This window comes from Nothoprocta perdicaria, unplaced genomic scaffold (genome assembly GCF_003342845.1).
Source record: "Nothoprocta perdicaria isolate Ctin4 unplaced genomic scaffold, notPer1 scaffold_20, whole genome shotgun sequence".
Classification (NCBI taxonomy): domain Eukaryota; kingdom Metazoa; phylum Chordata; class Aves; order Tinamiformes; family Tinamidae; genus Nothoprocta; species Nothoprocta perdicaria.
This window is the reverse complement of record NW_020455205.1, coordinates 1,604,496-1,676,584: the sequence shown is the minus strand read 5'-3', so window position 1 is coordinate 1,676,584 and position 72,089 is coordinate 1,604,496.

Below are 72,089 nucleotides of genomic sequence, written 5' to 3'. Positions count from 1 at the left end.
CAAATCATAATTACATTTTTGACCACCCCATCTGTTTTAAGTTATCATAATTCCAAACCATTAGTCAAATTCTTTGCTGTTGTACATCCTTTTGTTTCTAATGGTCTTAATCCACTGGGTCTTTGTCATTCACTAACCTGGCATTAGCCCTGTCCCTCTCTGGCCATGCAAAGGATGCATCACTTTTTTCAAGCTAGGATTTGTAGAGCTGTTCTGACTTTTGCYACTTTCAACAACTCTGGAAGGACACAATATATTTTAAAAGGTATAATTCTGGTGGTGGTGCAGTACAGCACAAGTCTGTAAGATGGTTCTTGAAAACCAAGGTATTGTTACAATATATCATTATCTGGACATTTGTCATAGAACAGGTTTTCATAATAAGCTTCAAAGGAGGTGGAAGCCCAGATCTAAGCTTCAGGTTTCTCAGAAGTACTTCTATAAGAAGAGCTTTATATTCTTTGCACTTTGACCAGTAATCTCCACATGACCATTAATGTTGAAATAAAGCTGGTTTCTCTCTCTAACAATATGAGGTAAAGCTGAAAAGACTGATTTTTGAATCTTTTATTCTGTTTTATGTCATTTAAATCCCTATCACTTCCCTGAATTTTCCTTAATCTATGCCTTACAATGTACTGAAATTAGAGGTTGGGCATAATTTTCTGTTGAACACCAGCCCCCTTTCAGTAAGTTTATTAAAGATAAAAAAATACCAAACCTCAAGCAGGTTAAGGAGCTCATGCAGAATGCAGTTTGGATCTGCAAATCACTTTTTCAGTTTGGACTCTGGTYATTAAGATGGTCTTTTTTGCAGTGTTGCAACATGGGCATGGTTGGTCCCCAAATGCAAGCTGAAAGAGAAGCTGCTTGCTCATAATTCACGTCTCTAGCAGATTTAACTCCAGTTCTTTGAGTACCTCGTACCTCCAGAGAGTCTGACTAAATAACAAACAATGAATTCCACTTAATTATCTTACATTTTTACATGCAAATTGACACATTTTTAAAGTATTAAATAAAAAGCAAACTTCTTATTTTTATTTTTTGGCCCTCACTTCTGATCATCAAAAATGTGTACAAGTTTTTTTTAATATKTTTTTTTGTATTAGCCAGGAGGAGGGTGACCAGATAAATATCTTCACAGTAATTTTTTTTTCCATCTATATTAGAGAAAACACCTGCAACAGGAGAAAATTCCTCATTTTTTTTCAAGTAAGGCTATCTTTCTCTAGGTAGTGTATATTTGCTGGGAAGTGGCTTAGGGATGCTGAGAAATCATGTTACAGGTTAAAGGTTTTTTCGTTTGCTTGCTTATTTTCTTCCTCTCCATTGGGGAATATGTTCATGCTAATTCTAAAAATCTTAACCAAGAGATATCACAAGGATATCATTATTAAATATTTCTKCTGTCTACAGTTAGATATTTCATCTCTCTCTTTCATGTCTATTTGCAATCCTGTTTTTGTGGKTTTTTTTTTGTTTGTTTGTTTTCTTTTATTTTCTTCCCCCCCCCCTAGAGAATAAGCAGTTTTAGATATATGCAACTAGAGTACCAGGTGGTCTTTCAACCTAGGGGTCAGACAAGTGAACTGACGTAGCATTTTTAAATATGCTGCTTTGTCAAGCCGATTGACAGTTCTCCTGTTATGTACATAAAACTGCATATTGCGATGAATGCTAACTTGCTTGTCAGGAGCAGTTTCACCATTCTTTTTAGCCTGTGTCATGTAAGATTCCTTTAAGCAACTAAAAAAACAGCCATAATCCATTTGATTTTCTGTCTTCCCATGAGGAAAACTTTTGACAGATGATAAATAGCAACTGCTGACAATCATCAATGTGAAGCTATCATGCTTTTACATTAAATACAAAAACAGAGTTGTAAAGTCACTAGGGATAAGACTTTTGACACATAAGAGACAAATATATAATCCTCAGAACTAAATCACTATTGGGATCTAAGGAAGTGCAACAAAGCACAGCTGCTTTTAGAATCTCACAAAGTCAAGCTAAAGCTAACTTTGATATCTGGAATTGTATGCCTGTTCCAGTCCAGAGTGTCTTGCTGTTGAGCCATAAGCTACTGTTCTACATGCAAACATCAGTGGATGTGTGCACAAAGTAGAAAGACACTTTGCAGCCCTGTCTTGTTTAATTAGGGCCAAAAAGGGACCAGCATCAGAATAAAGGATCGTGTTTTCTGAGTGAATACAAAGTGTCACCTCTTTTAACAGTAGAAAGTCAGATGTACTAGTCATAGCTAAGTATTCTGTTCTATATGTCTTGGTTCATGCTAGTATTTTACCTGCTTACTCACAAAAGACCAAAAAAAAAAAAAAAAAAAAAAAGAAAACAAAAAGGCAAAAAAAAACCCCAGTAAATTACAGTACATTGTCCTGGTTGGAAGTTTTAGAAAAAGAGCATCTGAATTACAGTTCTCTCTGAGTGTTTTTAAAATTTCTCTTTCCGAATAGCAGAGTACTTAGCATTTTAGCATTTCTAGCATTTTACTTGGGATAATCACAGTTCTTTTGAGGTAGAGGTCAGCTCCTTGGGGCAGATAAGCTGTGTGCCTGAGCTGGTAAGACCTAGCACCCGTGCTTCAATTTCTAATGAGAAATGCCTCTAAACTTGATAARCCTCGCTTGCCTAGAAGAGCACCTTTTTATTGTAGCCATAAGGAAATCCATCTTTTTTTCCCATCCAGGAGGTTCCAAGGTATAACTTCTATCCTGTGAAAAAAAAATCTCATAACTTAGTCTTTTTCTACTAGGTGGTCTATAACTATTTACTGAGAATCCCTGTATTGTCTCTAAAATGACCCCTGTTTCACATTCAGGAACAGCCTTCAATGCAAAATTTTCTCCATTAAATTTAGTGACCTATTCCATGTAGATATTGATATTAATAGATTGCAAAATCCTTTTTGCTTTTAAAATCTGTGAATGTGAATGGTCTGTATATTCACTTCCAAAATGTATTTTATGTCTGTGACTTTCTAGATGTTTTAACTTGGATTGTTTACATTAAGCCAATAGAAAGGAAAGCTTAGGGAGATAGCAGTCAATACCATTTGTATCTGTTAGATAAAAATTGCTTGCATTAGTGTTCCATCATGTCTTAATGTGACAAGCTTGAAGTTAAGAACGAATCTATGGAATGGATAATTTAAGCAGAAGTACCCAAGTGTAACAGACAGCAGAGAAACTGCATTTCCAGCTTGTGAAAGTCTCAGAGGAGGAGGAGTTTTTCCTTATAATAAACACAGCATCTACCATCAAACATATTTTTTCATCCTTCTGGGACACTGACCGTTCACGTTTCCAGCTGGAATAGGCTCCTCCTTTGTGCTGCTAGTTTTGGCTCATTTTTCTCCCAGGAGCAAGCCTATTAACAAAGGCATTTTTGGCTTCAGAAGATCTAGAAGGAAAGCAAACTAGAACAATTTTTATGGTCTGTAYATTATTTCATCCCATTTTAATATATGTGCTGAATGCATTGTTACCTCGCTTAAGGTTATGAGAGAAAAGATTTAAATTCTGCTCAGTTCTACTAGATTCATGAGTTCCAGRTTTTCCATAGCTATTTGTGCTTTTTAAAGTTATGCAGTCTGCCAAGGTTTTCAGCTTCCTAAATAAGCCTGAACAAACCAAAAACCTCAGTGAGTCTCTCCAGCAAGGGACTCTGATTCCTCCTGGTGTGTTTTGCTTCCAGCCAAAAAGAGAGCCTTGACTCCATTTGCCTGGTGTAAGACAACATAATTATGATACTATTACAGGAAGAGATGGGGGGAAGTAAATAGTGATACCGCCATTCAAAATGGTATCAAATGTCTCATAACAATAATAACAATATATCAAATTTTTTAAATGCCTGTTTTCCTAGGAACTAGTATCGTGAGAGTACGTGGGACATGTCTGTGACATGTGAGTGTATTTGCCTTTTAGCTGCTCCCTGCTTCCAGTGTTTTGAGATGTGCAAGAGCTGGTGGATGTTAACAGGAACTCCCATTTCTTTATATCTAACATAGTCATTCCTCTAGTCTACCTTTCTGTTTTTATTGATTTTCACTGTTAGTGTGCACACTGTTGCTAAAAYACTTAGGTGCTTCAGAGCCAGCCGTACATTCCCCAGGGAGCACAAAGACCCAAGAACTCCCCAAGATCATAAAAGAGAAGTGATTCAGGATTTATAGATGCGGTATTTTTTCATTAGAAAATGCTAGCTTACTGAACATGGAGTTTCTGTGTGTTCATTTGCTTGGCTGAACTTTGCTTGGAGTCTTTTAGCTAATAGCCAAAATGAAAAGAGCAGTCCAGACTGCAGGATAGTTTAGTTGAAATGTTTTTTGAGCTTTGTAGGTAATCTGGTATGAGCTCTTGTCAGACACAGAACAAAGGAGTATCCACACTGCTGTGCTATAATCTCTGTCGCAACAGTCTCCCATGATTTTTTTTCATGGAAAGCTTTGGAAAGTCTTTATGATGGAAAGAGCAACTTCCTGCTGAACACTAATGAGCAGGACTTAGAACTAATCTTTACAAACCTCAGATTGCCTTTTCAAAAGGACACTCCGAGATTTTTTCCTGTAACTTAGCTTCTTTACATTAGCACTCCTACACTTTTGCATATATAGGACTTAGRTCTTGAAAGTCCAAAATGTTCAGGAAGGAAAATATGGGAAAAACTAATTTATTAKTTGCAGTGTTCTTAATGACTTTAAGAGAAATCAGTGCAGTGTGTCTTTCAGGGCAGAGGAGATGAGAAACAATTTGATTTATGAAAACATGTGCTTCACAAAAATGAGATAATATCTTCCTCACAAAATTGTCCTTCCTGTTCATTTTCGTTGTTGTTGTTTTTTTTCAATCCAGTCTTTATTGACGCGGGATTTTGATATGCCCTGACTGAGCAGCAACTACTTGTGAACCCTCAAAATGCATTTATTTGTATCCATCTGTTGCATACAACATCTCAAAATTAATGTGTAAAGAGAAAAAATCTGCACTGTTGTACAGACTTTTCAATGCAGTGAATGTTAGAAAAACAGCTTCACACTTGCCTATATATATATATTTTTTTAATTTGTTCCTCTTACAAGAGTTAGAAATAGAACATTGATTTAGGAATGGGGATATGCAGTAATTTAATAGAAAAGCATGTGCGATGTTATCTTTTCTTCTAAGTCATGTTTTTCTTTCTCTGAAAAAGAAATCTGACAATATTTTAATTCCTAAAGACTGAACTGGAAGAGGACGAAGTGATCTAAGTCATTTTAACAACTACTGTATATCGCTACCTAGAATCAATATTAGGATATTGAATGTTATATGTAGCATTTCTAATAAAAACACTTTGGTATGTTCCCATATAAATGATTGACTACCAAGTTCTTTCAGATTCTTGAATGATTTTAATCTGTAATGACTAGAGGTTCAAAGACCAGGATATAAGTAAAATTCAGTAAATTCTTGAAAGGTAAGTAAATGGTTAAAATTTTAGATAGCAGTTGGTGGATTTTTTTTCTTCTTGAAGTTAGTTATTTAAGCATCCATTCCTTTCCATGGTCAGTTCATAGTAGACATCTCTTTGCATATTTTAAGTGCTAAAAAAATCTGTCACTAAAGACCTAATCAAGCTCTCATGCAAATTTTGACATATTTTCAGCTTTAAAATTGGAATTATTTGCATATATAAACATGAATATATGTCTTTCTATATTTGGACCTATCTGTTTTGTAGAATAGAATAGATGCTTGTGGAATGAAAACTAAACAAAAGTCCTGACAAATAGTTACAACTCTTATACGTTTACCCCTGGTCTACCACATTACCAAAGCTCATGCTTAACTATAATTAAATGAGTTATTTCACTGAGCATGTCGCTAAGCCTACTGATGATGTGTCAAATTAAGCATGTACTTACATGCTTCACTCAATAGAAGCTGCAGCCTCTTATAGATGTATTTCTAATAATTTCTGCAGCGATTTTGGCTGCACATTTGCTGTTGATGTTAGCATGAATCAACTTTGTTCAATTTCTTAAAAATCTAATGGGTTGTAAGTTCAATTCTAAATGTTTTTTCTGTGGAACTCTTGCTAAGTTTAATAGGATGTTTGCCTGTTAAAAGTTCAGGAGCAGACTCTAAATTATCCAGCCTGTTTTTGAGTACCTAAAATAAACAGATCTGCTACAATCTGTTTTGGCAAAGTATTTTATTGTCTATCTGAATGACTTTTTGTACTTCCTAATATCCAATTTAACATTTTGTTTTAATTCAGTATCAGCCTGTCATCAGTCCTTGTCCTTCCTCTTAGGATGAAATACAACACTCTGATGATTTGTAAATCATCTTTCTGAAAAATCGTTAATGCTGAAGCTGCCTAATCATTCTTCAGATTGAATATCTCATCCTCCCAGCTTGGAAGACATTTTTATGTCCACCTATTGCTTTATTTCATTCCAGTGATGTCCTTTCTATAGTGTAATGCGTTGATCAGAATTGCACACAATATCCCACATATGGCCTCTTAGCATTCTTTCATGTAGTGCCAGAATGCCTTCCATTGATAAATTATAATTCCCTCTTTATTCTTTCCTCTCTACCTTATCCAATTTCCTGCCCTGAACTTTTGTTTGCCTTTTTATTACTGCCAAATATTGTGTGTGATTGTGAAAAACAGTTTATCTTATTCCCACTTTCTTTTCCTGGTCTGTATTCCGTGCTGTGCTTTAATTTAGGTTTCAGTCTCTGTGATTATTTTTGGTCCCTAGTCTCATTACCTTTTACTTCTTTACATGGAATTGCATAAACTACTTAGCATCCCATAAGCCTAATTCTATCCAAATCATTATGACTTTGTTTGCTCTGTTCCTCTGTATTTACTACTACTCAGCTCTGTGTTATCAGCAGATTTAGCCTCTCTTGAAAGGATGTCCTCCCACAAGGTCATTTTGCCATTAGCCCAGTAGAAGTGATCCGCATGTGATCACTTGCTGCATTTTCTTGCTTTGTGGTGTCCTTTCCTGGGACAGCCACATGCCAGGGGGATGGGAGTAAAGCTTCTTTCTAAGATATATGCAATATAGGCTTTTTCATTCAGGTTGTACATTTCCATGGTCAGATGGCATTGGAGAATCAGACTTTGAAGAGTCAGGTGCAGGGAGGGACACAGAATTTGGTAGCTATGGAGACACAACCTTAAGGTTGGCTAATAAGAACCAAAAACATTTTTATTGATAATATGAGTGAGGAATTAATGTATAGAAGGAAGGTGCTGATCAGTGRCTATAGTGTTTTGGAGCTAGAGCATATCTGTTGCCCAAATTGCAATGCACCCAACCTCCCTTAAAAGTGGATTAGCCCAAGCGTTAGAAGCAAACCACCAGTTGCATGTGTACTCTGTTAAGATGATAAGCAAAATAATTAGTAGTTTTTCCATGCAGAGCCCTGTGCTGCTGCAGCTATGTTRTTCTTTCTGCAGTTTAAAGCTTTCTGTTGTGGATTTTAGTGGAAAAATGGAGAGGGGGACAAAAGCTTTAATTTTAAAAGAAGAAATAAATATTAACAAATTGAATGTATTGATGAACGTGTGGGAAGCACAACTGAGATAGGAAGCAAGTAATCTACAGCAAGGGATGAATCTGGTGAAGGAACAAAGAGGACTGTTACCAAAAATATTATTTCTTTGTGTTTACAGCAGAAATGCTAAGTCCTTTAACTCAGATTCCAAACTTCCTCAGTTTTCCAATATAGATGGCTGATGTGATTGCGGGTGTCCTATTACAGAGAAGGAAGTAGCCAATGATGTTTAGAAGTGGATTCTGATTTGTATTAAAATTTTCCAAATGTTGGAGGGTAGAGCTGAAGGAATAATGAAAATAAAAATGGAAAAATGTATAATAATAAAAGGGCATCCATGGTTTTCAAAGCTTAAGTCTGACTGTCTGTACTTCTGATTTGAGGTTTGTTAGGACATGTAGCTGATGACCTTAACTTGAATCTCTTTTATGTAAAGTTAGCAGTGTGTCAGAAAAAGAAATTCTTTTTTAGTAGAACTCAGTATTCCATTTTCACCTGCCCAGTATGCTGTTCTTATCAACATCATTTCTMCCTAGGATCTCTCACTTTGATTTGATATAGGTGACTTCAAAGGAGGAAAAAATGKTGGAAAATCTAACCTAGAACTGTAAGAATGGTGTTTGGTTCACATAAAGGGTAGCTGACACTGGAGGTTGCTTTCTGGTATGGTTTAGAGCTCCTTTAAATTAAGTAGCCTTGAGCAACCTTGGCATGTCTGGGGATAAGCTGGAGGAATTTCTGGGGAGTGGCACGGCTGACATAATTCCAATTAGCTCCACAAAGTGACTTATTTTGTGCCTTACACTTCTGTAGGCAAGACAGGGATCAGGCAAATAGAACATGCCAGGGAGTTTTCTATAGACCTCAATACAGACGTATACCCTTCACGTAAAACAGACAGGCAAAGAGACAGGATGGCTACAGAGGGAGAGCATAAGGTTCATTTAGCTGAGAGCAAAATGAATTCTTTGCCAAAGTATTCCCCAAAGAAGGGTAAGGCAACATTCCAGAAACTGCAATACACTCTCCTTGGGGAGAAGTGWAATGTTAAAAGGTTTTACCATCATGCTAGAGCAGATAATTAGGCAATTATGACTATTAACTTTGACAGAGCACCAGGCTTAAATGCATTAGATTCCCAAATTTTGAAGCGGATAGCTATGAAAATAGGAGGGTCTTTGGTGAGTGTTTCTGAGAGCTCACTTAAGAAAGGTTAGCACCAGAGACCTAGAGGGTGCGAAAATAATTCCTGCATCTTTGTGAGAAACAAAGACAGATCCTGTAAGAGACGTTGAGTAGTAAATTTGTCTTCAGCAGGAGTGTAGGTATTATTAGAAACATTGATAGGAAYTGCCTCACAAATCCACTTAGCAGTGTATAATTTTAGCAAGGCAGAATCAAGCTGGGTTCTCAAAACCATTGTTAGGTTTGTTAACTAATCTGATTTCCTCATGTTACTGTGAGATTTCAGGAGCATTTTCTGGTACTGTCAAGCAAGAACAAAGTTTCTGGATCCTGAAGTGTCTCCTTAGCAGCTGATTGCTGCAGGGATGTGTGAGGGGTTCGTTGCAGCTTTCCCCTAGGGCATATCAAATCAGAAGTGCGGATGGTGTCAAAAAGAACAGCTTCAACCAAACTACCACAGTGTAACATAGGCAAGCGGCAGCGGGAGGAAGAGACACGGCTCCATCCAAGCCTCGTGCTCGCCACAGAACGGCATGTGTGGGGACAGATAAATCCCTCTCAGCAAAAAGCAGACGCCTCATGCTACATGGTTCAACACAGTTGTTTAAGAAATGCTGTGAGTGAAGAGATGCATCTCTTGTGCTAAGTCTCTGATAGAAATTAGATGCCCAAAACCTCAACATTTTTGGCTTGGTAGCCAAAGCCAAAACTCGTGTTTAGTTTACTCTCTCTCAGATCCAGTTCTTTGAATATGGAGAGTGATTTGAAGAGCTGTGATTTGCAGTTGCCTATAGATGTGACTTTGGCAAAATTAAAGGAGGGAATTTATTTAGGTAGAGAAAATGCAAAGTAATAGCAAATTGATGAGATGTAGAGCCAAAGCAAAGCTCCACTCCAGTTCCCAGGATTAACTAACAATACTTGACATTTCTGATAGATCCTTTCAACTGTTTGTGTGTAAGGCTGTGTTCCAGCTTTAGAGGCTTCATGGTAATTCGAATCAGTTGTGAATTGATCTCATTGCTTCTCCCTGTATCTTGGCTCTGTGCATACTCTTCAGGAAAAGTAGGTCAAATTCTACTCCTAGATGGCACCTATTTAAAACGAGCAAGAATTATGCAGAACCCAAATGCAAGATTTGGCTCATAGTTATTCAAATGAGCAGTGTGACAGCTGAACAGAAATGTTTTTTCAGCTACATAAGGAAATCCTATTTTTTACAGTTTCAAGGAAAAGCAAAACATTTTTCTTTTCACCTTGGGTTTTTTAAGAAAACTCAAAATGGTTTTCACAGGTGGGAAGGAATTATTTTTACATGGAAGTATTTGTGAGGTGAAAAATAGTTTTGCATATACATTCACAGGGCACTCAGCAGCCTACATGTGCATGCGTGATGTGTGCTCACTTGAGGTGAGATCATATTATATAACACATTTTCCAACCCAGACTTGCAGGAAGAAGTTRCAAGAGCATTAGCAGTGCCCAGTATGGGAATTAGCGTGCTCGTATAAGGAAAGCTTGCAGCTTTCAGCTGTGTCATTGTACATGTGCATTTGAGTACCAGAGTTAAAGATGTAAAAGTTTACAAAGCATAAGAGCAAATGAAAACAGACATTGATGCTCTGGAACAGGACTGAAAGGATGTGCCTTGCTAATATCCTACTTGCAGAATCATCAGATTTACTCTGTGTAAGCCTAACTTCAATCTTTTATCCTTTGTGGGTTACTTTGTTAGTAAAAATGTGCAGACCCAGGGAACACAAGCTCTGAGAAGCAGAAGACCTGGATTCTGGTCTCAGGTTATCTACAGACCCACTACACAGTCCTAAGCAGGTCACTATCCCTTTCTATACATCATTTTTCTCAGTGGAAGGCTTTTTTTTTTTCATTGAAACTATATTAAGATCCATGGGTAAAAACAAGTCAATGCTAAGCATTTCTGCTATTGTATTGTAACTAAGGCAACTAAATCAAAAAATCCAACTTAGAAAGCACAGAGGCTTTATTAAGAGGCTTTACTTCACAACACATTATGTAACTGTAAACATTGCAATCAATTTTAACATAAGGACATTATGCAGAAAAGAGAACTTACCAAGCAGCTTAGTTTCACTCTTTAAATAGCTAATAACGACTCTTCTTGATTTCACTGACTTTTTTTTTTTTTTTTTGAAGTTATGTTCTTTGAGTCCAGTTCTGCCTTTTTTAGCTTTGTCTAGATGGACCTGTGCAAATGGGCATAGGCTCTTTTGCCTGGGCTCTCACTTGGTGAGAAATAAGTCTGCCCCCATTCTAAATCTGTCAYGCCAAATGGAATGAGAAAGTCTGTGCTCGTCAGGTTATATGCCCCTTCAAACAGGATCTGACTTAYGTTACTTTGAGCTAATGCAGAATACATGTTGATCTATCCAATATGAAGGCATCTCCCTTGCCAATTTATTACTGGTCACATAACTTTTAGTTCTTAAAAAAACAGGTAGAAACTGAAAAAGTTACAGTAAGAGAAATATTCATAGTTAAAGCCAGAGAATTGATTTCCTCCCACAGATTCCGGATAATAGATCAATATCTCGTTTATGGCTTCTAAACGAACTCTGTCTAGATTTTGGTTCTGAGTGCTTCTCATGAAAATCATGGCATAATCTGATTTGCATTCCTCCTCCTGGTAAATCTATTCATATCATRGTCATTATTAATCAAGAACGATTTCCACACTCTGTCCTGTGATAATGCAATCAGAAAATCATTTATATTTTGCTGGAACTGAATTCTGAATTCACTTACTGCTTTTACATAGTCTCTTGCATTGCCCATCCCGTGTCTGATTAAATTGAAGGCAAAAGCTTGTGCAAGCTGTTCTGTTGCAGTAAATCACCAGGAAAAGGTGACTGAGTATAAATTGGGGGATGCACGAGTGCAGAACAGCAAGCAGAACTAATTCCTGCACCTGCCACGGGCCAGGCCTTCCCATGTCCTGTTTTACATTGTCCAATTGCTTTTCCTGTTGATCAAGACTGTTAATTTTATCTACATGTAATACAAGTGAATTCGCTGTTGCTGCTGATGTATCAGTGTGAATGAGTGGAGGATCGAGGGCACTCTATCCTTGATTGTTGACCTGTGGTATTTCTGCACTAGCACATAACATGAGGTGGTGCTGGAACAGTCAGGGCAATGAAATGCTGAAGTCTTGCCCAAAAATTAGGAGATGAGCAATATTGTGCAGGATGTSTCATGGTGCTCCTCAGGAGTCTTCTGAATACTACTTAACTTTTCAATACTGTGAGGATCAGTCAGTTATTCTCTTCAACATTTTACTCTCTATTATGAAATTCTTTGTGTCCTTTTATACCCTCAGGTTATTGTACAGGGCCTTGATGCACGTTTTTCAGAAAACCTTACGTCAGCCTCACAAATTTAATTTGCCCATTTGTCCAAGGAAAAAAAAAATGTACGGTATATTTCTTTCCTTCTATTTTTTTTTTTCATTTCTGTAGTTATAAGGGATGTTTTCCCTTAAATTACTCTATGTACATAAAAATGAGGAAGAAAAGTACCTCAAGTTTTCCTTTTAGAGGGGAAAAATAGGGAAATCTGAAATCTTTGCCTTCATTAGAAATGTATATACACTGCAAGAAAAGTGCTTTTAAAAATCCTTAAGGTTTTGTTTAAGTTTTAGAAGAGAAAATATGATGTCTTGGTTGAAAACATTGGTGGGCAGTCACGCTTTTCACCATTTTACCTGAAATATTGTTTTGAAGACAGTTGCTAGGTCTCASTTATGAAGGGGTAAGTGCATGCAGGGATGATGACAAGCAAAAATCCCCAAAGGGGAAGATGAAAAATGAGCGTGCCTAGTTTACATTGTTTCTTCTATTGCAAAATCCTAGCTGAGAGACCGTTATTGGTTGTTGGATGAGATAAGGAGTGTTGAAAACTTTAGTTGATTATGTCTGCCTCCCCTATCCATTGTCTTTGTGACATGGGATCTATAATAATAGATGTTCAAAAGGGGCCAGTATCAGTCTGAGAGAACCAAAATATGTTGCTTAAAAAGCACATTTCCACCTAACATTGTTATACAGCTTCCACATTAAAATATGTAAGTTGATTATGACTGTGTGGGTGTTGTAAAATATGCCTTTCTAAACCACCTACAGGTGGTAATATATCACCCATGTCTGCAGGTCTCTCGAGAATTTCACTAATTACTTTTCCAGAAATATATAGGAGGTCAGTTGTCTGCTGCCTTTTATTACTACTTATTCCAGCAACAACTTTGAATAGTTGTCTGGAAAAGGAGAGGAAAAAATGAGTAAAGAACTTTAAAACCTGGAGGGAAATATGCTTTTTAAGTATTTGATCCACGGTTCAAAATGTAAGCTATAAATGCTGCAGGAAACAATATGGAAAATATGGTAATTGAGAGAAAATGAGAAAAGACGGGCTGGGGGGTGGAGGGGGAAAGAAAATTCAGTTTTGCCTCCAGTCATCCTACATAGTATGTAATAACTTGTTTGTGTAGTGGATAGGCAAATCTAGCAATAAAGTGTTGCTATTTGTGGTTATATATACGACTCGTGACAGAAGATATGAAATTTCTATTGTTTCACAAATTCTGCTTGAGAATGTTTAGATAATTTCTAGATTTACCTTTGCCGGTTCAAAGCAAACCCGGGTGCTGATGCACCTTTTTGTTTGTTGCTATTGCTCTTACTAGTTTTGGGTTTTTTGGTTTTTGGTTTTCATTTTTTAGTAGCAGTCGGTGCAAAGCTAATTCGCACGCAGCAATGGGCCCCTGCGAGCGCTGCAGCCGGGGACATCCCTGGAGCTCTGCACAGCGGTAAGCRCTTTGCTCTCTTGCACAGTGAGGGCTGAGGGAGAAGTGCCTGCAGTGCCTCTTGTTGCAGAAAGCCTCATCGGGAGCTTGTGGGCCACCCTGAGCTCTGGGATGGCAGCTGAGGGATGACTCCTCTGCCCAGGAAGATTAAAAAAAAAAAAAAAAAAAAAAAAAAGTAGTTACAGGAAAAGATCATTTTCTTAAGCATGCTTTATCATTCATGCTATTTATAAGGGTTCCGCCTTTGCAACTTGACCCATGCATTGCTGAACACCCCACAGGACTACTCATGTAAACTAGGGTTTGCAGATGAATGCTGTAGCTTCTCAGATGTTTTCTTTTTAAGTATCAGGGGTACTACATTGATCTTAAATCTGTATATAGGACATCATAACAAAATCTTCATTATTTGTTAAACAGCACTTTAAAGGTCTGCACTTTATGCAGCTCAAGTAGAGGAATGATTCTGCAAACATCATCAACCTGTAGATTGGATTAACAAACCTATGGATAGTTATCACCAGGATAAATCCTATCCATATGAATGGGTCTCTAATGTAATAAACATAACACACTGGAGCCTTAGCTGATATAAACGAGACTGGTGGTTCTGCTGATTTACACCAGCTGAACGCTCACCCATATGTTCAGTAGTAAATATTTGCAAGATCAGCCCATAAATAATATTTTATTTGCAAGTGAACATGGACACRACCATCCAGACTCTAAATGAAGCTTAACACATGAATACAGAAAAGGTTTCTCCTGCAGAGGCAAATATGGAAATGTATTTTTTGAAAACAAGTTAATGTCATTGCCAGCTCCCTTTCTCTGTCTTTTCCTGTCAGGCTGCTCCATCAGTTTATCTTTAGTATGAAAAGAAACTCCTGTGAGTTTAGTTTGCCTACTTTGACTTCTTTGAACAATCTAATGCTTACGCCTGTTTAACTTGGTATCACTTAGCATGGATGTGGTTTCCAAAGGATGGATGCTGGATTGCAACAGGAGCACTGACTCCTTATCCATGTCATGTGTTAGATGTTGTTACAGCTCTTGCCTCTTTCTCCCCTGAACTGTGGTACAGCAGGAGGTGAAAAGAGGGAACAAATGGGCACAAATGCAGAGCATCCATGTGGGTGGGAGATCTTCCTTCCCATGCACAGCCCAGAGAGGTGTATGCATGACACACATGTTGCTCACGTTGCCTCCAGCATCACGCGAGGTTTGATCATGGGAGCTCAGCTGAAACGTGGGCAGTATCAACTGAGCCTTACTAGCTAAGATAGCAGCTATTGGAAATGATTTGGTTAGTTCACTTACCTAGCTTTCTCTCTTATTCTGAAATTATTTTAAGCCTTTATGCTTGCAAAAATGTGCTCAGTTGAGCAGCGTTACAGAGGCTGCAAATTGTCAGTCCAAGCAGAGTTCAGGGATATGAATGTTCTTGGGTTTTTTTTTTTTTTTTTTGATAACTAAAGGCATTGCATCAACTGTTTAACTATTTAAATTATACTGTTCAACTTGACATAGTGTGTCAACTTACGATTTACTTTGATATTTTTGTGAAATCCTTTCATTTTTTAATTTTTTGAGTTTTCTGTAGAAATTGTAAATGGAGTAAAATCAACACCAATATTCAAAAAGAAAATAAAGATTCCAGAGACTTCCCTAAACAAGGAGATAGAACCAGACAAGATGGTTAAAGGCACATGGGGTATGCCCTCAGGCCGAGCAAGTTAGGGGAGCCAAAACTTTCTCTTAAACCTTCTTTTCCACAATTAATTTCTTTAAAAATACAACATTCATTGCATCTTCTAGAATTTAAGTTGAGACTTGATCCAAAATTGCAGGATACTACATTGATCTTTAACTTCCCTTGTTCTAGAACTCTTTTGATTTCTATACTCTGATATTAAATGCTTCATTTTCTTCAATATGTATTTAATATGTACTTTCTGGTTTAGGTTTCCAAGGTCTGCTTTACCATTTTCTTGTCCCTTGTGTAGGCTTTTGCATGTGTACAAAGAGCAAGAAAACAGGATGGTATAAAGTATTTCCATGCTGATCTGACTGTATTGCAACTCTTTCAGTATAAAGATAAATTGACTCCATGATTTGGAAGATGATACAAAATTCAAGGGCAATGGCCCAATTCTTATTTAAATTTCAKCTATTTTGTATTACTTGGCAGTAAAGAGACTTTAAATTGGGTGCAAATAATTTCTTCCCTTTAAGCTTTGTTGGCATAAAATATGTAAAAAAATGTAAATGACAATGCACAGAGATATCAAAAAAATGAACAAAATTGATTAAATTTATGATTTTTATTAAATATAATAGCATAGAACAAAACACCTTTTTGATTTTCCTCTTTTCCTCACACTTAAAATATGCTTTTTTTAAATATGCTTTTTCTAAATTTTACAACATTGGTGAAAGAAAAGGGAGTTTTGCTACTACAGATGCCAGTCAAGACCAGTGGCTACCTACTGGTGGCATTGTTTCTCATGTTCTTTCTCTTGCTAAGGAAATGTATTTCGCTGTACTTCTTGTGGAATCATGCAGAGAGATACTAGCTAGTGTGTTCTRTTCTTGGTCTGCACACAGGAAAGTCTACAGTATTTAGCAGGGTGTTGAAGGGTTTATAGTTGGACTTRATGATCTTGAAGGTCTTTCCAACCATAATGAGTCTATGGTTCTTTGATATAGTTATTGAAGAGCAATTCAGAACAATGTGGGCATGCATGTGGATATGCAAATAAAATGAAGTTCTGTTTGCATAGTCTAATAAATGTGCTAATAAATGTAGAAAGCTTGTACACATGCCTAATATGGGAACCAAATATTTCCAGAAACCTGAGCTCCTTCAGATTAAGATGCATCCTCCTACAGTTAATAAAAAGTGTTGTGGTTTTTCCACTAACTAATGTGATTCCTGAGTACCAGCTAAATGTTATAGGCTGAAGCTGATTTCATTTCTTATGATTCACTGAGCAGCCATCAGATGGTTATCTGTGCTGTAGTTAAAATTTGCAAGTGAACTATTTTCAAAGTGAAAATATCAAAGGGTTTTCACAGCCTTCAGAGAGATCTAAACTTCAAGTATTATTTTATTTTTTCTAGCCTTGAAGTGGATCCAGAACCTCAGTTGTTAACTTGAAACTGGTTTCTATAGYTCAGAAATATTTCTGAAACTTTACATGCTAATAAAAATGTCTTACAACCTCAAATATTAAATAAAACACTTTTTTTTTTTTTTAACTTTTTTTTGATTGGTCTGGACCAAATACAAAACCTTATGCCATATGCTGCGATAGTGTCTTCAATTTGAAGTGTTATGGTATGCTATTACTCATAGCATTTAATTAAAATGATTGCATTCATTAGAATCAAAGAGGTTACAGATGGAAAAACTTATATCACGGAGTACATCTCCCTGGTAAAACTGAAGCATGTTATGYACCAGCAAGGTGGTCCACATTATTCTGTACTACTTCTGAGATTAAACAAAAAAATACATTGTAATAGTCTATATGTTAATAATGTTACTGCACTTGGTTACCATGTTCATTAATGTGTGTGGGTTGGTTTGGGTTGGTTTGGTTTGGTTTTAACAAACTGCCAGGGTGAAAAAATGTCGTTCAGCAGCAACAACTACATTTCATCATGTTCATTTTGCAAATGTTTGGCTCCAAATAGCATTTTAACAGATATCATCAAAGAACTGTATATTCAGTTACATACCTCAAAGAAGGTCCTGGGCTACAATATCAGTATCAAAAATCAGTCTCTTTTGATGTATATGGATTTTAGATCTTTTGCTTTGGTTAAGGCCTCAGCAAAGAGTAAAAATGTTTAAGTATAGATTCAAATATGTTTCATCAGATATCCTGTATATTTATTCCTTGATATTCTTTTATCAAATGAATATATTTTAAGTTGAAAACTGTATAACATGAAGTGCAGCATAAGTAAAACATTAATATCATATTTTATCATAGATATTTCTTGAGGTATGCATGTCATTTATGGCCAAATCTCCCTTTCTGGTGTATCAACACCAAAGAAACTTCACTCAGTCAATTCACTTGCTTCRTATTTAACCCTCACCATGGACCTGAGGAGAGAGGGTGAACCATAAACCCTTTGCATTATATTTTGTAATTGCATTTATAACACAATGCTTTGCATTACATAAATATTTTCCAAGAATAAACCTTTTTTATACAGACAAAAGATTTTTCACAGTAAATAAAAATGGATAAGAAAAGTCCAGCACGTCTTACAGTAAGAATGTACCTGTAGGGACTAGTTTTGTGTGTGGAGCTGCATGAGCAGGGCATGGTGGCTGCGTCCTGGCTCTCTCTGGGCCAGGTGGTCCCATCCTGGGGCTCCTTTCCCAGTGACTCCTGTGCTCTGGTGCTGCTTATGCTCTGGCTAGGTAGGACCATCCAAACCATTGGTAAAGAGGATGCACTTCAGATGCACAAGAGTTCCTCTGCCTGTRCTGCTGCTTATGCCATGTGGAAATACTAATTTAATATTAAAATGCTTCCAGATCTCTTGTTTTAGGTATAAGCAAAATATTTGTTACCTGGAACAAGAGTACACAAATTTATTTTTGTTGAGCTGCAGTGCTTGTTTTGTTAGAGATCCAAAGCAATGGTGTGTGAGGGCAGGTCTCCTGCAGGGCAAACACTGCGCAGGAAGGTGCTAGTGGAGCTCGCTTTGTTACTGTGGAATTTACCTATGTCACGCTGGAGAGACTGGCGCCAGGGAGAGATTACACACACTGTTTGAAGAAAAGAAAAGGTAATACATTTTGCAAATAACACCTCTCTGTAGGGGGGTTTAAGTGCATCCTACATATTGGTTAGATAACGCAAACCCAAAGTAACTTTTCTTATCTTTGTGGGCAATGTAAAAGTGAGCAGAGGAAACTATGGAAGAAAAGTGTATGGAGGGAATAAGCATTTTGTATGAAATTAAACCCAATGCAATTGAAGCTGCAGGGAAAATCACCAGTTAAAATATAATAAACAGTCCTGAAGGCTTTAAATTCCCACAGGAAGRAATTGTTCTGTTAGAGGAATTCGGTATTATTAAGTGGAATTCACCCGACAGGGCAGGAAATCCCCTGCAGGACAAGCAGGAGTTTCGAGCTGGGGGCTGCGTGCTGAACTCCCAGGCAGCACTTTCCTGCTGAAGAGAMGGTGTTGGAGCTGGAGAAAAGGAGGCAACGTCAACCCTCGCTACCTGCGCGGCTGCGCGTCCCGCTCTTGCCCTCGTTAGTGGACTTGCCACCTGCTTAACCTTGGTGTAGGTGGAAGTGTTTCCTTCTTACCAAACAAAACAAAGAAGGAGGAGCTCTGCTCAGAAAGTGTGGTAGGAAATAAGAAATAAAGCAGACCCCTGGGAAAGGATGAGGTTCTGTGTGGAGCTGTGGTGCAGCCCCAGCCTTTGGACTCATTAGGAAGGGGGTCMAACTGAGCTTTTTGGCTTCCTGGCCTCTGCCTTTGAGAGGATCATCAGTGTTCCATGTGATGATAGCAGCTAGGGCATGTATCATACATACCTGTATATTCACGGTGTGTGTTTGTTAGTACATGTAATGGCATTAGTATTGGTAAAGGAAGCTGTCAGAGACATATAAATGACAGAGTAAAAATGTCTCAGCAGAAGCAAGGGGATCTGCAACAGGAAAAAGCAAAGGCCAGAGAAAACATGTGTTACACACAGTAATGCAAGGGCTGGAGAAAGCGGCGTGGGAGGCAGATGCACGTACGCCTGCTGCCAGGCGTGCTGGAGCGAAGCTCACCTGCTGGATCTCACTCCCACCGGAAAGACCAAACAGTGCAGTCTGCCCCCAAAATGTGTAGGCTGCCCCAGCTGCAGGAAGGCACCAGCAGAAAGCAAGCAGGTCAAGGGATGGTGCTTCAGAGAGCTCACATGCGAGTCTCAGGCAGGTGCCTTCAGAGGAAGGAAGGGCCGAGCTGCTTAAACACAAATTAAGTCCACATCTGTAGAATGGCTTAGGAAGGTTAGGGCAACTCATCTGAAATTGATGCAGCCACGTGGATTATCTCATTCTGGAGTAAAGCAGCGATAAAGATTAGCCACCTTTCACACAAGAGTGGGAAAACTGAATCTTATGCAGACCCTCTCCACAGCTTCATCTGAGCTGCCTTTCCTGAGCAGCCTGTCATCAGAAATTATGGTGTGAGGGTAACTTGCACTTTCAAGTTGCTCCTGGAGGAAGTGTCACAGGTAGCAATGTGACAGGCATAAAGTGTATGCAAATTGCCCAATTAGATGTAACCTGCTATTGAAGACACAGTTGCAACGGCAAGAAAATGCAGCATAAGCCATCATGCAATATAAGGATGCCAAATCAACATCTATCCTAAATATATATTATACTTGACTTTTCTGTTTATTTATTGGAGCGCTGAAAATCTTCAGGATGTCATGAAACATGCAGCTCTGAAACATAAAGTACCCTCTCCAGTAAGGTGTGATGGATAGGAATGTAGATAGGATGTGGGTCTTTATTTCCTAGCTCCCGTCACACAGAGCAAAGGGGGATTAGTTATAGATTTTCACCCTGAATTGAGGCGCAGGTCAGTGTCACTTCAGCAAAAACTCACCTGATGCCTTATCTGCTTTTTCATCAGTGTCGTTCTGAAAGCAATATCTAACCATGTGGGTGTGTTTGAAAATTAAAAATCACTGCTCTCTAAATAATAATGAGTGTAAGTGTGTTAGTTTATAAGCATTCCTGTCTCCCCTAGGTTTCCTTTGGATATCTAAGGGAAATAGCAACAGTCAGAAGATTTCTAAGGGTATGGAGCTGCATTTGGTTTTAGAGTGAGTGTCTTTGTTTTGTCTAGCAAGTTGCAGCAAGATTTATCTCCTTTGCTGTGGCCGTCAGGAGGAGTATGTGAATGTGTTCCTGCCCTGCTCGGAAAAAACGTCACCTGCCCACCAGTGAGAGGAGCAAATAGTTCTTTCCCTTGGAAGAATCTCTCCTAGTTCTTATATTATATTCACCACACTAGTGGCTGGCCAYTTTCCAGAAGTGAATTAAGTGTTGCAACTGAAATCTATCATGTGCAGTTCTCCTTTTCCTTTTTCCTTTTCACCATTATCTCCCTGAGAAACAAGTACAAGGCTTCAGCATCATCGCGTGCTGATGTGCTGTCAGAAAGGATTCATATAGAAGATGGATGAGGTGCACTGATGTTCCTTCTAGTGTTCAGAAGTCTCGCTGATGTATCTTGTTCACGTACTTAGGGTTAAACTGGTTCCTAAGTTTGGAACCAAGAAGGAATTTTCCTGCTAGTCAGACTGCTCAGGACAGATGTGGGTTTTTAATGTACTTGGCTTGCTGAAGAGCAGGAGGTGAGGTCCTCTTCCTAAAGTCACCCAGCATTCACCAGGTAGGTTCCTTTCTACCATGGGAATATAGAATGCCTTTTCTCTGCATCTCCTTTCCTTCAGCACGTCATAGATTAAGCTTTTTCGGCTTTTAAGCTACTAATCTTAAATTTGTCACAAGGTGTGGGGAAGGAGTTAGCGGTGTGCTGATGTGAAGCATTTGTTCCACCACCTCTTCCAGACAAAATGTCTATTATTATATGATTCTCTGAGGTCTGAGGGGGCTGCTTGATGATCTGTGTGACCTCTTCTGATCTTATTATAATCGTTGTTTCTGTCAGCTTTTCCATACTTTCTAATGGTTGCTACGGAGACATCATAGTCTCGCTTCACTGTTAAGTGGGAGGGAGAGTGGAAAGGCAGCATCTCCATCTCCCTCTTGTTCTCACCTCTCGCTTTGTGGCCCTCCTGGAAGCATGTCAGCTCCTTTCCTTCATCTCTGGGAAAAGCACAGTGTCCTCTTTGCTCGGGCTTGCAGAATGCCGGAGCCAYGAGTGCTCCTGGAAGCGGCATGGTTGAACACTGGGCTTCACGTTTGGCTTTGCTCCCATAGAGCAACCCTTGCTGGCCACCAGGAAGCCCACACATCATATTCTGCTCCCCACACCGATAATGAGTGACTCTTGAAGAGAATATTAGCATTTTTGTGATTAATTCAGGATTTGTGATTAATTCAGAAAATGAGATCCTTTTAAACATTGCAGATTAAGTGGGAGTTGCTTCCCAGGAATGGGTATGGAGCGCATTCAAATTTGTTTTTATTGTCTATTTCATAATTTATATTTCTTCACAGCATAAATTGTGAGGATTAGGTGTGGAATCATCTGTAATTAACTGGGTGCTAGCTACTTAGGAGGGCACGTGCAGCTTGTGTTATTAAACAACGTTATGTCAGATTTAATGGATGTCATTACAGAAGGACCTCAGGGATCTATCCTTGCACCATTGTTATTTATGGTCTCTATAAATGAACTGACAAGTCAATGCACTRAGTGCAATGTTCATTTTTATTTTGATGGCACAATACCGTCCTGAGCTCCTAGTTGCTAACTGAACTTGAARTGGCCCTGTACATATTTTTGAGGCCTCAGCAATGGTTATTTCTCAATRAAGTTGTTTGCAGCAGTGTTAAGGCAGGTATCCTGACTAGAGCAATACCATGTAGGTCAGGCCTACTGTTAGTATTAAGCAGCTCTAAAACCTTCCACAGGGAGAGAGGGAGAGAGAGAAAAAAAAATTGCTAATCTGCTATTCTACTGAAATTCGACAACTTTTGCTTTTCACATAGTACTTTTTGGGAACAATTTGTAGTTTTCTGTAGCATCTGATCTATTTCATTGATTGTTTGAAGTATATATAACTGCTAAGTAGAYATGTGCAAAAGAATTCAGAAATCAATGGAATATAAATATTTCTATTTGCATCATGCTGGTTTGTGAATTTCTATTCATCTAGTGCTTTGAGGATTTTTTKTGTGTGTGTGTTTTTTAATATATGTGTTTTTTTAAAAAAGAAAATCAGTGTGCTCCATATCTTTGCAAATCTCTCCATGCTGGAGACCTGCTTTTGATAGTGCAAATTGCTTTTCATTTAATGACAGTGATATGGCTTGTATGGCTCATATGCTAATATATCAACTCTTGGAAGAAAAAAAAAAACCCTGGAGGTTAGGCCCAGATTGTGCCCTTGGGTTTGGATTAAGATTACTCTGGGGGGAAAGAGACAAGTTCCAACAAGTCTTTATTTCCGCCTATAAATTGAACTACAAGGCACCAGAGACAAAATGAGGAAGCTGAGCTAGTGCTGCTGCTCTGGGAAATTGTGTTAGTGGCTCTGATAAAATTGAGGGTCTGACATGGCAAACGGAATTTAGTGTACAATGAAAATGACTGAGGAGACTGGGTCAGGAGGTGATTCATTCAATAGCAAGTAATCATCAGACTATCATCATAAGTTGCCTGTCCATAAGCAAATGAAAAACGACCGGTTGCTTCTCTCGTTGGCTCTGCTCCGCCTGTTTGCCTGGTTGTTGGTCACTGATGGTGATGGGGGACGGGAAGGTGGTGTCCCCGTGTCTCCTCCTTGGGGTGTGCTCCATGTGGATGAGCAGCTCCCGTGCCAGGGGCACCTAGGAGGAAGGCGAGGAAGACAGCGGCCCAACAACCGTGCCTCTTCCCGTGGGTTTCCTGCCTCGCTCCTCTCCACACACGCGTGTGTGCGCCCATCGGTGAGTACGTTGGAAGAGGAGCCCACCTGCCAGGGTTGTCCTCCTGCCTCTGACTTTCACAAGTCTCAGCAACGCRGTGTCTCTGGCAGTTTTCAGTTTTGCTGGATTTCAGCACTTCAGCTTCCAAGCGAGAAATGAAAGCACTAAATTAACAGGCGGTACCTGTCCTGTGGCAAAGCAAGGGCCTCCCCTTCAGCTTCTCACTCGGAGAGAAATATTCTCAGCATGCAGGTTCGATCTTCTTTAGGCTTCCTGCAGACAAAACCATTCTCCAGATTTTAAGTTTCCAAGGTCTCTAAATGATGTCACTGTTTAAAGATACATTGTCCTGATTCATTTTCGCTTGCCTGTTTAACCTCAGTGGAAGCCTGACTTTTTAAGTCACCAGGGCAGTCAAAAGGTCCAGTTTCCTGCAAGAATATAATTTACTGCTGACCTAATGATATGTATCCATTGGGTTGTATGCAATACATCATTGCACCCTTTTGGAAAGGCCAGAAAAAGGATGTATAAACAGGATGTCTTTTACTTAAAAAAAAAAAAAAAAAAAAAAAACCCTACTAAAGGATTATTGAGTTGCTCAGCTGGTTCTCCTGGATTTTTGTTATGAGCTGGCCTTCCAGTATCTACAGTAAAGACTCAAACTGAAAGCAATTCCTTCTTTTGAGTTCCAAATAGATGCAATAGACTTTTCCTTAAACTTAATCAGTAAATACTGTAATATCCTCCAAACGTGGCTCATATGGTTATTTAAAGCAGAACTATGGTTGTTTTAATATGGTTATTGTAGCCATACATTTTGTTTTTATGAGTTTTTATATAGCACTATTACTTATATGCTAATCTTAAGGATATTGTTATAATTTGTTTTATGTGTTAAGTATTACGAAGGCAGTTGCTAGTATCACTATAGTGTTATAGTCTTATGAGCATCACATCTGATAAACAATTCCATGTTGCTGGAAGCCCAGTGAAATGGTTATACCCAGGGATACAAATCACCTTTGCAGACAATTTACATACATTTTCTTCAAGCAGGGAAACTATCTAAAGGATAGAAACTATCTGTCAGAAGATTTGCAGTTCTCTACATACATATGCTTGCATGCTTGCAAAATTCCCAGGCTGCTAGACAAAAATATGCCTATGAGGATGGTTATAGGCAGATTCTTTATGGTTGCTTTGTCTTGCCTTTTATCAAACGTGTCATTTGATTCCTTTTTGTCTAAGCCCCATGGAAGGGCCATGAAGCTCTGCRCAGGTTTTAAGGTTCCTTGTTTTCTTTCTGGGCCACGCTCCCTGCTTTATTTTATTTGTCTCATATTCTAAAAGCAAAGTGATACATATCCTTTGAGAGGGACACTCAGAGGCAGCAGTGACAACTTGCTTTTCTAGACAAGCTCCTACAGGGGCATTAATGCCACTAAGTCCAGTGACAGGAATACATTCCTTATCCTAGACATTAATGTCATATGAGCTTTGTCAAGTGTTGTCATCAGGCTCACCAGGGACCCATGTGACAATGACTTCTTAATTTTTGCTTGTGTTTCTGGACGTGACAATGTGGATTTCAGTTTTGCTTTGCTGCTTGTAGTTCTGCAAGGCAAACTTAAAGGATTTGTTGCTTATTCTGACTGGCTGAGAATTTTTGCCTTGTAAGCATTGTTGTTACTAAGTATTTATTTAAAAACATGGCACACCTCAAGTCCTACTGTTTAAAAAAAAAAGAAATAAGAATAAGAATAAGAATAAGAATAAGAATAAGAATAAGAATAAGAATAAGAATAAGAATAAGAATAAGAAAAAGAGAAAGAGAAAGAAAAAGAAAAAGAAGGCTCCTCTGTTGAAGTACAGGCACAAAAATTTTGCAGATTTAAGGCTTGTTTCAAAGACTTCCCTCATCAAGAGAAGGCAGAGTGCCTCCCTGTCAGTGTTCTAATATTAAACTGTGGAATTTTTTTTCTTGCTGATGGAGTGCTTAAGTCTGTATGTAAAGGATGCATTTTCAACACCAGTAAAAGACCACTCCTTTGGGCAAATGATTCAAATTCATGTAGCCAACCAGACATTAAATCATGCTGTCCCATGCTAGTGTGCTGAGCTAACAGTTATGAGGCATGCGGGAAATGATGAACAGTGCTAATTCCACCTATGGTCATGTTTGGAAGGCTCTCCGACCTCGAAAACACTTGCTGGAACAAGAAGTGTTGAGATAAGTAGAAAATCGTCCTGACAGGTTTTAGACATGGAACAGTGGACAGGACAGATCTGGTTGCCASATCTTTTAACACTGGCACGGCTATTGTGGAGCTTTGATTTTGAAGGCTTAAGCACCAAGCTAAACTAAGGGCTTCCAGGGTGAGGCACCAGCTGAGAGGGTGTTTAAGGATTACGGTTTCATTCCAAGAAATCATCACCTATAGAAAGTGTCAGTTTTGCATTCATATTCTGCGTGATCCCCCGAAGGACATAGCGCTTGCTTTCTAGGCACCAGGCAGTGTATGCTGTGAGGTCCTAATGGTTTCAACGATATCGAAACGCCTGTGTGTGAATCTCTGAAAGGAAATTAAATTGAATTATAATTATCACAGTCATTTATGCCCTAAATTAGTTCTCTAGCTGTTTCACAGAGAGGTCAACAAGCCATTGGACTATACCGTAACCACCAGTAAGTGCCTTACCAGAGTAAATGATAATTGCTCGCAATGTGTGGAGCCTGCAGACCAGAGGGCAGGGACACCGCATAGCTGGCACCTTTATTTATTTATTTATTTWTTGCCTTGGAGAGGAGCCGTGGAGATGGTGGTAGTAGGAGATCTCTATAGTAAAGTGACAGAACATAACAGACCTATTATGATACACTTAGCGTTTGAGACGGAGCACAGATCCACTTGCTTTTTAAAGACAAAAAATGGATATGGTTTTGTTGGAAATTCTGTTGATCTTTGAAATACTGTCTCACTGAGCCAGAGACAAAGCAAGGCGAGCTTTCTAAATGAGTACAGGTACCAAGGGAATAGTTTCCCTAGTGATGATCCCCGTATGTATTAAGCGCCCAGCTCAAATTTATTATATAAGCTAGACAGAGACCGCATGCTGAAGTACCTAGATTATTACTTTTGGACAGTTTATAACATTTTTACATCTCTCTGATGAAAATACTTGCCAAAAGACAGCTCTTCTTTGGAGGAACTATGCTATTGCTAAGTAAAATATCTGCCTGTTGTAACTTGGGAAGGCAGGAATCTAAAATACTGATACTATGTAAAACAGCCCTGTCACCCATATGACATGGATGCCACTACATGTTCTCCACTGATGATTGATGTGACAAACTCCATATGTTAAAAGGAGGCTGAGGATTTTTTTTTCCCCCAGATGGAAAAAMTATGTAACTGTGGTATACAAACACTCTTTGCAGAGTTTCTCTGTTTCCTCGGCAGTAATAACGTATCTAAAAATAAGACTTGGATTTAGAATGAGAAAAATATCATAGCCTACTGCCACYCTAGTTTTCTGCACAAAAGAAATGTAGACATTTAAAGGTGTCAAGGGAAAGTAGATTTTTATTTATGGTGGCCATGCATATTATTCAATACAATTATCTGGAGAGAGAATAAAGAAGAGTACTTAAGGTGTTTCTTTCCAAGTAATTAACAAAAATATTTCAAACTTATACGAAAGGAATGGCAGATAATTCATCAGTGCTTATTTAAGGAAATAGCTCTCAGTAGTTTAGCCACATGGGCTTGTGACTGCACCTTAAGGTAGCCTAATAATTAAAGGAAAGCAAAAATTACAATAGTTAACTATTAACATCATATTATTACTGAAATAAATAACMGAACACAAGATAGACAAAAAGTTATGTAGTTAAGCAATCAACAGTGATTTCAGTTACAGGGTCTCAAGTTTAGAATTTTTTTAATCTTTCAAAAGAGATTTTACCTGGTGGTGGCACTGTTCCTAGACCAAGCTGTATTTCTACCAAACTCACTCACTTCTAAAACAGTTTATATATGGGTAAAAAAATGCCATTCAGGAGGTGATGAACAGTAGGTTATCAATTTCTATGCTATCAATTTGTAAGATATCAATTTATAAGTGGGCAGAAATATATGATAACTAAGTCTTTAAAGCTGAAAAATATTCAACTCAGTTCAAAGAAAACATTCAAAGAACAATTTTGAGATAGGTGAATTGATGAATATTAAGGCATTGTGCATTTCAGTTAAATCCCAATGTTTCTATCTGTGCAGCAAGATGAGCTGATCAACGCTCATTTGGTTCCATTTCATTCACTGAATAGAGACATCTCACAGTTCACACAATAGTATTATTGTGCAGCTGTATTTTCAAGCACTATCATAAAGAAAGCTTTTATTTTTTTAAGCATTCAAGAGACAGCAAAGGTTTTTATCTTCTCAGAAGAAATGTAGTTCTGGAAACATTTTTTCAGCTATAAACATTYTCCATAGTATTTGAGAGTGTAGAACATTTATAATGAGTTTCAAGAATTCTTTGCTGTAAGTTTAAAGCAAAAGATTTACAAGAAGAGAAGTACTGGTGATTTAAAATACTGATAACAAATCCATTGACAGTCATCTTTGGAACAGCTTCAATATAAATAACATGTATGCTGTTTTACATACTCATGCTGTTTTACATACTCTTGCTTTCTTCTAAAGGAAAAAAGAATTTGTTTTCTGTAAATAAAGATCACAATCACAACAGCTGCTCCTTACACAAGATAATGTTTTGATCTTTAAGAAGGTATCTTTGTTGGTTGTTTGCCCATAGCCAAAGTTTTCTTGTTTCACAATTCATAACATGTTTGTAGTTTGGAGTAAAAGCCTACTTGTCAAGTAGTCTGCACAGAGCATGAATGTTGGTAACACTTGAGTACATTCTCTCAAAAGAAAATAGTACAAAAAGTTAAYGTATTGAACAAGCTGGAAAGATGTTTAGAAGATCCTGTATAAACACTGTTGAAAGTATTCAGGTTTCATATTTTCGATATATTTATTTAATAGTTCTGCTGCATGTCATTTCTTACAAATAGTGTGCTTTTCTGGGAATTTCCTTCACTCTGGGAATTTCCAAACCTTCATTAAACTAAGTAAGCAAGCACTTACTATAAACATATAAAATCTATTATCTACAAATGATCACAAGAATGAAAGTAATTGCATGCATTATCTTAAAATTAAGCGTAGGTAAAATTCAAATAACCTCAGAGTAGAACAGGACCTGAGAAGGTATCATCTACATCAAGAGGCAGTGCGATTTGGTGTGAAAATGATTGTTAGATACTAACTCTGAATTACCCATGCCTTCCCCATTTTGTGATACAAATCGTCCTGTGCTTTTGTTCCTTTGTCACTGTGCTCATTTGCATCGGTTTCACTCTCTTTCACTCCCTTCCTGACTTATTTTACAGCTTGTGCACTTCTCACAGCTGGATAACAAGCAGGAATCCCATTGCACAACATATAGCCCATGTTGATGAACACTAATTCTATGCATGGATCATGCAGTGAAGCATACAAGAAGAAGATTTCAATAACATTCTAGTTTTTCAAGTAACCAGCACACAYGGTTGGGACAGATTTTCAAATGGATACCGATCTCATTTTAATACTTTACAAGCGAGAGGTTTTTAAAGTGGTCCAGTCCCAACACATTTCCCTCTAGAATTAAAACATTTATAGTTTAAAAACTATAGTTTAAAAACTATAAGGCCATAGTTTAAAAACAATACATCCTCCAATATTTTAAATCCTTTCTGTCTAGAAACAAAAATCTGAAGGTAAAACTATTGGCTTGTTACAGAACAAAGTTCAAATTTCCTAGGCTTTAATACTTTAATATTTAATATTAATACTTTAAGAATAAGTAATGTACAGCTAAAATGTTTGAGCCCTGAATTAGCCATCCAATTTTCACCTGTAAATTTACAAGCAACTCAAATCTATTACAAATGTGTTTATCTGTGTGGAAGGAAGGAAGGAAGGAAGGAAGGAAGGAAGAAGGAAGGAAGGAAGGAAGGAAGGAAGGGAGGGAGGGAGGGAGGGAGGGAGGAAGGGCAGATATCACAATGTAAAAATAAATTTGGAATCTATAAACTTTCTCACAGCTCAGTGCAGAGAAAGACAGCTGTTCCCTGCCATATCTACATAAGATGGCAAACTTGGTTGAGTACAAAGTTGAGTACAACTTGCTTGAGTACTCAAACTTGATTGAGTACAAGTGCTCAGTGCTTCTGGGAATAAAGCAGTGCACAGAAAAGCCTTTTGCTTTCAGCCATCTAAAAATTGGTAATTAAACCAGGGGAACGACACTCCTGCCCCGATGTTGTTGGCTTTTGCAATAAAGCCTTGCTAGAGTTCTTTCCATGGGCTTTTTGAACATAGCAGTTCTTCCATACTGTGATTTTTGCTGGTGTTTGGTTTGCTTTTTATAATCTTGGGTTGACTGTGATTCAGAGTACATGGAGTTTATTTCCTTATCATTAGATTTCTGAGACCAAAGCAATATGAACAAGAGTTTGTCTAAAATCATATTGCTGCAGGAGGTGGCCCAGAAGGAGATCCCTAAGGCACAAGTTCATGTTCCRTGCATGACACATACACAGGACGAGACTGTAAAATGCAAAGACTGAGTAGACTAAGTTATGTGATTYTCTCATCTCTTCCCTGAAAGGCCATATTTTGAGAATATAGCTGCTTTAACGTGATAGTAGCTGGTTTAGTGCTGCATCCAGTCTGACTGTCAATTTGCATCAGGATACATGGATAAGAATCCAATTCAAGAGTGTGACTTTATAGGGTCAGTAAGCCAAGTTTACAGTTGTTCAACACTAGCAAGTTGTAAAATATAGCAGGTTGTACACCTGAAGTTGTTTTGCTCAGTATATTAACATTCATTACCATGGGTATATATCCTTTTGAATGGTCCACTGTACAAGATCCTGTAGGGAACTGCTGTTTTCCAAGTGAATAAAAAAAAAAAATCTAAGACTGCCATTATTTATGTCTGTGGGGACTTTTCAGAATCCTTAGAAACGTCTAAGGAAAACCATTACTTAGTCTGATGCCAGGTATCATCAGTTGTTATCATCAGTATGTGCTTTGAGTTTAACAATGTCTAAATACATGACTTAGTCATCCATGAGGAGTTCAAAGGAGAACATATGCTATTTGATGCAACTGGTTAGTTAATCTATTACCATTCTTCTAAATACAATTCACTTACTGCARCAATTACAGCAGGTTGTGTCAAGGTCAGATTGTACCTGCTGTGCTGGTAAAGTCACTTGCTAATGACCCTAAGGTCTAAATGAGGAGTGAAGTACAAATCAGTTTCAATGCTTTAAGAACTACCTAAAGTCTTTCCTCAAAGGTTAGCTCATAAATGACCTGAAAAAGTTTAATGAAGATGTATAAGACCATTTATAATGTTATGGATCTTGCCTTCAAGTCCTTTAGAAGCTTGTTCTGGAAGAATTCAGCCTGATTTTTGGACTGGGAGAGGTTCTGATAAGCATCACTTAGAGCAAAGCACACTCAAACCAGGTTTTGATGCTTCAAKTAACTATGATGTTAACAAAAATACCAGGCTGAAAAACAGATCTGTCATTTTCTCAAGGYGTTCTCTGTTCCATGTGGCACCCCAGCCTCCTCTAACGCAGCCTGGGAGAGGAGCTCTTCAACAGCAAGAGACTGGTTCTCTTCTCATGACTACTCTCAGGGCAGAAAATGCTCAAAACTGAAACTTGCCTTGGGCAGGACACAGGCAGGCAGGGTGGAAAGACACTGCTGCTGCTGTGAGGTGGGCATGGGGCAGAGGCCACTGATGTGTTTGCTTCCYACAGCTGATCCCCAGTGTAGCAATGGCAGAAGGGATGGCAGTGCTGCCTCACAGACTGGCTTCTAAGATTTACTTATTTGTGCCATGCCAATGGTCTTGGCCAAAGCGATTAACTCACCTTGGACTTTGATTCCTTGATCTGGCAGGCAGTTTCTTCTCCCATTGTGGCACATTACTAAGGTTTCATGGAGTGCAACAAAACTCTTCAATATTACAGGGAAGAGAAGGACTGAGGCAGATGGTAAATGATTAATGAAATGCCCTAATTTGGCATTGCTAGGAAACTGGATTAAGAGGAAAAATAACTCAGAAGTYTGAGTGAGTTTGGATGTCAGTGATATCAGCAGATTATTTTGAAATTTGTCAGTACAGGTGTGTGATGAAAATATGCTACTTATACATTTTTTGTGCATAATATTTATTTTAAGAAGCCCTAAAAGCTCTGAAGCTTACTTTTTTTTTAAACATTTTTAAAATATCTATAAAATAATTACATAGACTTTAAAGACAACCCACAACAAAGGAAACAGAACCACAATCTAAAATGTGACAGGACTTTTACTGTCAATGTTATGATTAAGTTCTACCTGATTTATACACATCTCTTAGAAAAGCAATAAAAACATACTTATCCGTTTTAAAGTCTCTTCACACATTTGGCTTCCTGTCTCTAATGCCAAGGCAGAGACAAGTTGCTGTGGGTCTGACTGCTCAGCCATGCCTAGATTTATCTTTAGAGAGTTGTTTGTGGTGGGGGGTGGGATTATTCATGTTAACTTATCATGTGAATATCAACATTAGCCCAACTGCTCCAGGGCTCCACTCCAAAAGGTCTAACACTTAATCTTCTGGAAAATTAAAGAGGGTAGCAAAAGCTAAATTTTCAGAGCTGTGATTCTATTTATGAAATGACCTTGGTTCGTCCATGGAGCCCAGATCAGAAGGTATTGCATTTAATAAACAGCAGTTCTGCAAGATCTTTTACTGAGACTTTAGTCCTTTCTAGGAACCTCTTGCTAATGGTAGTTAAAGTGGGCCTGAGAATCGTATGGAAAGGAAAGGAGATACCGAACATTAAAAAATCTGGGCAGTGTCAGGGTCAATGGAGTCCCTAGTCTGCAGCATTACCTTTTGGAAGTTTATGTAGTCTATAATCTTTCCTGAGAACATAATTGAAAAAAAGATGACATTAGATTAAAAAAAAAAAAAAAAAAAAAGGCACTATCAGTACCTTGTATCTTGGCTCTATCTAATAAGCCATTGATCAACTGTCTTGTGACATGAATTTCTTGCATTTCTTCATTCTTTCACCAGAATTTCTTGCAGTTCATGCTTTCACCAGAGTATGCACAAATGATCTAATGGTGTTTAGCCCTCATGATGTGTTGCTAATTATGATTGGTTAGGAAAATTTCAAGTTTTATTTCTGTTGCTTGGTTGGCTAAATGAGACCCATTCAATTTGTGTAACATAAATTTGCTTACACACTCCAGTACCTTTTAAAAGCCTCTTTCTGATACTTTTATCTCYGCCTAGACCTTTGGAATTCACTTTAGTAAACATTCATGCCAGCAAAACCCCAAAGAGCTTTTTTTTTCAGAAAGCAAGCAAACAAATGACATTAACGTGGCTTAAGTAAACTCATTTATAAATATGAGCAAACATTCATGGAAAATTTAACCCCATTACCAGTCTCCAGAGTTTGTCAGTGTTAGATGTGGTCAAGGATGGGAGGATGTAATGGTGTCAAAGGAAAAAAGATGCAGGCACATAAGTGTTGTGTGATTCAGAGATATTATTCACCTGAAATAAGAAATAGGATCTAAAATGCAGCCCCACTCTCTTAAATAGAAGGCACTCAAGCTTGTTTTTGTAGCAGGTTGCAATTTTCTTAAATAGTCTGTTCTACGTGTTCTTTTCCAGCCAAAATATATTATATGTTTCTGTACTTTTTGAAGTGGGTAGTGTAGAGCGGTGTGATTACAGCTTTTAGCGGGCGCTTTTTGGCTGTCTAGATGTCCTTTGGTAATTGAAAACTTGTTTATTGGCATCATTGGCTGSACGGTATTTAATCAGTGTTTCTCCTGGAGGAGAAACTGCTGCATCCCTCGTGCCGGCTGCCTCTCCGCATGGGCTTTGCCTGCTCTCTGGCACGGGCAGGCCTGGCAGGACGAGCGCGTCCCCGGCCRCCCTGGCCACCCGCCAGCAAAGGCCACCCTCATCCCGCCGAGCGCGGCAGCGGGCGGCCCGGCCACGGGTTTAATTGGGAAGCGTTTGCTTAACATCCCTCTGTTCATCAAAGTGGACCCTTGTTAACACTGATCGCTTAGATTTCTGTTTAATCAAATTACATACAGTGTATATGAGGTTTTGCTCTAATTTAAATATTGCCTTTTCATCCTTGTCAGCAGAATGCTTTGGCTTCATTCCCTACTAACCCTGAATGGCAAGAGGAGGTTTTTGTCCAAGACTACTGTTTCTTCACAGGGCAGGAGGAGGAAAATACTGCCAAAAATGACCCAAGAGCCTCTGCACTGGTGTGAGGAGGGTTCAGCAGCTGGGTTTGCCCAAGTATAATCACACTACATTTCTTTCTGGCCCCTTAAGCCACAGCCAAGAGTCTCCTGATGGGAGATTGTTAGGAGAAAGGATGAGTCATCAGATTTAGAGGCCCAGGTGTCTTGCACAGCTCATCACAAGGGAGAAAGGGGTTGGGGCTTGCTGCTGCCTTGCTGCTCTTCTACACTTCTGCAAAGGTAGGAGGAGAGGTGCATAATTGTCTTGTTTGTTTTCTTGTTTTTCTTCATTTGTTGAGTGCTGCAGAGAACTGTCATTCTTGCATACACTCATGTGTAAAGATATGTTGTAAATACATATGGCATATATATGTATATATATATATATAAAATGTCAGTTGAGGTTGCAGGTCAAAAATCATGCAACCTATTCCTTGTGTTGCAGCAAAGTGGGCAGGAACTGGCTAGCAGCCAGTGTACCTGAAACAGGAAAATGGGAAGCTAGTGARTACGATGTATGCAGTTTGTATTCCTGGGAATAGAATAGAGGTTGTACGTGCTGCTGCTCTTGTGTTGTTTGCAAGTTGCCAAAAATTAATTGTTGGAAATGCTCAGGAGTGAATTTTAAATATACTTGTTTATTTGCACTAGAAAATGAGATACATGGAGACATGCCCATACATATACATGCATGGCTATTTATAGAAGTGTGACACAGGATAGACATCGTTTTTCCTGTTTGATGACAGATTCTTCAGAGCTCTGGCACAGACCCAGGCAGGCAAGCCAGACGATAGGATAACTGCTTTCCTCTGCGTATATACCGAGCCCACCTACTCAATTAGTTTGTGTTGRTGACAGAAGATTAGAATAGATGCAGAGTAAGTGGTTATTTATTTATTTTAACAAATTGGTTCATTCTCAGTGCAGCAGCAGAACTGGGCTCTTACTGCTTCTCCCCATCACATCCATCTTTTCTGGGGAGTGGGATCTAGGAAGGGACCTCTCTGCCCTGCTCAAAATGTTACTTTATGCATTTGTTTTTCACCATATTTTTTCTAAGATGCCTTTTAAAACTGATTCTGTCCTCCGCTTGTAAATTTTCAGGTAGTGTCTCGCTGTTGTATGATGCTGCAAATGGAATGTTCCTGTTCTTTCATGGCAAGGATTAGCATGATGAGTATCTCCCCAAATCTTTTTACTCTCTACATCTCCCTCAACTCTGTCTCTTCCGGAGAGAATGAAGCTGTGGTTCCTAAAGCTCCTTTCAAAGTTATAAAAATTAGATTCATATTGTTTATGAAGAGAAGCGTCACTGCTTAGCTTTTAGTTACTCAGACGTTTTCATGCCAAATATTAAAGGCTTTTTTTTTTTAATAAAAATATTTGAAATAGAGAATTCATTGAAAGTATACGAAAGCATTTGTGAAAACATAATCTGTTGACAGAATCTATAGAAGTAGAAAAAGAAACTAAATTTATTAAGCATATTGCTGACTAGAATGTTTTTTTCCCCCCTGTTCTGATATTTAATGATTTTATTAAAGCTTCATGAGTTGCTTGCAATTGCATTCTTAATTTCTACTCTTAGGCAACATTTGGTTTTATCAGCAAGTTGCTAGTTTTCCTTTGCATAATACTTAAACTTTCTCAGTTTGAAATACATACTACCCCCCATTTATTGGAAAATATTTTTGCGGAGGCTATGAATGTTGGTAGAAGAAGGAAAATGGAATGAGATTGAGCTACTGTATGACCCAAATGCAAAGTTGTAAAGCTGGTAGCTTTTATGGTACCTAGTATCTGTTGTAAACCAGATAGAATAATTACAGGTATCCAGAGCATTATGAAGATGGATGAGAAGTAGATTGAGCAGGCAGATTTATTTCTTCATCTTATATGTTTTTTTCCCTTAAGGAATAGCTGCTATTTGTTTCTCCTCTTCTGTGCAGTACCGTTAAATTCTAATATCAGTTCCATTGAAATTAGTGGGAATGGTGACAACCCCTTTCATCTTTGCAAGAAGCTCTTTGTATGCAAATCCATATGCATATATATATGTGTATGTATAAAATCTGTAGTACATATGTGAATGTAGTATGCTCTTGAGGGTTTATGGTGTTTCTCCTTCCTGCTTTATTTCTTTTATTTTCTTGGAAAAGATAGTGGTGGCTACTTCTGACAGTGGTTTGCTATATTTTAGATAAGATCTTTGATACCTTGGAAAGAGAACTCCCTCATGTACCTTATGAGATACCCAGCAGTGTCTCTTTCTTATGTCTCTAGACTRTATCTGAAAAGCTGCTTTGCCAGATGGCACTGAAGATCTGTAACATTTAAACATATTTTTGGCAGCCCTGTGCATGCATAATATCCTGAGTGAAATATTTTTGCTTGCCAGGCCAGGCTAAAAAAGTGTGTAAACTTCAAAATTATATCAAGTGACGCATGAATATCTTCCTGTATTGTCTTGGTCAAGTACCTACAGAGGTCTTGCTTTAACTACTAATACACAGTTGAAACAGAAGTATCAGTCTTTTCTACAGTTGTCTGCCACTTAGCAAAAATGTGACAAAAATGAAAACTTCTGACAGTTCTTCTAATATCTTGGGTTTTCTGATCCAGGACTGCAAAGCAAAACTTACCTATAATGTGTCCATACTAGAGAATTTTCAAGCTAGGGTAGGTGAGGTTATGAACCTTTCTGCTACTCATATATCCATTTTCCCCTTAGTGGTAGCACATGGTTGAAACCTCCATTTTATAGGAGATCATTTGAGAGTTATATAAGTAATCTGACCTCTTTGTTCATCTGCGGCACACAATTAACATTATTTAGCACATAGTTGCGTTTGGTGACATTCCCTAAGTGGTTGACATTCACCAAAAAGAATAACATTGTTAACCCAATGGAAATTCACAAGGAAGCAGACATAGAAAATACTGCAAAATGCTGACTGAAATATCAAAGCCTAGCTGGTCCCAGGTGTTGTCATACTGCAGCACTCATTTGGCTAGCCGATAATTTGCAACAGCTTGCAGAACAAAGACCTGGGATTGAGTTGGATGCCTGTTGCTCTTCAGTGCTATTGAGATCTGTAGTCCGTCTTTTCAGTTGATTTTTCTACTTGAAATTCCAATCACAATCTTGTAAAAATGTACATGATTTTGAAATCATTGCTACCAACATCTTCTAGTTTACTCTTGCATCAAGTATATTTAGATTTAGCCGTATTTCAGCAAGAGGTAACATTGTTCGGTTTACTGTGAATACTCAGGCATGAATTGTCAATGGCAAAATTCCTTCAGAGACGTGTGCTGCAATGCCTCATTTCTATGCTTTAGATCTATCCATTCAGAGGTACAAGTTGGGTGGCAAGGCTTCCAACATAGTGCATGGAGGACTTAAACTCAAAATGGGACTCAAGGCAGCAGCCATGAATTGCATGGAGACCAAGGAACACTAAGTGAAGGCCTCAGGGAGTCATTTTTCTCTTCTCAGCTTGATGCCTTTTCCATCCTTTCAAATTTCRAGGATAGCAATGCTTGAAATGCTTAAATGCTTAAAATACACATAAAAGGGGAAGAACTCTTCTATATAACAGTGTAACACTTAGCATGCAGGCTCGTGTTCCATTCTGAGTTTCTTCACAGACTTTCTAGTACTTCAATTCATTTTTTTCTAGAGCAGATTTAAGTAGGTATTTCTACCTCTTGGGAGTATGCCTATCAAATCAGCTAGTCAGCACAGTGGCACGCTTTCCTCTCCTCGTGGTAGGGCCACAGCATTTCTGCTTCTGTATTTTATATTAAGCAGCTTAGTTTTTGCATCATCATGATATTCTGCTAATTGTAAAGCTGTTGAGCCTTGTTGTGTCTAAATACTCTATTGATTCCTAAATTTTTCAGTTGTAAGTGATCTTGGGAAAATTCAACTGGAGCGAATAGTGCTAAAGCACCTCCAGGAATAAATAGAAGCTGAATGGACATAGTAGGTATCTAAATGTCTTAGGCACAGGTCCATGATTAAACAAACTCCTAGCCAGTGACCATTTCTGCTTTTCAGAGCTACTTTTTCTGCCGAAAGCTCCTTGATCCTGATATTTTATCTGCAACTCTTTCATAAACTGCAGTTCAGCCAATTCTTTTCAGGCTTGAAGTCAAATGAAAAGACACAGTTAAGAAAGATAAGTAAATCTTAAGCAAAAGCTGGAGGTGAGAATGGGGGAGATAAAGGATCATGAAAAGAAAAAAATACCCACCAAAGTGTAAAACTCTCCAGGGAAGAGGGGAAGAAAAAAAAAACAAAACAAAACAAAACAAAAAAAAAACCAAAAAACCAATAGCAAAGATATAAAAGAATTCTCAAGGTAATGGTTGAAGTACAGCTAATTCATAGAGAGGATGGAGCTTAAAAGAATTAAAGTAAGTACTATAGATGAAAAGATTCAGGGAAGACAAGATGATCAGTCATCCAGTCATTTTATTCTTCTTTACTGTTTGAACCTTGGTTSATTTGTTATTATAAAGACCTGAATACCAACCCGTATTTTATTCTGTGGTTATTTCCAAGTCCATTGAGACTTGACAACTTCAGAAGTATATTCATAGAAAAAGCTTTTCTTAGGGGAGTGTGAACAAATTTAAATCATTTTGCATTGAAAAGAGGTGAAACATACAGTAGCAGGTTAAAATGTGGCTTATAAYGGTTGGCAGAGCTAAATCAAGAAATCTGAAAATACTTTGGACATTTCAGTCAAGTTATCTCCAACCACTRCTTTGTGGATTTACTTAATATGAGTTATGTTTTTTAGGCTGTAGGGAACTGGTATTCATTTTGACCGAAGGTAGTATTCACAAGTGGCATAGTGAGCAATACTCCTGTATGTTGCACCTGTGTTTGAGATTTTGTTTTTAAGGACCGGTGAAACACAACTGTATCATAATGGAGGCCTGCCTCCAGAAACTTAATCTACCATTGCCCCTAAAATAAAGGAAAAATTGTGTCTTCTCTGATGGTATGGGTGTGATGGCTTGGGTATGGGACTCTTCCATACAAGGGATTTTTCTGTATAATGTCTCATATGACTTTGAAGCAGCAGTTTAAACACCAGTGTCTTTCATCTACCACTGAGCTCAAAACTCAATAGGAATTAAAAGCCATCTGCCCCCAGTTTTCATGGAAGTAAGAACCGTATGCTTAATATGTGTAGCTCTGCATTCTCTGCCTAGCGCAGACTTCAGCAGAAACCAAGAAGGAAGAGCACTGGGTTTCAGGAGAGGATCATGCTTCTTGACTCTTGAGCAACATGCCAATTTCTGTTCTTGTTTTAAGCATTTGGGGTCAGTGATGCTGTGCCTTGCACATAGGGTCTCTCTCCCTGTCTTTAATCAAACTGAATTTGAGCTCTGCTCAGACAGAATAACTTTCCCTCCTGCTCTGTGGTTTAAGACTAAGGCAGAAAATTGTAAATATCCTGAAGAGTGGAGGAAAGACATTTTTGAGGGGGAGCAAAACATTGTTTTGGAGAGATTAGAGAAGTGTTGATGAACCAGAGCCTCCGAGAACATTTCTCCCTCGCAGCTCTCAGCCTGGGACCGCACAGTATTGTATGTTTGTATATATAACTCATGTAGCTATCATGATTTCCTTAATACTAGTATGTCATTTTCTGATTAATCATATCTTCAAAATCTCTGTTTCTGTTAGGGACATATTACTCCACAAATGTGTAATTCAATCTCCTTAGCATAGGTGTTGCAGTGATGGTTTCTGACCTCCATATGTGCTTATTATAATCCACTCTTTGTAAAGGAACAGCAAATAATGATGAAAGTTCAAAGTGGTAAAAATTTTCAAGCAACCAAAAACATCAGTCTTCTGTTCTGCATTTTGCACAGGCTCTGAAGTGAATATATGTTGTAGATTGTTTTATTCCTTGATATTCAGAACCCTATATATTTTAAATATACTCCTTGCTATAAGCTCTGACAGGTGCATTCCATTGGAATCATGAAGCTGTGACCAGGAGAAGAAATCTCACCAGCACAGAGAGGCAAACTTAAGCTTATGAAACTTACCACAGGAATAAATAAAATGACTCTTTGGTCATTTGGTGAATGCACCTCAGTGCATTCACCAAAGTCAGCTCTTTGAATTGACTTTTCCTCGTTAAATTTCTCATGCAAACACACACACACATGCACACACACACCTTTTTATCTTAATTTTCTGATCTCTGGAGAAGGAAAAAAGACTTTAGCTATTTATTTTTATATTCATAATTCCTTAAATTCTTTATTGTAAATTCCAGAGGTGTCTGAATATTGTGATGGTAATCAACTTTTAAGAAACAGAAATAAAACCAGTAACCAATGCCATCATATTGCTAAACCTAGAGGGCGAAATATATATATATATAGCTGTTTATTTTATAATAGAATAGAATTAAAACTTATCATGAGGTCCCTTAGCTTAGTGCTGTATCTGTGGGTGCATATAACATCTGGAGTAGTTATGAAAATCAGTGTTGTTTTTTAATTGTTGATAAAAACAGGCATTATTTTAATTCTATCTGAATGACATTGGATCAATGTTTTTGACTTCTAGAAAGAGTATCCAGTTCTTTCCAAAGAGCATGACAGACTAAACCTCTGATCACTGTTGAGGAAAAAAACTAGAGATTCTTTCTCTTCTCTTTGGGAAACTGTGCATGGGATGAATATTGATTCTCTGACATTGGTGGGCAAAAGAACTTACCTCAATTTTTCTAGTGAGAATTTGCCTCAAATTCAGAAACTGTCATTGCGAACAAAGATTGATGTAGCCTGGGACTGTAATATTGAACTTCTAATTTTTTATTACAATTCCTGATGTATCACTCAAGTAAGATTTCCTTTTTGAAGTGGGGCTATGGATCACTGTCAGAAGTTGTTTCTGCTTGTAGTTTTAAATTCTTCACTTTTGTGTACTTAATGGTTTTATTGGTGGTTAGCTGTAATAAGATACCAGCTGCTGTTTCACATGCATCACTTCTTTTTCACAATACATCAAAAAAACATTATTTGTGGAAGAATGCAATGGCACAATACCCAGAATATTTGCCTTTAGAGTATTTTTAATTTCTGGAATCCTTGCTACTGCAGTGACTTTATATCTTTTAAAAACCTAGTAAATATAGCCTGGTGTATTCACCTGTTCATTTCTTTATGCATAATCCTAATCTTTATTTTGCTATATAAACCTAAAGAATCATCTAGATAGAAAAAGCATTTAATCTGTRTAGAATGTTCTTGGTTTAAAACTAATTGGACAGGGTATAAAAGGTCGTATGTTCTTACCTGGCTGCAGCTGTGACAGCCTGTGATTTGCTTATGAAGTATCTGATTCCACAGTTAGAGGTAGCTTAATGATCTTAATTATTTATATATACTTCCTCGGTTTCCTTATTCTGTAATTGTAGTTTAAATCCCAATTTTATGCCATGTCTTAGCCTTGCAGGCTTTTTCATACTCTCATTGGTTTCTTGCATGGTAGCATAAAGAAAGCACAAGAAGAAATGAAAGTACTCCTTGCCAGTCCTCCTTGCAAAGGTATAGGGAACAAGAATGGAAATTACACCAGGGAGGAATTTCTTCCATTATATCAGTGTGTTTGGCACCTCGGTGTATCTGAATTCCAAAATGTATCCAGACTTTTATGGTCTTTCAATAGTAAAAAGTGTTTCTCTTTTCTTTTCCCTGTAATACACATCYGAAGGATCCTGCAGTTGATTGTGTTTATAGTATTGGTCTTTTTTGTTTTGTTCTGTTATTCAGTGAAAATATCAAGGAGATTTATTTTTGTCTCTCTGAAATAGTTCAGGTTAAAGTCAAAATAAAGACAACCTCTTATTTCACAGCCTTCATTCACAGTGCTGCAAAGAGTTGTTCCATTTATGTTCCATTCACAACACCTATCCTATGCCAAATAGTATTGGTTTAGTGAGGACTGGCATTTGAATGAAGTTACTTGTTCTATTTTCTTTTTAATTTAATTTTATTTTTAATTTTAACATAGAAACTTGCCTATTTCGCTACAACATTTTTGTTAAGTACTCATGATGGAATTTTAGGAGGCTTGAGAATCAAGTCAGTTCAGCATCCAAAACACTGAAATCTTGATCCATCTGTTAAGCTATTACAATTCATCTGTAATTGCTTGCTACATTTCACTAGTTAGTTTTTGTCTCAAGCACCAGATATTTGTCTGTATAAAATTAGCCACTAAAAGTCTTACTTTGGGGAAATGCAAAAAATTCGCACTTTTGGCATTTGAAAATCCACATTGAGTACTCTGTGAAAGACCCTCTGTTCTTGTCACCAGAATATACCCAGCTCACTGCTCTGTTATGTGGATTTATATTTGTGAAAAAGGAGCAAAAACTGCAGAGTTGCATTGGAACTTGTGTTACTAAAGTGTGGACTGTGGAAGGAGGTCTTGTATATTTCTAGCTTAAATAAACACAAAACTCCAATCASTTGCATCTCAGCAAAACCAAAATGACCCTGGTCACAATGATAAAAGATAATGCACATTGGTAGATTTGTCCAAGGCAAAATTTTAGAATAAACAATCAAAGTAAGCAGACGGGCATTTAAATGTCTCTCTAGAATTCACACATCACTTAAAAGCCTTCGATTATAAATCTGAATAATACTAAATAAATCAAATCTGACAGTCATTTCTACTAAATACCTTCTGCTGTGATCTGAATACCAGCTGTCTGATACTTTCAAATATGAAGGCAGGTTATGGAGATGGATTACCTTCATCCCACCTAGAAAGGTGAAAATGGTGTTCTCACTTTCAATTCTGTTTAGGTGATAATTAACTAGGAATAAAGTAGTAAAGATGGCACAGCCATTATATGAAATTACAGTCCTGCCATTAGTCTGCTTATTGTATTGAAATCCGTGATAGTTTAAAGTCAATAGGATCTATGAGATGGAGAGAATTTGATTCTTACTGGGTGTTTTCTTATGTTCTTAATCCTCCAGTATTTTCACAAAGAAATGTCTGATGAATTAGAGCTTGAATTATTTACTGGAGCAAAATAGAGAAATGACAACCTCCGTAATAGTTCTCAAGCACGAATATGAAGATTTTCTCTCTAAGGTAGAAAGAATATTGATAGACAGATGAACTATCAACTGGGTCTTTCAGACTAAGGGAGCTGTAAATTGCCCTATTTCAGCCTGTTCACTTGTAGCTTCTACAGCTGATTTGTTGTTGGGGATTGTTGGCTCTCCAACGTGTGGCTTTCTCTCTGGGGAACCTCCAAAGTGTCCTCATATTATACAGATTTTAAAAACTGCTTATAATTTTTTCCCAGGCTGCGTTTCTGTATTTTATGAATCACTGATACAAAAGCAATTTTGAGCAATATTTCACCSTAGCCAGTAAGGCAGGACTAATGCACAAAATTTTAGGAAAGCCAAATGGCATTAGTGTATTTTTCTTCAAATAGCTGATTATGTTAATATGTAAAGATGTCAGTTCCGAAAGCTAGACTTCATTAAATATTGATCTGTAGCTTRCCTAGCTTGTCCATACTTTAATAGACAAATAAATGAAAAATTCTAAAAGTTGTTAGTCTGTATGAACCATTCATGATTTTGCTAATAATTTTCAGGAAGACTGCTGCCGACATGCCACCTTGGGGGTAAGCTCAGTCATTTACTTACTTTTTGATGTGTTTGAAATAGCATTGTCAGAACAGAAAAGATGCAAATCAATTAAAAATCTTCCCTTTGCCCAGCTGGAATAATTTACCAACATAGACACCCTTTGATGCGTTCAGTTTTATTATGAAATAAAACACTGCGCATTTCTTACAGCTTTTGACAAGATTCATTTTGAATCTTTGTGTCAGGAGATGTACAAGTGTTATCTGTAAATGAGAAATGCATGCGAGGTACTCAACTAGTGCTGAATTTCAATGAACTTTGTGGTTCTAATGTCATGAAGCTCTGTCAAGTGTTAACAGAAATTAAAGGTAAAATTCATATGGAGCTTTCACAAATCACAGCCTTATCTGTCAACATTTTATAATAACCTAACAGTTATGATCTATCAAGGTATTAAAGTGCAATTCTGAGCCCCAGAGGAAAAATCATAATGTTCTCAGACCAGTAAAATAACAATAAATATTTGCATTGAGCAGCATTTTCAAGCTTTCCCTTCAAACTTCTCTCACTAATTGCATTTCAAACCAGTTCTATTACAAATACTGAAAGTAGACAGGAAAAACACTGAAACTGTTACAACTTTACAATACTTTAGATAACACTAGTTTATTTAACATTTCTTTCTTCTTGCATTTTAAAAAATAAAGCTAATTTTGAATTTTTGATAAGATAGCTCTCTTTACAAGCACATTAAACTGTGGCACTCCAATTCTCATTTAATAGATTGAGAGACATTAAATACATGAAAGCATTCCGTATTTTCAGGCAACACTTATCTTTCTGTAAAGACCTCAGTTTTATCAATCTAGATTCTGTACAGAAATACACAGCTTTATATTCAACTGCTGGTTTTGAACTTTGAAACTATGTGAGGCCCATCAAGTTCACTGTGCTTATTCAAAACTGCATTAATCTTATTTTCTGCTGCTGAAAACATAAAGGCTGGTTAGAGCTAGATTCTGCGTTTCAGACTGACTTTGCCCCTGTAAGGTTTCAAAGGGCCRGAAGCCTTCAGCCCTTCAGACCGACTTTACCCGGCTTCTTGCTGTGCAAAATCATGGAGAAATTCAACTTAGGACAGCGTCTCGTTGGAAATACCATATTAAAAAATTATCCATGAATATGGATTAATAATTTTGCTAATGCCTTTTCTCTGAGTTGTTTAGTTGCTCGGTGTGTGGAAAACTGAAGTTCACTTTTATAATTGTACTAATTGTATATAGCAAGTACAACTAACTCTCAAATGGGTAGCCTAATATTGGAAATAGGTGTATTTGGAAAGGCATCTCTTTCTCAAGCTTTAGAGGAGAAGCATAGAAATTCTAGGAATTGTTTACACTGGGAATCTCAGGTCGAGGGTTTTTGCCTAGCATGGTGAGTAGGACATGTGCTTTAGAAACACAGGCTCAGTCCTCTCTAGCTGGAGGTAAATGCTGAAACTCTATTTCCCATGTGTCAAGTGGAAGTTGCTACCAGCTGGTCTATTTATTAAAAAGCGGAAATTCTTCTCTTAGAGGAATCTGTTCTTTCATTTCCTTTGTATTTCTTACAAATGAAAAAGGGTGCTTTTTTGGACTTTTCATTTCTGCAACAAAAATCCTAGTCATTTTAAGTTTTGTTTGCTCTAAACCATTTTTAGGAGCCTTTGAAGAGCTGTTTTTTGCTGCTTTTCCTCCCTACATATACCAAGTGATATTTTTTTTCTGCGCTGTGGCCAATTTAGAATCAATTTTGTTTAATTGTAAAATTTCCCAAGGATATATTCTGCACTCTGTACGTAATTTGGATCTGTTTAATGTGAGTCACTATTTTAAGAATTTTCATATTTGATATCTTTGCTGCTGTCATCAATTCATGAGAGGCTTTACCTTTTGCTCAAGAACACTATTTAGGAGAAAGGCACTAAATGTTCTATTTCTTTAGAGAAGAAACTGTTCCATGGCATGGACCTAGAAAAGTGAGTGGCTGAGCAATGCTTTCTTTAAACKGGTGCAACGAACTCATTATGTAGAAGTCTTCTTGCATGGAGTTGCTTGCATGTTATGGAAAATGTTCTCCATGTACTGGGATAATCTCACTAAAACCAAAGCTGAACTGAAGGAATACCTAGGGGAAAATGTCTTGCCTTCATTATATTCCTTATTCGCAAATCTCAAGATGCTTCCTGCAGCTGCCAGCAGCTCCATCACCTCAGAAGCTTGCACGGGTCTGCAATGTTGCTCTGAGGATTTTATCAGAATGTGCTTGTTTTGTTAGACATATATTTCTGACTGAACTTCATCTCTCTTGGTTTGGGGGTTTTTTGGTTGGTGGTTGGTTTGTTTTTTTCCCCTCAAGTATTTCACAAATTTCTTTTCATCTGTGGAAAAATCCAAATAAGTTAGTAATARAAAAATGCAGACAAATTGATTCCTGTAATAATTTTAAAAATACTTAATAATGTTTGTTTCTGGGGAATGATGATCTACAGTCTCTTCACTATGGGAAGTGAAGAGAAACTTCATATGTGAAGTTTCATATATGAAAGCAAAACAAGAACATCTGAGAAAAAAGTTCACAGTTGTCACTTTAAACAGTTTTTTTGTTGATTTTTTTTTTGTTTTGTTTTTTGTTTTTTTTTTCAGAATGAGTTCAGGGTTATGGTCCCAGCTTTGAGACTGGAAACTAGTAGAAGGTAAAACTATAATTAGCTTAATGCTTGGACTCTCTTTCATTGCCTAAGGAGCTCTTGGTCACAGAGAGTTGCTAGAAGGAAGGAGATTGCTTTCAGGCTGTGCTTGTTTTTGTTTTTTTTTCTTTCTTTTTGTCTAAGAACTGCCACAGTACTACAGAAGTTCTAAGACCTACAAAAATAACACTGTAAATGTATTCCAAAGCCTGTTATTTCAGATGGCATTTCATGCCATACCATACCAGATTTACAGTAACCTGAAGGTATTATAAAACTGGGGAGTTTTGGAGAAAAAAATGTCAGATGTGTCCCATATAATTCCCTTTGCAGAGTTTCACTCTGAGATTATTATCTTTGAAGGAGAAAGAGATTCTGCTTGGAAGGTTGAAAATGGAGAGTGGAATTTAATAGTGTCCAGGAAAGGCTGCAAAGATACCTTCGCACATGTGAACATTCAGTAATTAAGAAAATCATGTTTTTCAGCAGAAACAWTAAATCCCCATTTAAAAACCTTTCTCTGCTTTTGTAGAATAACCTTTCCAAATATGATTGCAATCTTTGAAGTTATTTTTGACATCCTTAAACAATGTGCTAAGTTAGAATTTTCAAATTGATGTGTTTTGTGTAATATCTTATATAACTTACATGCTCAGTTTTGAAGTATCTCTGTTTTGGCAAATATTGGACATCATAAATTGCAAGATACCAGAAACTAGTATTTTGTGACATAATTTTGCAGTTAATGTCTTTTCCCTTAATGGTATTAGTGGAGATAAAAGTAATACCTGAGGCTGTATACTATTTTTACTCATAAGAATTATGCTTGATTGTAATGTAAAATGCAGAAGAGAATTTGTGGATAGCAAGCCCAGGAGCTTGGACTCTTACAAGTGTGCTGGATTGCAGAATATTAAATATTTTTCACTTTGAGTTTTCACCTATCTGCAGTGGTAATAAATATGTTGCCAGGACTGGTTACCGCGTGCTGTCTGGTGCCTCACTTGCTTGRCATTCCTGTGTCTGAGGCTCTCTCTTTGGTTTGTTGGACTTGAAGGAGTCAAAAAAGCAAAGGATTGTGGAATGAGGGGCAGTAGTTTTGCTTCTCATCACCAGATAGGCATCTAGAGGCTGTGTAAGCTTTTAAACTGCAGGAAGCTGGAAAGAGCTTTGGGTTTGCAACTACAGAAACAGGTGAATTTCAGATGTTCCAAAGAYTTGTGATTTGCATAATTCCATTTCCTCCAAACTCTTCCAAGTTTGCTATTTTGGCTAAGAGGCTTTCCTGTAACTAAGTGCCCAGGATGGGAATCTATTTAACAAAAACCAGGAAGTCAGATTTGGTACCCACGTGGTCCTAAAACCAATTCACTTTGATTTTACATTAGTATTGCCTTTCTAAAGGTAGTTTATAGGACAAGTTTGATTTTAACTCACTGATTCACTGAGCTTTCACATTCTATTAAGGTTTCAATGAGCTTGAACACAACAGATAAATAAGCATTTCTTTGTCATCAAGCAGCTTTTGAAGCTTATTGGTAGTGCCAGTCCTTGCTTCTGTTGAGATGACCGCTATGGCTGCTGAACCCAGAGGGAAATGAAACCAAAAATACAGATGAGATGAAAACTATGTTAAAGAGAAATATTCCAGTGTCCAAATTCACCCAGTAGTGTCAAGGATACATAATGAGGAGGCAATAARGAAGAACTTGAAGGAATAAAGGATCTGACAGTATCTATTGAACAGATGGCACATAAATAGTCAATTATATATCAAAAGTGCTGATGKGTTTGGGGATGTTTGTAAAATTAATTACACACACATACATATATATACTTTTTAGTATATATGTATATATGAAAGTGTTAATTGAAAACATAATTGTTGATACCTTGTATTTAGATAAGCTGAAAAACGACCCCAATGATTTTGATGCCCAAAGCCTACACTAGGATCAGGAGTTTTGCAGAGCTTGGGCATCTCAGCCTTACAGCAGGCCAGGAGTCCCTGCAGCGCAGAGGCCCCTGCAGCCCGTGAGCTGTCCCGAGCAGGGAGCTCGCTCCCGGTGCAGCCCCGCTCTCCCCCTGGAGCGGGAAACCTCCAACCTCTGCAACATCATCCCGTCACTATGGAAACCAACGCACTGCTACGATTGCTGCACTGGGGGTAAACAGGTAAGCTGCTAATCTGGCACTGTGACTGGAATAATTCTATTGATTCCAGGGCTAACGCTGAAATCCTTTAATTCACTGCAGGATGGAGAGAAAAGGTGGAATGTAAAACAGGAAAGCCTATGTTTAAACATAAATGTCTTCAGTTCTTGGTAAACACCGCTCAGGGAGCGGCGCGGGGTGGTGAGCGCTCGGTTTGTCCTCCTTCCCGCAAGTCCTTTGTCGGGGTGGCAGTGAATGAGCTCTAGCTCCTGCCTGCTGTGGCTTTGTATTTGGGATTTTTGCTTTTGAATCGCTAAATCAAACTAAACCCAGTGCTCAGTCTGTGCATAAACAAATCCATATGTTACCTGTTTCTCCAAAAGGGAAAAAAATAAAAAACCCCACAAGGTGGACATTTGACATGTGTCACTGAAAAAAGGTCTTGGGCAAATCTGTTCTTAGTTCCAGGTTTATGACAGAAGCTGGAATCATGTAAAAACTCACCTAGTTCTGCTGATTTTTTTTTCTTTTTTGTCAATTTATGAATGGTTTCCTTTTGCAAACGATTGACAACAGTGTCAACTTGAGCACTGTCAGAGTTTGGTTCAGCACTGTCCGCATTTTGGACAGAGTTTTGGTACAAAGAACAAGGCAATGTGGACCTGTCAGGAGCGAACGTGACAGCAGACACCAAATCTGTTCATCAACACTGTTCTYCAGTCTCCTTCTGCACCCTTTGAGGTTTTCCATGTGAGGAACTTTTTCTATATCTCTGCGATCAATATGAGATGCAAACAGGGAGGAAGCATTCAACAGCTTCTGTGCTTTCTATTTGAAAAAGGTCTGCTGTACTTTTCTGTAGCTTCTGCTTCATACTAACTTCTTTAAAGAACTCTGAAAAGGAGTTTCACTGTGCTTTCCTTTTAACACTTACATTCAATTATTTCATTTCTAGTGTTTTTCCCTGCTTCCTGTTACAATCTTACAGCTTCCATCCTCTTTTGCCATCTAGCCATCTTTTTTTTTTTTTAAGTTCTTTTTTGAAGGGAGTATATAAAGTTATAGTTCAGTTATTTCTGGACAGCAATTCATAGCAAACTCACAAAGATAACGACATGAGACATAACACCACTGGATGGGAACTGTCCCTCTCTCCTTCACCATCTGCTGGAGGGGAGTAGCAGGCAGACTTCTTGTTTTACCCCACTATTGGTGACATCTGCTTTCAAACCAACTCTCTAGCCTCATGGGGAAAAATAAATACTGTCTCCAGAGATTCCSTTATCTTAAAAGATCCTACGTGGTTTTGTCTGAACATGGAGACCTTCATTTAGTGTGAGGGCTTTATTGATTGATTGATTGATTGATTTTTGCCTCCCCAGAAGTCCATTTGGGGCATATTTCCCTATCATTCTTAACAGCAAGCAATCTTGGTGTTAAGAATCCTAAAACCAAGTTGAAAACAAACTTATTCTAGCAAAGTGTCAAATTCCTGTTAACATATTTGGAAGCAAAGCTATGAAAGAGAAAACTATGCCAAGGAAACAGAATTCTAGATGGTATTTAAGAGATAGGTCGCTTTCCAGATGCCCTTCTTTTTTGAGGGGCAGTTGATGTAGCCACTRGTGCCCTCCACCTCCTATTTGACACCTTTTGCTATAGTGAAATGCCCTGCATATTAAAGCAGGATTTGCAGCCTGTTTGCATTACGGGCTTCAGTCCTTTGCTAAGGCAGTTTCTCTCTGGCCCTTCTGTCACACTTTATTTCTCCRGGCCTGGGCTCAGGAGTGTTTACCTTTCTTTCATTCAGTCAGTCCTTGTATAGGCTACCGTCGATGTTTRCACTCTGAGTGGTATTAGGAAATGGCAAATCCCAGTTGTCCTGGCCAAAATTCCTAGCGCAAACAATGTTTATAGTTCAGCATATGTGGGKTTTTTTTATTATTTTATTTTAGTCAGTGAGAAAAATAACCAATCCAAWTTGCCTATACTCCTAACGGAATTGCCTAAATAATGTGCTTTGGGGCACTGCTGGATGTTCTGGGGAACCTGACATTGCCTGAATATTTCTCTTTTACTGCTATTGTTGCTTTGACAGCTTTGATTTTTATAGCTGCTTTAATCATGTGTATCCTATTCCTTCACCTCTGGCATTTTGCAAATATTCCATTTCTCAGTTCCTGCTACCATAACTACCTTCATCAAATTATAATTCATCAATCTCCTTCTCCCACATCCATAAGGGAAACCCCGAAAGGAGACCATGTCAGCTAAACAAGAAAATGCTAAATGTTTACATGGTAGAAAATATATTAATTAAAAAAAAAAAAAAAAAAAAAAAAAAAAAAAAGAGAAAAATTAGGTATATAAGTTAATGTGGCCCCAAGGCAACATTGGCAGTAACTTATGCACTGACATGTTAAGCAAGCTTTATGAGCCTGTTTATTGTTAACTCAACTATACATGGAAAAAAAGAGGCCCATCAAGTAGGATACCACAATGGACTTTGTTATCTTAAACATACAGAGTATAGATCATATGAGGAACATTAACATTTTATTTATATTTTTTCCCTAAAAAAAAAATCTTTGCAGGCTTTTATTTTTCTTATGCATAACAGTTGATTAACTTCCTATTCCAGGCAAAACTGAAGGAGTTACTGGCTGGATTAGAAGAGTACACAGAGTTGTAAACACTACCAGGAGCTAAGGAGAACAGTAGCTGGCAGAGCTTCTCACAGTTCCTGCTTCTCAGATAGTGCCATACGTATTCTTCTTCATCACTGGTCAGCTTTTAAGTGAGGTGGGTAAGTACAGGGACACAAAAATAWTGCTGCGTTGAGTTATTCTGCAACATACAAAGTATTTTCTGCTAAGCTTGGTCTTTGAGCAGGAGAGGAGGATGTGGAGACATCCAGGATGTGGAGACAAGCAGATTTCTTTTAGCTCTTGTCCCCTTGATACTTTTCTTAAAAATCTCTTGTTCTAAATTAGAATGAGAAGTTCAGCAGAACAAAACCAAGTTTGAGTGTTTTCCTGCAACACCCCCAAAGTTACTGTCCTAGATGATACCTAATAGTAAATGTCATCAGGGTCTTCCCTGATATGCTGCCAACCCGTTCTGTGCAGGAGGTTACAGCTAGAAATGGACTCCTGCAGTGTAGAATATGTCCATGAGGCTATTGGAGCCAAGAAGCAGAAGCAGACAGACACCTTGCACTGCAGAAGGTGCCAGGAGAAAGTGAGAATAGTGCCTGGGGGAAGCTGCCGTGTCATTTGCCYGCAGAAATAGATTAATTTCACAGGGCGAAGTTCCAAAGTTGAATCCTCTGATATGCTGGATTCCTAGGTGACTCTGTTCTCACTGGTAGCATAAGCATTCAAAATTTGTGTGGTAGTACTGGAAAATAAAGAGATCAGATGAATTAATTACATTCATCTTCTCGATTCTGACCCGAGATAATATTATACCACTTCTCTTTCTGTGTTCTTTTTTCACAATCTTATCCTTCTTGAGTCAGAAGGGATTCTGTTTGGGTCCAAGTCAGTTCTTTTGATGTCTTTTGAATGTAGCAATTTGTCCAATATGGTCAGAAGTAGGAAAATATTCTTTTCTATGAATGTAAAGATGTTACATTTACTTGCTCTAGTTCTGTCTAAAAGCACAGATCAAGCGGTTCTAAAAAAATCAAAATAACTGAGTACTGTGGAGCCTGATTCATCAACAGAATAATCTATACAGGTTATTGCTCAGTTAGTAGCATTCTTAGAAGATGCACAATATCCAAAGAGAGAGAGTTTAAAAAAAAAAATCACCATTTGAAAGGATAACTTCAAACTGTGATGTAAAATGAGCAAGTATTTTTCCAGCAGTGGCTGAGTTACAAATCTGACCAGAGCATGTGAAATACATGCAAAACAGTATGCTGTTAAGTTTTTCTCATTAGTAAATCATTAATGAATGAGAGCCGTTGAGTAACACACCTTCTGTGGAGAATCTCCAGCATCTTACCTCAAGCATAATCAACAAACAGAAGAGGGTCCATTAAATCCTTAATAATAGATGAAAGAATCAATTGATCTAAGTAGTAATTTAAATTGCACAGAAGTATTAGAAATGTGGAGAAAGAGCTTGACTCCTTGTCGTCGCCCTAGTCCTTCCCTTAGAAGTGATGTCCTCCCTMCATGAGATCTAGGGGAGTGACTTGCAATTAGTAAGAGACCTTAAGCAGCTCAACATGCTATGATGACATTCAAGAGGGCTTATTATAGTTGCATAGAATATTTAGTTGAACAAAGTGGTAATAGGAGATCTTTGCTTTACAGTAGCTTGTCGATGCTACTTGTGCTACTACTTATGCTTGGCCATTTCTCTGTTATATTTTATGTAACTAATTTTTCCTAAGGTGTTGAAGGCTGGTATGTCACTTCCCTACTATGGTCATGCACAAGGCATAATGCCTTGTCTCAAGATTCATTTATTATAATGAGGGGCTRTTACGCTTAATTGTGATGTACTTTTGAAGTAAAATAGCCCTTCTCTTTATGAGGTAACATCCTTACTGAAATGCAAAAATTATGGAATGATTTAAAACTACCAATTTAAATTAATTATTTTAATTTAAAATTTAAAACTACCAATGTTGTAGATGAGACAAACCTTTTCAGCAATGGTCTGTGCATCATCTGCATCTTGGAGGTGGGCACCTGAATGTCATCGATTGGCTTGATGCAACAGGGGAAGTGTTTTAAAAGTTTTGAAGTAATGGTGCATGGAGGGAGGAGATGAATACAAAGTTAAATACAATTCAAATGTTGTCATCTCTGTAAGGCTAAAAGGAGTTTGTAAAAAGCATTAAAAAATTACTTTTCCTTCTCTAGTAAGTAAATATTTCTCTGAAATATGTGGGTGATTGATTTTATGGACAAGAAGGCTTCATTATACGCAGCGATTTTGTAATCATTAAATTAGCAGCTTGGTCCTGAAGATTATTATAATAATTACATGGCTACAGGTGACTCCTTACATTTAATTCACTGTGAATGCCTCAGACTATGTTAAAAAGGATTCCCTTCAGAGACAGCTCATTCCTTTGCCAGTCCATTTTAATTTGTGACATTGTTTGTTGATTCGTTGATTCACATGGTCTTTCTATCTGCTCTTTTAGGACAACAGTCCAGACTCTGAAGGGACGTCTTTGCAGACTTCACTGCTTTTTTATTCTCTTCTATATTAGAAAATCTATCTTTTATTTACCAGTGCAGCTGAGCATAAGCACAGGTAAATACAGTTTCCACTGTGTGCATTATAGCATGTCCATTCCATGTCCTGGCCAGAACATCAGAGTTCTACACATGTTTAACTTGCATTTCACAACTGAGCAATGGTTTCCTATTAGGCAGAATATTTTATTAAAAATTAAAACATTTAAGCAACAGATAGCTTTCAGTAGCTTTTCTGGAGATATCTCCATGGTTATGGATGCATGTCCTGTTCTTTTTTTTAATAATCTCTATGTTTGGGGAAAAAAAARRAGAAAGCGAAACAAAGAAACGAATAGCTGTGTTATCTGCTTTGTCTATAATCTGCTCTCACTCTCTGCTGCTTTTAAATAGTGGCACATGGTGCCTCCAACCTAAGCCATGTACTGCCCAGGGTAAGAGACAGTATTTCTTCTGCCTTCCACTTCGCAATCCTGCCCTGCAGCATTCCCCGCTTCCTCCCAAAGATCCAGCCAAATTAAATTCCTAATGCCAGTGAGCCCCCTTGAGCTGAGAAGAATTAGATTTCCCCTGGTCTTTTCATTAATCTCTGAAATATCGTGTATTAGGATACAATAAGTTCCAGTATGCAGCATATGGTGATAGGATTCAGCAATAAATCCATGCTAAGTGAGACCTGTTATACAATTCACTAATCTCATATATTCACTTACAATACATCATGCTTCTCATCTCAGATCTATCAATAGAGAGAAGATCCATTTTTAATAAGGTATTTTAGAATTTATTTCTCCATGTTGGGCTAGAAAATGTGCAAAATACAGGTTGCTTATCTATACACTGCAATTTAAACTATCACAGAAATTCCAGATTCTTACAGAAAGTTACAAAAATGCTTGGAGACAAAGATGACCCATCCATGTCAGGTGTGTAAGGTTAGTTTAATAGGAACTTAGGACTGAAGAGTCTGTTGAGAGCACTGAATTCTGTCACTTGCCTTTCTGAGCACAAGCTTCATTTGAGATATGTAGTCAAGGAACTGAATTAACTAAGAACTCTTTTATGACATCTTATGTTCATTTATTTTATTTTATTTTTTTTTACTATATTTGTATTAGCCATGACTGATTTCTCARTTGCTGACTATTTTTGTTTTGTGAAAGCTTATACATTTCTTCAAAGAAATGACTGGATAATGGAAGAAACTAGTGTGAAGTTGGAAGGCAAGCAATGGTCACAGCAACCAGTATTGTTTTAGTCTGGTACTGAACAAATGAATGAGCGAACAAAACAGCTGGGTGGTGTTGGTCGGCAAACTATTGGAGAAGGAGGTTAAGAAACCTGTTGTCTGTGCTTCCCTTTCTGCTTTTAACAAGGAAGCAATTTCTAAGCAACAACTAAATGCTTAGGACAAGCAGGGGCAGTATTTGAAAGAGCTTGTCCGTAGTCAATATAATCCTGAATGATTAAAACAATTTACCTCATATATTTAAATAACATCAGCAGGTGCTAAAATGCAAACCTTTTGGAGCATGTTTCAAGTAATGTGTTTTGAGACCAACTGTATGAACTCGTGATGTTCTCACAATTTTCTTCTGGACTCTTTGTTGGAAGGAAGGAGTTGGACCCTTCACTTACAGATCCTGATTTCAGACTATCCTATGYTCAGAAATATTCAGAGCTAGGCATTTTGGTTGGCTCATTTTTCATCATAAGTAAGTACATAAAATAATACTGGCCTTACTACTATTCCCTAGGGTATCCCACTATTTATCTTTCCTATACTGAGAATGGGCTTTTTATTCCTACTCCTTGCTTCCTGCCTGTTAACCAGCTTTTAATCATTGATAAGAATTTGCCTCTTACACTCTGGTTACTAAATTTCCTTAATAGTCTCTTGTGAGGGACTTTATCAAAAGCCTTTTGAAAGTCGTAAGTATATCATATCCATTACTGCTTCTTTATTCACTGTTTTGTTTACAATTTCAAATAATCATGGTGTGTTTGAGAAGTCTAATTCATCGTAGTCAAAGCCAGGTTTGCTTTCGTTATCACATTATACTATATAATAGAATCTTATTTCTTTTAAATTATTGCTTTAATTTTATTATGGTGCTCCGGTGTGTTCATAAACCAAGTAATGAGGAAGCATGTGTGCTGTATCTTCTTCAGTGATATGGCTTTGTTTTTCTAGTGCTCAAGAAAGCTGTTCCACCTACATTTCTTTTCAAGTGACCATCCTCCTATAAGTCATCCTAAAACAAAATCTATTTCTGTTTGTGTATTGGCTTCAGCAAGGAGATCCAACACACACCTGTATGTTGGATTGATAGGCAAACAGGACATGTTCTGAGTCTGACAAATACGAATCTTTTAYTGAAGAATATGAAAACATAAACCAGTCATATATGATTCAGAATAGCATTGTTTTAGCTTAGAACAAAGTCTCTGTAAAATGTAAATTACATCTTAGCTATTAATTCTCAAGATAATTTAAGATAGGGATTTCAAGTAACACAGGCAGATAACTCGATGTCCTCAGCACATAACTGTGCTGCTCTGCCAGCTATCTGTCAATGCCAGTGGGCAAGTAGCAGAAGGAAAGGAAAATGGGTGCCCCTTAAAAAGAGGGGACGTGAATTATTTTTTCAATTCTAGAAAGCACGAAGTACCACAGGTGGTTTACTAACCCCTGTCTGAAATCTTCATTGCCCTCATTGGGTCAAACTGCTCTTGTTAGTCTCCTGCTTGGCAGGTGCAAGGGTGTCTGAGCGCGCCACGTGCCATGGSTTCCCCAGCAGCAGCCAGAGACAGCGTCCGCCTGTGTTGGGGGATAACATGGCCCTGATGCTGAGCAGCGGCTGTAATTAAAACTGTAATTTGTGCCTCTTCTCATTATGTTTTGATGGCCTTAGGCTGTAATTACAAAGTTAATTAATTAATTAAACAAAACCCTAACTACTATTACACATTATGCGAAAATACCAGAGCGAGAAAATGCAACGTAACACTTGTGTAGTTTCTGGTGGAAGATGTGGCTATCGAAGCACAATTGGCAGGGCACGGAAAACACCCCAGGAAACGGTGCGGTGACGGTTCCTTCTACAGCACCGTTTCTGGAGAGCCGATCACAACRGGGCATTGATCCCTCCCCAGCTCTAGTGCTTAGGTACTACCGTGGTATAAATAAATGATGAACGGATAAAACTTTCCCATGCTGACAGCAGCACTTCTTAGGCTCTTTCAGCCCTCCTGGCATCCCCGCTCCGCACTCCTCCTCACCACATCCCTGGTGCTCTTCTCTTCCCTCTGTCAATACCGATGGCTCAAGTGACAAATAAAATTTCTGTCTCGGTACTTTTCTAGGCTACAGGTTGGAACAAGTGAACCATTAGTCACTTCATGAAATCCTCCTTTGTGCCACCAGGCTGAGAGCAGTTGCACCTTTATGCATATTTTATGCACATTTATGGGCTGCATTTCACAGTGCTGTATTTAGTTCCATTACAGTTTTCCATCATATTGCTCTTTTATTATGGCATTAATTATGTATTGTTTTATTTTATCTTACAGTWTTTTTTTGCGCTATTTTCTTAGTTGGGCTTTATAATGTTTATAAAGTTAATCTGTAACAATAAGGCTAATGTTATCCTGGCACTTTGCATTAGCCGAGCTGTTATTTTCTGAGCACTTTTGTTTGGGTACCTCTTATATTGCCTTTAAAAAAGATCAACATTAAAAAGTCTGAGACACTAAATTATTCATAAGCAAAGGGAWTTTTTATAAAAATACAAGAGCTTTTTTTAGGGGATGCATTTCCACTATTGCCATTCCAGGTCATATGAAGCAGCCATGTTGAAAGTGGGCCACAGTCRACATCAGAGATGAAGTGAAGTGGTAGCTAATGAGAGCAACTGATTGAAAATAAATAGCGTATTCTAGATTTACCCATCTTTTCCCACGTGTGGATTTTCTGCAGGTCCTACAGCCAACAAGATCTTCTTACAACCAGGAACATTTCTGTGTTTATGTGGCTCTGCCTCTCTTCAGCTCATAGTTCTGAGTCTCCACRCACCTGCTGGTAAGGAAGGAGTCTCAGCACTGGCAGGAAACACCTCGTGCAGAGAGTAAGTCCRTATCAGGCTCTTTTCCAGAGGTTATTTGGGACATGGAGAAACAAATCCCAGTGTCTTTGAAGGTTCACATACACGTGAACCTGTAACACGCAATGYGTTACTTTTTTCAAAGTGCTAATATGTGAGTGACTTGTGCCAAAAATCAGCAGTGCAGGTAAGGGTGGAACGTTATCACTGTGAGTTATTGCACCGCGTTGCAGCTTGTTGTGAAAACAATATGGGTGACTCACCAGGAGCCTGATTCATTGTTTTTCAATTTCCTGTGCAGTCACATACTAGTTGCCCTTTAATTTTGTTGCAAAGATTTACTTGAATTAGCCTTGATTAATAAAATAYTCAAAAATTAGCCAAGCCTGTGTTTAGGAAGGGTGAGAAATTCTTCAGTATTGGTAGAACTAGAAGAAGAATCGGTGGCGTGACTGATAACGGGATTGTTCATCTTTTCACCTTATTTCAATGACTTTCAGTTCTTTGTGTTTATTACTTCCTGAGTTCTTTCTAAAAATATAACAAATAGGTTAACAAAACTGAGTGAGGCTTTGTGCATAGCTGCTAAAGACTTGCAGATCTCAGGATCTATGGGTGCTGACCACTTCTGAAAATCAGACCCTGTTACATTTCATATTGAGTTTTTCTATATATTTTCCTCCATTTTCAGAGCAGAGAATAAATCTCGTGCGTCTGGCGATTGTTTGAGAACAGTCATTTTGCAGCGATTTGCCCATTTGAAACAAAGATTGAAAACGGAAGGCAGGGGAAAAGGTTGATTTGTCTTTTGTGGCTGTTTGACCGTGTTTTTAAGAGTACARGACTTCTTTTCCCTTTCTCCTATGGCTTTTCTAGGCTTTTCCCTTCCTACCCAAACAGTATCTCCTCTTTGCTGTCTGTTTGTGGGGGGGGGGGGAAGTAGGAAAATATCCAAATGTGAAAAGAGAAAACAAATGCTTAAAAATAATGTGCAAAATGATCATGAATATCCTTTCTCCCTCACTAGATTTGCCATTTGCCTCCTTTACTTAAKTATAAGGGTCATGTTGCATATGTGTTCAGTAGTTCCTGCTTCAGTGATATTCTTCATTACTGGAGTTTCTATGGTTAAAAAAAAAAAAGTAGATATTTCTGACAGAAAAGAAAAAAAGTGCTAATTTGCTCTCAATTGCACTTCCTTCTTTTATACCTGCTGCACCCCTCATTCCCCAGGGCTGGGGTGCAAGGGTGAGCACAGCGAGTTGGGAGACGTGGAGCCCTGCACTCCCTTCCTGGCTGCTCCATGGGATGCGCTCGGTGGTGGTAGCACTGCCGGACRAACCCAGGGATGCTCCAAGTCCGTGTCCTGTTCTTTGCTTCACTTTTGTGCTCCTGCAAACGGCACTTGTCAGCTCTGGTGACAATAATGTACGAAGCTGAGAGAGGTACGCTAAGCAGATGTGCTTAAAGAAGGATCAAATAAAACAGCATTAAGCTCACTTATAATGAGGTAATTATTTAGAATTCATGTACCTTTTACCGTAATTAATTGCATTCAACATAGTGGCTTGTAATGCATCATTTTAAATTACACTTATGAATTTATATATATCATTAGAAGGAAAATCTAAGACGGTTAATTTCATAGTTGCAATCTAAACCCTGTTTATATATTTGTGTCTTGTGAATATAATAGAAAACAGGGGGAAATAATTCCATATTAAAATGCAGGTAACTGCAGGGCATTTACTAAAACTAGTATTAATATTATCTTAGTTAACTTTCAAATATAAAAAGGGCTGGGTAAATAACTCTGTATGAAATCTGAAGTGTAATTTATAATGAATTTGTACTAATGATATCTAATGTGCCTAGTTAAAATGAAAGCTTTATTGAGAATAAATGTTACTCATTTACTTCAAAGGGAGTTACCAGACATATGTAATTTGACGGTAATTTAAAAAATAGAACAATATTGGCTAATAAATGCATGATTTACAGATTTCCCATATGAAAATGAGATGCAGGGAGTATAAAATTTTATTTAATTGTGTAATATTAAAAAATCTCCTCCTGAGAATATTTTAKCTGCAAAACATCTAAAAGAAAGAAATTCCTGAAAAGCGCTCTTTATGACGAATACTTAAATAGTAAGAAGTGTTAGTTAAATCAACAGATGAATAATATTTTAATGAAATGTTAAGTTGGCTTGTACAAGTTGGCTTATTCAGAGGTGTAGTTTTCTAGAAATCTCAAGAACTAGTATTTTGAACTCAGTTAACTTTTGTGGCCAAAGCATGCACAGGTTCTGATAATGTAGAGTTGCTGGCAAATAATTTAAGCAAGAGCATGCTTGTGTCCCATACATATTTTATTCTAGATTCTTATATATAAAACATTAATGTTATCATTAGATCCATTTGGGTTCATTAAGGAAAAAATGCAGCAGTAGGMATCACATGTTTTATAAAGCAGTCATTGTTTTTAATGAACATATAKAATTAGTTCTACTGTAATAAAGTGAAATCTATCCCATAGATTTTACTCAGATTTTCTTCACAGGCGTGAAACTTCTCATTTAGTATGGCATCTCCTAAAATATTTTCCCTGGTATATCTTTTCACATTTTACAGAGGAACCATTCAATCATCCTTATGGCTTGCAGTATAAAGATTTGTTCCATCATTAAGGGACATTTAGAGACCTTTGCTCATATTACTTGTGCCATGGGGAATCTTGGCTTTTTGATTTCATTTAAAGAGAAGCAATGTTTGGCGTATCGTTCCTCTTTAAAACTCACAAAATGACGAGTCTTCTGTTCCCACATTATTGCATYCTACTTAATCTTTATCCAAGCAAAAAGAAAATAACAATCTCATAATTACCTAAACCAGTATGCTTTACATGTTTTATAGCAAAGCCTCCGGTATATTTACTTTTAGATGTTGATACAAGTGTTATCACTTCCTGTGATATTCTAAGTGCGAGGGCCTTGCCTGTAAAGCATACAAGTGTTTTTGGCTTTTTGCACATATATGGGGGACCCTGTATAGCAGATCAGGTAGGGAGCAGGAGCCTTTTGTAGGGCAGCTCTTTTACTGCACATTCCCTTATCCTCCGAGCACTAAAATCACCGAAAATGGGGCACATACTGAGAATATACATCCTGCTTGCATGACCTGTGGAGCTGTCAGAGGTTTGCCTTTTTTTTTTTTTTTTTTTCATTCCTCCTTCAGATTTTGGGCAGTTCCTCATTTCATTCTTCTTCACTTATTTCCATTCTTCAAGCTAAAGGGAAAGCATGATTAGTACCTGTGCTGGGTTGTGTACTGTCGGCTCAGGAAGGCCACAGACCTTTTCATCTAATCAGCACTCATGTGTCAACTAATGCAAGTGTAGCACTAAATGTTCCTGATCAGCCCCCAGAGAAATGACATTTCATGTCTAAATGTACATTGTGAGAAATCCAAAATGGTTTTTTTTTTCTCACTGGGCTGAACACTGGGTGAATAGCAAGAGAACCAGCTAACTTCAAAAGGTCAAATTAGACAATTTGGAGGTGAACAGATGTGACTGTATAAGGTTACTGCTAGGTACTTCATGTGCACTTTTTAAACTTGTGGTGGGAATTGCATTCCTGAAAGAGTCTCATAGGTGCTATTATGCAAATTCAAGTGTAAATCACCAGGACACCAAAAACCAAGCAAATGTAAACCGTCAGTAATACATTTATTGCACATTAAACGAGTCAAAGCAAACCCCCAAGACATGCCCTTTTGTAGAGCGAAACTTTAATTAGATGAAAAATGTAGAGTGCTGTGGCCTGATGARTAATCTACAGTTTTTTTTGAATGACATTTTTTTTCATTTAATAGCAAATTATCTGAGGGAAAATATTCTTAGATGGCATGTTCTACTGAGTAAAATGGAAGGCTGTTCCTCTTGGAAATGTGCAGCCCTTGGAATTGTTAACCGGAGGTGTCTGTGTACTGCCATGCCACGTGCAGACCTCTGGATGCATTGGGATAAACAGAATTGCACTGCAGTAAACAAAATTTAAGGCAAAGTAATGTATTTTTGTTGTGGGATTAGAAAGGGATTAGTGTAATTTGATACAGATATTGTATGAGGAAGCGAGAATGTTGCCTAAGTGAAAAATCCTGAAAGAAGGATTGCTTTCTCAGCTGAACAGCTCAGAACATCTTAAATAGACGGTGTTTTCCTTAATGGGGAAACTAGTGCCAGGCACCCATGTTGACTGCAATGATAACAAATGATGCACAGAATTTGCAGGTGTCTTTTGGATTAATGCATGCCAGAGGATCATTGCAGGAATTCCCAACCTGTTTGTTCCTGTGACTGCTGGCAATGCAGAAGGTTGGGGCCTTGCTCTTTGTGCACTGCACAGAGCCTGCCGGCTCCCGGGGGCTATGAGAGCCATCAGAGATCCCCCCAAGAAAAAAAAAATTAGATTCAACGAGTTTAATTTCATAGCTTCTGCATTGGAAACAAGCTCAACGTGATAGTTTGTAAAGATATAATGCAGCAAACAAAAATTCATGTAAGTAGCAAACTAAAAATAGCAAATGGTCCCGTATTTATATCTCAGTAGTCAGAATACAAATAAACATCCTTGGTGAAAACACATCAGTGCTTCCAATTAAGGCTATATAATTGCGTGCTTTGAAGTGGAACCATGGAAAAATCTGACAATCTATTGTATTAATATGAGGCAGAGACTTCAGAAACATATAAAAAAAACATTTAATCTGTATAAAGTACTACTACTATATACTTTTTTTCATAACATTTATGTGTTTTGTGCAAGCACACACATTATCTCTATAAATAGATACCTGACTAGATAAACATATTATTTACAAAGTGAAAAGTCATTCTTTATGTCCATCTAGTCCTTGTAAATTCTTCCTGGACTACTAAAAGGGTGAAAATTGTATTACTGGGTGTTCTGACAATGACATTTTTTGTTAGGAGTATAATGTGTCCAGCAGCTTATTATAGAAATGTACAGATATGTCACCTGTTCGCTTTCTATATGCTTTTCCGTGAAACTGTTTTAAACACAATATGAAAGTCTCTAAGATACTAATATAGTATTAAGGTCAGAAAGTGTTGCTATCCCTAGTTTAAAAATAAGGTTTCTCTGTAAGAGAGAGTGAAACAGAGGAAGAGAGTTTGAATTRTATTTATTTATCACCATAGTGTTTTGGATCTGATGAGGGATTAAGACCTTCACTGGGCTAGATTTTTTACATCTGTAGATTGTGCCCCTCATGGCATCTGTAGATCTTGGGGCAGAGAAAGAAATTAAAGCTATTTCGTGCTAGCCTTTTGCTAAGATCCTCCTTCTCAGCAGCAACAAGGAGGAGATATTCCCTAGCACCACGTGCAAGAGCCATCAGCCTGTGCCACGTTTGAGCAAGTAGCCCTGGGCCATCCAGGGTGCTCAGCTGGTCACTTGGACCGCATGCTGTGGTGGCAAGGATGCACAGATGCTCTGCGGTACCACTTGGCCTCAACCTCAGACCAATGGCAGCACTTGGTCATGGGTGATGTGAGTAAATAGGAGGCACGGTTGTTTCCCCTGAGCTGCTGCTGTTATTGGAAAGTAAAGATTATCAGTGTTTGATCAGTTATACCAATGGATGAACAGTGTAGATTTAATTACACTTTTTTTTTTTCCTCACCATGTCACTTACTCCTTTCTTCCTTTTTGGGCACTTGTGATGGAGCATTCTTCAGTCAGAATCAGCAAAATGCGTATTCCTATCTCAGTCTGTGCTCTTGGGACCTATTTGCCTTGATTATAAAATGGAGATCCTTGAAGTTAAATAACACCAGCTAAAAACAGCTGTTTTGTCATAAATATTTATTTATTGGCAGAGGTTTACATTAGTCATTTTTAAACAATATGAGCTGCAGTCGTCTTCAGATGCATTCCCACAATCAAGTGTTCGGTACGGCTAGTATTGATTTGCACGCAGTGTGATCTTTCCCTGAAAAAGGAGGGCAGCTTCCTAACAAAAATGAGTAATTGGTGTTTACGCAGCCTCTTTAGCAGTCTGACCGTTGAAGCAGTTTGTCTAAAACACTGCTCAGCAGTGGCAGTGTGGGCTGGGATGCTATGCCAGACAGGCTGGCATTGACTGCAGGCTCACAACAGGAAGACTGAGGGAAATAAAGTAGGTTTATCCCCAAAAAAGGGTCATTGAAATCGATAGTGCTTATAAAGGGCATGACACAGGTTCTTTCTGTCAGTGTAAAGGGGAAAGGGCATGTGAAATAGAAATTGTCTGGGTTGTTTGGTAGAATCTTAGACACTCCCAGCACTTCATGGTGAGCCAATAGAATACTGTTAACATCAGGTGCCTCAAATTGCCTCAGTTTTCAGTTCCCTGCATCCACTGTTTGAAATCTGACATCCACCAGAGCCCTCAGAAAGGCTGAGTTGGTCCGGAGGGTGCATGGAAAAGATGCTGTGCTGACCTCTCCGTGTCTCCTCCCAGCTTCTTCCTCGGGGCTGTCCRCAGAGAGCGCTGGTGCTGGCGGCTCCCTGGCTGAGAGCCGAGAGCCAGGTTCCGMGCTGGGGCTGGAAAGCCCTCGGGCAGTTTCTGTGCTTCTTCCTTGAGGAAAAAAAAAAAAAAATCCAGAAGCAAATTAGTTGAGTAACTTAAGCGTTTTCTGAGTGGGGATGAATGAAATGAGAACATGCTAGTTGAGACAAGGAGAAATGGTAACTTGTTTGAAGGTAAGGAGCAGAAGATGATCGCACTGGTGACTGCTATTGCTTGTCTGTAGAGCCTGCTACTGTCCTTGCTGCCATCTCTGCCTCTGCTTTAGCCCTTATCACAATTACAGGGTATTGTCACAATTATAGGAGTTGCCCTTGCTTTTCATTCTGTCCTTGTTAATATAATGGGATTTTTATTGAAGCTAGGGTGGATTTTGTTGCAGCTGTGTACGCCAGCTGTATTTTAAAGCATAAAATCTGTTGCAACACCTGAACTGTCCTGGCCTGAAGCKACAAAACAAAGACATTGTAATAATACACTTTCAGCAATAATTGCTCTGCCTCGCTCTCTTTTGTACAGATTTTAGTTGGCAACCCATTGTCCTTGATGTAATCTGGCATTCGTTTTTTCCATCCTCTTTTCACGTGATCTAATATCACTAGAGCTGAGGGAAGAGGAAACAGCCTAGTTACCCAGCAGTGGAGGCTGTGTATCCTGGCCTCGCAGAATCACAGTAAAATGCAGCTTGGAAGGGGCCTCAGGAGGTTTCTTGCCCAACTTCCAGCTCAGAGCAGGTTGTTCTAGGTTTTATCTGTTTGTGTTTTGTAAATATCCAATGATGGAGGCTGCCTGAGCTCTCTGAGCCACTGCTTGGCTGTCTTCATGGTGCTACCTTCTCCCTGCCAGGGAGAGGCCTCCCATTGCTATCCCTTGCTGTTTCCCGTTGGTGCCAGGTGCAGGCCCAGTTGGCTCTGGAGCTTCATCTTTCTGCCCCTTATCTGCTACTGGGACACTGAACCAGTCTGTAGCTGGACATCTGCTGAAGAAGGAGCTTCCTGATAGAAGTTGCAAGTCTTCATCCACCGCTATCTTGGGATCAGGGTAGGCAGAGCTATTGCTCCTTTGTTCTAATGTAGTCTACATATTTTTAAGGATTTTTTCATGTTTGTGTAAAGGACACAGTGAATAAGCCAGGAATGAAGTCCTAGGGTAAGACTATCTTTACCTTTCCCTGCTGGTTCTCTATTTCAGTGCTGATCTTCAAAAAATCTTACCTTGCGGGGTAAGGCAGTAGTTCAGAGTCTATGGCCCTAGGACAGCACCATCGTGACAGGCGCTTATCATATAGCGTGTGTGTGTCAGCCTTTCAGGATRTGTTTAAACACAGGCTCCTAATGCATTACATAGAGAATGCCTGGAGGTGATAGTGATTGTTCACTACTCAATATTACAATATGGGCTTTTTCAGGAACTGCTGTCTGAAGAAAAAGAGAATACAGAATTTTAAATAGGAARTGCTTATAAAGAATTTATTCCCTGCAATACTTTGTCAGTGCTACACTGCTGTACCAACATGCATTCTGAATTTAAGAAAATAAGAAACTGGCATTCTTTTTTTTTGTTGTGTTCACCCCTCACATACCAAGTGACAACTTTGAGAGTAAAGAACTAAGTACAGGAATCTAAGTACAGTTATGCTTTAAATTTGTCATCCCTACAGTTAATGGAATGACTCCACATATACTTTATTTTAAATGAAATTATAATCTTATCAGAAGAAATTATGTGGTAATAAGCCTCTAGCTTAACAAGGAGAATGGGCCTGTGAGTAGCTAGCAAACTATTTGAAATATTGCAAAGTAGATCATTAGAGATAAAGTAATTTTAAGTGCAAAGAGTCAACTAAGAAACATTTTTACAATCAGAGAAAAAGGAATATAAGTGTAATGGTGTCTTATTTATTAGCTATTTCCTATGAACACAAGGCAGTGATCTGAACATAAGCAATGATTTTGAAGACCTTTGTGATACTATTTGACAATTCTAATAAAAGCTTACAACATCAATATTACTTTTCTGTTTATGGAGACTATCTAAAAGGTATATAAAGAAAGAACTGTTAAAAACAGTAACCATAGCTGGTCATGCTATTTTGTAGGAAAACTATATGCTGCACTGTTGAATTCAAGTCATTGGGCAATTTAATATTGTTATAGAGACAAAAATATTCTTCATTCAAATATTTGTGTTTACACATTACCCTTTTGATCTATTGAAAGGCATCTTACAGCTTTAGAGTCAAGAAACTTAATAGATTTTTATATTCTCTCTTAAAGAGTAAGAACTTCAATTAACTTTAGTTGAATTCGCTTAAATATTTGAAATACTGCTAACTAAGCTGCTGTCCTTCAAATGAAAGGACACCTCTATTTTTGACTGTCAGTTGATCCAGTAGAGTGAACACAAATCCTGTTTCTCAGTTCAGCTGCAGAACAAGCTTTTCTCTTTTCACAAATCAGTCATCTTACTAGAAAGACTATCCTTTAAAAATACTTAGGGAAATGAGTGTGTGAGGGAAATGACTTGTGTTTAAAGGAGACTAGGGAGCAACGGTATTAGATATTAGTTAAAAACAAAATGATGCAGATTCCAAAAATAATTATTGAAATCCTTGACATATTGCTTTATTTCTTCTCCTGAGATATTTTTATACCACTTCCTTTCCTGCTGAAATAATACAATCTTTGTTTCTTCTGCAAAATACGTTCATTGTTTTCCACCGTACTTAGCTTTCAGAATGGAAACATGACTAAGACGAGTATTGTTGTTTCTGAAGATAAAATACAATGCATTCCTGTGCTATCTTTCTCTTGTTCTGTCCCAATTTCCAGGCAATTATTTGTGGCCCCTTTTCAGCCTTGTAAGTAGTAAAGCATTGAAGCTCAGAAAGGAGAAACCAAAAAAAGGGAGATTTTTAGCTGCAGAGAATAAATATTTTGAATGTGGTCTCAAGTGGTATCAAAGATGGCCACTTTTTCACCATCCATAGTTGAAAATAGCAATACAATAAATGTATTTCTAACTCCCATCTATTTCTCTTTCTGGTATCAAGGCCGAGCAGATAACTTGTGTTTTAATATTCCTTTTTAATTCCTTTTTAATTCCTTTTTTCTCCTAGTCAGAGCTTGCTCCACTTACTGTGAGCCACCAGGTAAAATTGTTCTGAATTCCGTAAACTCATCTTTATCGTAAGCTGCTAAATTTGACTCCCAGTGAACTTTTCTATGAACCCTGACAATTTTCCAGGCCTAAAGTCAGAGTTATTGTCCCTTATTCCTTCCATGGAATATTAGAGGGTGCGCTTAGGGAAGCCTGTCAGCAGCAATCTCATATTACCTCCTCTAGCTTTTCTTCATTTCCTTACTGTCTTTACTTTTCTTTGTGGTCAGTCCACATGTGTCTCTGGAAGTATTTGTCAGGACTTGCTAAGTGGGTGGCAGGGCCAGTTGCATCCTGAYAAATGTGCAGCGAGTAGGCAGAGGTCAGTGGCAGGCGCGTTCTGCAGCGTAAGCAGCACCGGGTGTACGGCCAGCCAGATTGCTGTACAGGCGGAGGATTAACTATGTGAAAATACAATTCAGACAAGACCCTTGACAAATTTTATGAAAATGATCTGCAATGAGGAATTTGAGGAGGCACTCAGTGCTGCAGTCAGCACTAAATCCCTTGTATTTTACAACCCAATAATCAACCTGCTGCTGTGATTATCAGAGTGGAAGAGGATGAGTGGTTGGAGTAAGTGGCTGTTGGGATGGTGCCCAGACCTACCAGGGCCCTGAAGCAGCTCCAGCAGGAAGCTATCCCCATTTGACATTCTTGCAGCCTAAGCAGACAATGAAGATTTGGGGAAGGAGAGATGCATGTGTTAGGTCTTAATTTGGTTGCCTTTGTCCTATATTTGTTCCTATCAGAATCCTTTCTTCACTCTTTTCTTTCCTGTCCCAGAGCCAATGAAAAGATAGCAATGCCAGGAGACATAGTAGAATATTGTCTCCTGAGAAAAATGTCATCTAACAGTCTGTAGCTTTATTCTCCCAGACAAAATTGTCATCCACTATAAGGGCTGCCAAGAGTTTCAGTAAAATCTCTGTAAGAAAATGTCTTCAGCTCCTGAGGTTTCCGTGTTTCTTTTTCCATTTTTCCTTTTCCCTCTTCTTCCCAGCAGGAGACAAAGTTCACTGGCAGATTAAAAGGTCTGCATCTGTAAAACCAGCAATGATAGCAAACTTGGGTGAAAATATCACTGCCTTTTCAAATTTATTTACAGATATTTTTCCAGTTTGTTTTCAGTTTGTGGACATTTTCTGACTTTTTCTTTTTTTAAATCTAGATACTCTTAGGAAGGTGTGAAATGGATGGGAACACCTAGATCACCAACATGAAGATCATACTTGAGATCTGGGACCCATCCATACTTCCTCATGCTCCTGGCTGTATCCTGCTGGAACTCCTGTGGTCTCACAAGCCCTTGGCTGCTCCAAATTCATGGGGAAGATGCCATGGAAAGCGGGTCATTACCTAACAGTGTCATGAATGGTTTCTGAGGCAGAGTTTTAAATAACACAAATATTAGGTGTATTCAGTCTGCAGAAAAAGAGACAAAGATTGGAAGGGTCCCTGGTCCAGAATGGAAATGTGTGATAGAGGCATGGTTAAGGCTCACCTGCTTTTAATCTCTTAAGTGATTGTCTTGCTGGTGTGAGACTAAACTCGGCAACCCAAGTCTATCCTCAATTCTGTCTTGATCTTCTGCTTGCAGTCTTGCACCAAGTGCAGCTCAGCTGGGCTGGACAGTCCAGCTCGAGAAGGGTTACTCTTTTTGACCCATATTGCATTTCTTCTTATCTGTGGAACATTTTGTGATCCATGATATCTTGGAGCAAATTACTGAATAAGAACACACAGGGAATTTCAAGGTGATAAAGATTGGATAGCTCCTTCATCAGCATAGAAGTTGGAGGGAGGAGGGAAGAAGCAAGTATGTCCAAAGAATAGGTTATTCAGTACGCAATGTGGGATTCTCATCTTTTATTTCAAATTATCTAATATTAGCCACTCTAGGTTAGGAGATTGGTTTGCTCATAATCAAGTGCAGCTTCTCAGGTTCTAGGAAAATTTGAAGTCTTGCTGTTCAATGACTTTAGACAGAGAAGGATGACTGATCAATTGACTGGATCTCTTGTATATGATGGGGGAGATACCTGATTAATGACCTGTGACACAATCTTTATATGTCCAAGGGAAACTACATATCAGCTGAATACTAAGATGACAAAATCACAAAGCATTTTATCTGGCTTTTATTGAGAAAGTGTATATGGTCTGAAGGCTATGCTGGAAATATGTGGCTGTATTTAATTGTGCATAAACTTTTTCTATCCTCTAGAATAGCACAAAGGTTTAGAAAAGAGTTTTGCCTTCAAATTTGCAGTGTGGACACACTTGTTCTTTTTTATTTTACTGATTTGGAGATTTTCCCAATGTTAATCCTTTTTGAACTCAACTCTACAACTTCTTTTTTTTTTGTTTTTTTTTCAAATGAATGTGCCACAACTGACTCCTTGTTTATATGCCTGAATCTGCTCTTTTGTTTAGTGAGGATAGTCAGATTAGACACACATCTGAATGACCTATTATGCATTGTAAGGCCTGTGTTTAATTGGAAAAAAAAAAAATAACAGCTGCTTAATTTATGGATATGCACAACAGGACAAACAATTTCAACATGGCAAGCAGAACACTCATCATTCATAGAGCTGGCACCGGTTCCTTACCCGTTGCAGTTGCAACAGGAATCTCTTTCTTTGGGAGTGAATTTAGTGCTTTTGAAAGGTGCCGGATGGTAACCCTGGAGACCGGAGTCCTGTGTGGAGCTCGGGAACAGGTGCAGGGCAGGCAGAGCTGGCGGCTCCGGGACAAGCGTTCCTCCYGCCCGCCCTCCTCTTGCTCACCCTGTTTGGAGGGAAAATCATCAGGGAAGAGAAAAGAACAGCTCAGTGGCCCTTCACCTTTACTCTGAGATACTTAGCCATGGTGTCAGTTTGGAGATAGACAGCTGTCTGCCAGACACTGGGCAGAGATCACCCGYATCTTCGAGAAGACCATAGTGAGCCCTGGTAGATAGTAATGGGCCTTTTGTCACTACACAGCCTTCCCTTTTATGAGGAATTTGCTCATTACAGTAATAATGCCCTTTTTAAACCACAGATTTGAAATGCGTAGGAGGAGAGGAAAAAAAAAAAAAAAAAAGATGTCTAGAAACATGACTGCGCAGTCAGGTAGTCTGTACCCTCAGCTCTATAAGCTGTTATGCTGCACTCATTAATCTTTAGTGAGCGCTTTCAGTAGCTTATTAGGAAACATCTGTTTAATTTTTCTTATTTTATTTCCTTATTGCATTTTCTTGTTTGTTCTCAGAATGCTTTCCCTAGGGGAAAGAAAGCATGTGTAGTGGAGGGTATGAGTTTGGCAGTATTGATTGTTTTCTTTTTTTTCTTCTTCTTTTTTTATTTTTTTGGTAACAATATATGTATTTGGTACAGAATGCAGGATCACAGAAATGGACTTGAAATGATTTCTCTCTTCAGTAGTTGGGGATGATCAGTCTTCTATGGAAACATGTTGTAATGCTGTTTCTGGATCTTACATGTTACCAGAAAAGTGAACGTGTATTTTACAATTGTAGATCCCAGAGCTGTATTCAGTCTTTCAAAAATCTTGTTTATCTTAAAAGAAGTGACTGAGAATTCCCCTTGATTTAAGAGTCAATAAGAAGCCAATGTGAGGAATATAGGATAAATTTGCTCAGGGCAGCTCATGTATTACAGCATTTTGTACTAATTGGAGTTTCCTAAGGTGTGATGGCTTCATGCCCAGGAATTACATGGCTGTAATCCAGCTGAGAGGTGACACATGTAAATAACCAAAGTCTGGGCTTCGTTTGCCAAGAAGYGATGGTGTCTTGTAGCACTCAGTGATAATAGAAATGAATACCTATGGATGCTACTATGGTGACTTTGGTGCATCAAGAAATCCAAATGCCTTTAAGATGTGGATTGGACTGGCTTATGTGGGCGCAATATTTTCAGAAAAAAAGAATTTATCTTCCTGCAAATTCTTCCAAATGCCTTCCTCTCCCCTCAGGTTTCTGTCTTGTTAAATTGAAGTTCAGCCAGGTGTTTTTGTTAATGAGCTCAACTTATGTAAGCACTTTGTATGRTGATGATGTGGTAAAGCAGACAAAGAATTGAACATTGTTTTACAGTCACGTGAGGCTAGGTGATATGACAGTGTCACCTAAGTGACTACACAAAAATACAGAAATGAACTGAAAAGAGAACTGGTTTGTGTGGGACAAATGCATATCAACAATTTTGCTTAAAAATGCAGATTTTGTTGTGTCCGCTCATAGCTCTGGTACTCCCCCGTGTGCAGCCTGGTTCCTTAGTCCCTCTGGCCCATCCACCCTTTGGCCATGCCGCAGTTGCACTGCCTGAATTCTCCATGGCTACACCACCTATAATCAATAATGGCTGAATAGCAGCATCTGGTGCTGCRAAATTTGAACAGTAGCTCATAGATTTAGAAAATGAGAATCAGCCATGGATCTAATTTTMTAAGCTGTTCTCTTGGTGTATCTTGCCTGCTTAGAAGTAGGCAATACTGGATATTTTTAAAAGCCTGGTCTCACAAGATTTCTAGCTTGATTGGGGAGGTCCATTAAGTCKCTAAAAGTTGTGGAAGTTACTAGACCTCCCAGCCTTCTGAGACTCACTCTTCACCAGCTGCAGAGACTGTTAAATATCTGTATCATATGTTGCATTTTACGAGAAAATAGCTAAAGCTTTTTTTGCAGTCTTSCAGTCTGAGGACATTTACCCTCTGGGTAGGATAACCTAAACTGTGAATTAGTTTGCCAAGGTAGTATATCCTTTCTTTTCTGCTCTGTAGTTTTCAAGCA